The sequence below is a fragment of the Leucopleurus acutus genome (assembly GCF_964270905.1).
Source record: "Leucopleurus acutus genome assembly, chromosome: 12".
Lineage (NCBI taxonomy): Eukaryota > Metazoa > Chordata > Mammalia > Artiodactyla > Delphinidae > Leucopleurus > Leucopleurus acutus.
In genome coordinates this window covers 42,314,952-42,375,899 of record NC_139154.1, presented here as the reverse complement: position 1 = coordinate 42,375,899, position 60,948 = coordinate 42,314,952, and the positions used below count along the sequence as shown (strand labels likewise).

Below are 60,948 nucleotides of genomic sequence, written 5' to 3'. Positions count from 1 at the left end.
CAATGGTGTGTTAGAAACTAACTATAGAAACTATACTCACTTTATAACAAAGTGAATCAGTTATACATATACATATATCCCCATACCCCCTCCCTCTTGCATCTCCCTCCCACCCTCCCTATCCCACCCCTCTAGGTGGTCACAAAGCACCGAGGTGATCTCCCTGTGCTATGCGGCTGCTTCCCACTAGCTATCTATTTTACATTTGGTAGTGTATATATGTCCATGCCACTCTCTAACTTCGTCCCAGGGAAGCTCAGAGTCTTAACCACTGGACCGCCAGGGAAGTCCAAGGCATTATTGTTTAATAGATATGGAGTTTCATTTTGGGAAGATGAAAGAAGATCTATACTGTAGATAGATGGTGATGGTTGCACAACAATGTGAATGTGCTTAATGCCACTGAACTGTACACTTAAAATGGTTAAAATGGGAACTTCCCTGGCGGTCCAGTGGTTAAGACTCCGTGCTTCCACCGCAGGGGGCATGGGTTTGATCCCTGTTCAGGGAACTAACATCCTACATGCCTCACCGTACGGCCAAGAAAAATAAACAAAATACAACAACAATAATGCCTCATTCTCCCCTCTCTCCAACCCCTGGCAACCACTACTCTCTCCTCTGTCTCTATGAGTCTGGCTACCCTAGGAACCTCACGTAAGTGGCATCATACAGTATTTGTCCTTTTGTGACTGGTTTATTTAACTGAGCAGAAAATCTTCCAGGTTCATCAGTGTTATGGCATGTACCAGATTTTCCTTCCCTTTTAGGGCTGAATAATATTCCATTGTACTTATATACCACCTTTTATTTATCCATACATCTGTCAGTGGGCACTTGGGTTGCTTCCACCTTTTGGCTATTGGGAATAATGCTGCCATGAACGTGGGTGTACAAATATCTGTTCTAGTCCCTGCTTTTAATTCTTTTGGGTATATATCCGGAAGTGGAATTTCTAGATCATATGGTAATTCTATTTTTAATTTTCTGAGGAACATTATTATTTTTCTTTTTTTAAAATTTTTATTGTAGTATAGTTGATTTACAATGTTGTGTTAGTTTCTGCTGTACAGCAAAGTGAATCAGTTGTACATATACACGTATCCACTTTTTTTTAGATACTTTTCCCATATAGGTCATTACAGAGTATTGAGTAGAGTTCCCTGTGTTATACAGTAGGTCCTTATTAGTTATCTATTCCATATATAGTAGTGTGTATATGTCAATCGCAATCTCCCAGTTTATCCCTCCTCACCCCTCTCCCCCTTTGGTAACCATAAGTTTGTTTTCTGCATCTGTGACTCTATTTCTGTTTTGTAAATAAGTTCATTTGTACCATTTTTTTAGATTCCACATATAAGGGAACCTTATTTTTTATTATATGTTTGAAATGGTTCACAGTAAAACGATTAACGGTATTTTAAAATGCTTCACAATGGCAAGAAGTTACTCTGAAAACGCATCGTCTGGAAGCATGCCCTTACATGCGTCTAATACTCTTTAAGAACTTGAAATATTTAGTGGATGTGGCATTGGCTCCCCCAAATCAAAGCCCCTAGAAGGTTAAGCTACACCCACACTGGTATTCAAGCTCCCCTTGCTAGTGCTGCCTTCATGAAGGCACGGGACACACTTCAGGTCAGTGAGATGGGAAGAGAAGTGTGTGTGTGGTGGGGAGTGAACTTCAGGAACTATTTCCTTACTCCTAAGAAAGACACTAGGAGAAGGTGGCCTTGGTCCTGGGCGTGGCTGTAACGCTGCCATTCTGTCACCATCTTGAAGGTGGAGCCACAGAGGAGAAGGCAGAGCCGAAGGGTAGGAGGGGCTTAAGTTCCAGTGTTGTGGAGTTTTTGGCTGTTGAGTGGGTAATACAGGTATAGGTACATGCAATAAATGTCTTATTATTCAAGCGACTTGAGTGGAAGCTATTAGTTGAGGTTGAAAGCATCTTCACTGATTGAGTAAATAACTTCTAATTTAAAAAATTAGATAAGTAATGTATATATATTCTAATTATAAACACTTAATAATACTGAGAAAATTTTAAAGTTCTCCTTCACTTTCCCCATCCCATTTTCCTTCCCTAGACCTTTTTTACTATATACATATGCAGTCTATGTTTACACACGTTTTTGTTTTAAGAAAATGTTGGCTATACTACATATAACGCATTCTTTACATCGCTTTTTTAATCTAAAAATAGGTTTTGAAAAATGTTCCATACCATTTTCTTAATTTAAAAAAGTGTTGTATAGTATTCCATGGTGTGGGAATACCCACATTTATTTCACTGTTCCTTTATCAGTGAACATTTAGACATGCCTCTTTGGGCACTGGTGAAAATACTTATGAAGAGTGAATTCACTGAAGCAGAATTCCTGAGTTAATGGATAAGTGCATTTTAAGTTTTGATAGATGTCATCTTGCCCAGAGAATGCTTGTGCCAATGTAGGTACCTAATGCAACAAAGGGGCAGCCCCCGTGCCCAAGTTTCACCCTCCCCCCGCCCACACACACAGCTGCCGGCCTCTTCTTACCCTCTCTCCTCCAGCTGCCACCCCAGTGGCAACAGCAAGCCTTTCTCCCAGAAGGAAGCCCTGTGTGTACGTGGGAAAAGTGACAGAAATGAGGGGCGGGGACACTGGCCCTGCCTTCCAGGAACTTCTTTTCTCTCATGGGAGAAGGAAGCAACACTGAAGGCAGTTAGTGACTCAACAGGGATGATATTAAAAGTATTTAATACCCCCTATTAGGAACACAAATCAGGAGGAGGCCTAGACTTAGTGCCTCCAGATGGGAGGCTACAGGCCCTCTGCTCAGCCAGACATTAACCCTTTAGTTGTCAAATCTATGAAGGTCTGGGGGAATCCCAAGGAAGGGGCTGATGAGAGTGCAGACAGGGTGGCCACAGCAGTGCATATGGGCTTACGTCCCTGTGGCATTCCAAGGGGTCGTAGGGGATCTGAGGAGGCACACGTCCTGGCTACTATGGGACTCTGAGAGAGCTTCTGGGAGGAAGATTTTCTTGCAGAATTTGGGTTGGGAGGAGAAGCAAGCAGGCCAGGAATCAGCTGGGTCAAGGCAAGCCCTGACCCTCTACTTCCTTTCTCTGTTTAAGTGTCCTCCTTGAGTCCCCTCCTCTTCCTAATCTGCCCAGAGAAATATACATTGATCTGGGGCAAATTTACTCAGTTTGAAAGAAACAGTGAACTGGTCATTTTTATAATATAAAAAGACTCCATCAAATGCTCCCTGACCTCAATCTTCTTTATTTTGTGCATTAGAGAGAGGCAAGATTTCAAACGTACCTACTTTTCCTCCATATTGGGTTGAAAGGGCTAGAGAGCTGACTTCAGACCATGAGCCACCCCCTGGCAGACACACACATGGTCTTCTTTTTTTTTTTTTCATGGTCTTCTACCAAAAGGGCATTTTACCCCGGACCCCCTTAGCTCCTTGGAGGAGCCCTGCCCGGTACCATGCTGTTGGACGATCCTTGAAACCAAGGCACTAAGAGACCCTGCATCAGGCCTCAAGAACCCGGATGAGGATCTGTCGTCCCTCATAGACAGATCCGGGGACACTGAGACCCCGGAAGGGAGAGCTTCCTGAGGTCAAACAAGTATACAGGAGCAGAGGCAAAACCAGGGCTGAGTGCTGTGTGGGGGTGGGGGTGGGGCATCACTTTTTAGTGGCCTGATGGGAGGAGCGGCTAAGATGGGGGGGGCGCAGGAGGTTGCTTAGCTCACCGCAAACCCGCAGGGTGGGTGGAGAAGAATCCGGGGGCCCACAGCCAACTGTCCCTACTTGCAAAACCCAGGACCCGGGAACGTTTAATCCGTTTAAAGAGAAACACGGGAGACTGCCCAAGAGGCCAAGACGCCTCAGGAGGCTTTTTGGTTCCTAGTTCCGGCCAACCGGGCGGGCCTTGTCCTCTGCCTGGGGAGGGCGGGTGGGGAAGACGCCATCTTTGGTCTCCAGGTCCAAGGTCGTTTGGCACCATCTCTCCCGCCTACCAGATTGCCGGCAGGGCTCCGCCGGTTCTTCTCCTTTTCTTTCCATGCAGTGGAAGCATGGAGTCTTAACCACTGGACCTCCAGGGAAGTCTCCCCTACCTTTTCTTTCGGGGCCTTTTGCAGTACACCCGCAGGTCTTCCATAGTCTTTTTGCACCGAGGTTCCAGATTGGTGATGGAAAGACTGAGGTCTGGGGCCTCTGCGGGAATCATGAAGGAGCAGAAACCTCAGTGGTGCTTCTCAGACCTGCAGGCCGGAGATCACCTGGACACAAAGCCGTTTATTTTTCCTTTTAGCTCGGAGGATGAAGAGAGAGGGCACTGTTTTCTACAGAGACACCGGAAAGTCCTTTCTTAATTCCCCACCTCGCCTCGGCAGGCGGAGGTGGCCGGAGATTCTTAAATTTTTTAATTTTTTAACAGCCCCTCCTGAGCGTGTCCAGCTGTTTAAAGTAAGGCCCCGCGTTCCCAATACTGGCAGAAGGCGAGCGCATGTGGGAACCTGTGCTGGGGGGAGGGAGGGGGGGCGCTGACAGCCCCATCCGCAGCCAGGGAAGGGTCCATCCGTTTAAGGCCCCATCACTTCGGGGCCCCGCACAGCCTCGAAGTGTTCCTGCCCGGATCTGGGAGTCCCACGCACCTGGAGGGCGCTCGGTGTCCACTCCCAGAGGGCGCTGCAGACCGTCGCCCACAGTCGACAACCAACTGCCGCCCCTCCCGCCACTCTCCCAGGCAGAGCCTCAATACCCTGGGCCGGGGCGCAAAGGAGTGCGCTCGGCCCCCACCACCCGGGAACCTAGGAGCAGCTGAGCTGCAACGCCGGAACCTCAGCCAGCTGGGAAGGTGGCTCCGGAGGTAGGCGAGGCTCTGCCCACGCACCGCAGGCCGGGGGCGGGATAATCTTGAGGGGCCGGGCCACTCAGGGGGCGTGGTCTTAGGGGGTGGGGACTGGGGCTGGCCCCAGGACCTGGAGAGCTGGGGGTGGGGGGCTAGTTTTTGCAACGGCTAAGGGCCTGCGGCTTTATTATAAGGCGGAGCTCGGCGGGAGAGGTGCAGGCGGGAGCCGAGCTGAGTGGGGAGGAATCCAGCCGTAGAAAGCGGACTGCAGCCGGCGGACCCCGCAGCCCTCGCCTAGGACAGCCAGCCGCGCGCTGGACATCGCTCGAAGGAGCTGCGCGCAGCGCAACCCGCGGAGCCGACCCGGAGCCCCGTGCAGTCTGGGCAGCGCAGCGCAGCCCTGACCTGCGCAGCTCGCCGCGCTCCAGCCGCCGGTCCGGGCAGCATGAGGCGCCCGGCGCTCTGGCTCTGGCTCTGCGCGCTGGCGCTGCGCCTGCAGCCGGCCCTCCCGGTGAGTGTGGCCCGGGGCCGGGCTGGGAGGCGGCGGGAAGCCGGGGTTGGCAGAGCCGCCGATGTCGGCGGCTGCACGTGGAGGGGGAGGGGAAGCGGGGACTTCCCTTCTTCCCGCGCTAGCCCGGCGGGCCCCGGTACCCGGAGCCCCGAAATCAAGGCTCCCGCCCCAATTACCTCCGCCGTCGGGGGGCGCCGCACGGGTTCCGCCGCTCGGGGCGGAGACCCGGGGCCCGCGGCGCCCAGCGGAGCAGAACCTGCGCCGGGGCTCCGCACTCAATTAGGTAAAACGGTTCCACAGGCGAAGGAGCCCGCCAGCCTGCGGCGGCGCCTGGGGTCGCCGGCTCCCACCCGGTCACCCCGGGCGCCGCGGCGCCGGCTCCCCCGCCTGTGACCCGGGAGGATGCGGTGATCGCGGCAACTACGCCCCGTCCGCGGACCCTAATTCAAACCAGACTCGCCGAGCCTCGGCTCCTGGCCCCTCGGGCGGAGGCAAGTTTGGGCGCAGCGGTGTCGGCGCTGGAGCAGGCGGGCGTGTTCGCTAAGGAGCCCCAGCCAGGGCTGCGAGGGGGACTGGGGCGGGCGGGCGGGCGGAGGCGGGGTCCTCGGCTGTCCGTTGGCTGCCCGAGACGAGCCGGGCCGAGCTGGTAGAAGGAGGTTCCGGGAAGTTGGCCCCGGAATACTAGAGACCCCCAAGAACCCAACTTCTGGGCTGCTGAAGTTGTGCTGCCCGGAGAGGGACGCGAGCCGGCGCTGGGCACCGCCGCGGCGCGCGGGCAGCTTCCCTGAGAGTGGACCCGCGAATGGCTCTTCCCCTCCCCCGGCCTGGCTTTGTGCTGGAGCCGCGCCGAGGGAAGGCGGGTCCCTTGGCCCGCCCAGTGAAGCTGGAGGAAAAGGGGGACAAATGTGGAGCCCGAGGCTGGGGGGGAGGCCTTTGGGTAGGACTCCAGCATCCACCTTTGGCGAGGGGTGAGTCCCCTCTGAAGAGGGACCTGGCCGACAAAGAGCATCCCGAGGGTCCCCAGAAAGTGATCTCCCGCCTCAGCCGCAGTCCGCTGGCCCGCCTTCCCCAAAGGGGGCGCTTTGTTCTCGGCCCCTGTAACCCTTTCCTGGGAACCGCCCCGCAGCGCCGTCCCTAATATGGGCTGGGACCTGGGCTGCCGCCAGGTGTCAGCCCTGGCCGCCGGGTGGTCATGTCCATCCCCCCCCCCCAGTCCCCACATCCATTGCTGGAGTCCCGGGGTCCTCCCCGCGGGCCGGGTCGGCCATCCCCCGGGATGAAGAAGGGAGGTGCGGACCGAGGGGCTCTTCCCGTGCCGGAAGTGGCAGTCTCTGGCCAGCACATCTGGACAGCTCGACTTCCCTAGCTCTGGCAAAAGGAGGCACGTGGGAGGGGAAGGAGCGGCTGCCGGGCGTGGGTACTCCGGTCCTCCACTTATAATGTATTATCTGGACAAGTCCCTGAGCAACGCCAACCCTCTGAAAGCGGGTCCCTCCATAATAATAGTAGCTCCCAATTATTGAGAGCCTTGCGGTGTTTTGCAGGGTCTGGCTCAGGTGAGGTGCTTTTCAGGCTGATCTGTGAAGTGCCCTCCTTGCTTCCCAGGTGACTGTTAATGCTTGGAAACATTTTGGAATCCAGGAAGGGGTCCCTAATGCCACTTGAATTGCTGATGAGTCGGAGTGTTCATGTGGGGTGCCCTATCTGGGGGAGCCATGGGGAAGGACAGGATTTCTGAGCTGAGTCTCCACAGCACGCCTGGCTTTTAGGTCCAAGAAGTTGGCATCTGGCTTCCCCTTCACTCTTGAAGAGTATGGCTTCTGTGGCATTCAGACTGCACCTTGAACCAACAGTTAATACTCTGGAAAAGAGGGTGAAGGTGTTTGGCTTACCTTCCTGGCCCACCTGGCCTTTCCTGGCTGCCCCACTCTCTCCAGGCACAAGATGGGGCCTTAGCAGCACTCCGCCTATTTCCAGCCAGAATCAGGAGTGCTGGTGGTGGTTCCTTTGCTTGCCTTAGGTGAGGCTGGCATTCCTGAGTGGGGATCCCAGAGCACCTTTTAACACGGGGAGGCAGATGGGATTAGAAATTCTCTGTGGGCCACGTTTCCCAGACTTTTTCTGTGTGCTGGGAAGAAGCAGATGCTGCATTTTTTTTTCTACCCTAGAAAATGTGATACATTATGGAAAGGCAGGGCAGTTGAGTTTCAAGGGGGAAACGAGGAAGGGAGGGAGGCTCATTAGAGCTGTGGTGGTAGGAGGGCTTCCTGGAGGGGGTGTTTGAGCTAAGCCTGAAAGCACTAAGCTTTGGGGTCAGACACTGGCTCAGAACTTAGGTTTTTGTTTGTTTGATTGTTTGTTTATTAAGTTTAGTTTGTTTTCTCTTTCCCAGCCCTGTCCTCTCCCTTTTATAGTGGCTGTCCACATTTGGTTCAAAGTGGGGGCACAAAGTACCTTCCCAGAGCCCTCTTCTACTCTCTTACTAAAAGAAATAAGGCAGTGGGATTTGCTGAAATAGGAGGTGTCCACTGGTTGCAGAAATCTGGCTTCTCCCAGGGTTCACTTTGGCCCCAGTGGGAAGCAGGTCAGAATCCCCTGGGGATCAGTGAGGTAGGGTATGATCCTGGGCGCCTGACTTTGGACAAGGGAAGGCTGCTAGGGCAGGAGGTTGCTCAAAACCACTCCCAAGAGACGAGAACAGGTTTGTCTAAAAAGGTTTCCGCGTGGTTGTGTGTGTGTGAGATTCCCATGGTCTTTTGTTTCTGCCATGCAAGAAAAATTGCTTGTTCTGGAAAGTTATTTGCTGTTTCCTCTCTTTCTCTCTTCTCTTTCTTGAAAGGCAGAAAATCCCTTTTTCCCTTAATTATGGGGGCTAGTAGAGACATTTCCCGACGGCCTGGCGGAGTGGGTGGGGCTGGGGGAGGCATTAACTTCCTCTGCCTGGGCTCGGAGCCTTCTGGAGGTGATGTCACTCCTGGCTTGAGCTCCACAGGGAGGGTGGGGCTGGTTTAAGTCTCTACCTGTGGCTCATAGTGGGTTCCAATAAAACCTCATTAACCCAGATTCGTGGGGAGAGAAATAAGAAAGGGAGGGAGAGGAGCCTGGAAAGAATTAATGAAAAGCTTGAATTTTGGAGTAGTTTATAGAGGAATCTTTTTTATTGCCGCAGAATTTTGGATTCTGAAGTCTCTTGAGAATGAGATATCCTTGGTATCCAGGTTTTTTCAGAAAGCTAAGAATCCTTATTACCCTCAAAAATATTCTTACTTTGGGCGGGACTCTGAAATATTTATTTCCCTTCCTTTATTAACGAAAGACTACTAAGCATAGTTAAATCTCTGGATGCCAGGGTCCTCATAGCTGTCACCATGTTAGGTTATGGCGTTTGTCTCCCGGGTTTATTGAACTCTGAAGAGCACTTTGCCCCTGGCCTGGTGCCCTTCTGTTGGTGCACTTGGGATTCTGGTTTGCGTTTTTTCCTCTTCCATCCCTGTCTGATAGCAGCCAAAAGTGACATTTGTGGGCCTGAGTATAGCAAGCGGCTTTTCAGTTCAGTTCTAACTGGCACTTTTCTCCAGCAGTACTAAGAAGCTAGTCAGATTTGTTAGAATTATTTCTAAGACAAGAGTTTTCAGCACTGAGTAAGGGTCTCACCTGTGAGCAATGACCTCTGTGGTGTCCTGATAGTACCTAGAATAACAGAGGCTGTCAAGGGAGGTGCTTATGGGCTCCCTAGGGGAACAGATGTCAGTGACCTTTGGAGTAAGCACCTGACGATGACCCCGTGTTCCAAGTTCTTCCCCCTGGCTGAAGGTGTAAATGACTTGTCAGTCATGGGTAGCCTGGACCCAGAAAGGCTAACTCTGTCTAAATCCTGGTTGGCAAGGGCCCTCATTCCTTTTTTTTTTTTAAATTAATTTAATTTCTTTATTTTTGGCTGCGTTGGGTCTTTGGTGCTGCGCGTGGGCTTTCTCTAGTTGTGGCGAGTGGTAGCTACTCTTCATTGCGGTGTGTGGGCTTCTCATTGCAGTGGCTTCTCTTGTTGCGGAACACGGGCTCTAGGCACGCAGGCTTCAGTAGTTGTGGCATGTGGGCTCAGTAGTTGTGGCTCGTGGGCTTTAGAGAGCAGGCTCAGTAGTTGTGGCACACGGGCTTAGTTGCTTCACGGCATGTGGGATCTTCCCGGACCCGGGCTCGAACCTGTGTCCCCTGCATTGGCAGGCGGATTCTCAACCGCTGCGAAGGGCCCTCTTTCTTAGCTTGGGCCCTGTCTCTATTTTTCACACTGTGTTTTATTCGGGTGGCAGTGCACCCATACTGTTTGGCTGTCCAGAAACAGCTTTGGGTGAGGTAGAGCCCCCGGTACTGGGTCTCTGCTCCGCCACTAATGTACCACGTAGTCTCAGGCGAGTCACTTCACAGCCAAGTCTTGATGTCCTGTGTAAAGAGAACATCATACCTGTTCTCCTCGTCCTGATTCTTTCATTTGCGTATTCATTTCATAATGAAGGTGTGAAAGTGTTTGGTAATGAAAACGCCAGAGGAAAGTTAGCTGTTCATAGAATTAGGATCACCTTTCACCGAGTGCCTGCTGTTGGGTGCTCGATGCTTTTCCTGCATCCCTATTTCATATTTACCCCAAACCTTTACCATGTATGTCATTGTACCCATTTTGTGGATGAGGCCTGCAGAGGTGAGCCCCTACAAGGGGCCGACGTGGGAGAACCAGGATTTGTACGTACGTGTGTGCATATGTGTGTGGCGTGAAGAAATTGAAGGACTGGCAAGTCTCCCCCACAAACCCAGCATAGGAGACTGGCTGAAACCAGCAAGGTTTGCCCTTGTGCTTGTCCCCAGGGCAACAACCAGCCTGCACTGACTTTCATCATGGACACTGGGGAGACATTTGTGGAATTAGTAGATCTTTTTTTAAGCCTCGAAGCCGGGCACCGTGGCCCCAGTGGGGCGACCAGAACCCAGGACTCGTGGCCCCTGTGCTGGGCTCACCTCCCGGCCCCTTCAATGCCAGGTCCCGCCGCTGCCGCTTCAAGAGCAGACCCATGAGGAATTGTCATTAAGTGCTGGAACCCTGGGATTTCTACAGAACAAACAATCTCCTGATTTCCTCCTTCTTTTCAACAACGAATTTTGGAGTCTTGGGTTGAAAGCCGCCCCTTGAGGGCCTGCGTAAGTGTGTCTAGAGAGAGGGAAGGGGATTAACGGAGTCTGTGGAAAGAGGGCTTTTGGCGCCAGGATCCTGCACCCTGGAACAGATTCAGTGCGGTGTCATTTCCCTCTCAGCTGTTCCGGCAGAGGTTGGGTGTGTATCCTGGAACGTCCCTCTGAACGGCCATGAGTGCCCTGGCGGTGCGGAGAGAGGGCAGGCGTGTGGGCATCCCCTCACCCACGGAGGCACGACCCTGCGCTCGGGGTCACTTCAGCAACTACGCAACTTCCAGCTCCAGGTGGATGTGGGGAGCCCCCTCCACTGCCCCCCAGAAGGGCTAGCTTTATCTGTGTGGTGTTACCACCTCTGCCTGTCCTTGGGATGCTGACATTGGGTGGGGGAGTCAGCACTAGAAAGTCCCCTGCATTTCCAGGTCCAAGGCAGGGGCACCTGGTCAGCTCCCTGGGGCTTGGTACCCTGCGGGGGAGCGGTGCAGAGGAGGGGTGGCACGGGCCAGAGTGGTCTAAGCTTTTTCTGGAAATGGTCCTGCTGCCTGTCACGCCGTTGTGGGTTTGGGGAGCCAGGGGTTCTGGCAGGGCCTCAAGGCTGTGGAGGCACTGGGCGGTCGTGGGGCTCGGGGCCGTCGGATCAGGAGGGGGAAGGTTTGAGGGCCTCTCTCCTGCGTTTATGGCTCTGTGGTGCTGCCTAATTATATGAGAGGCTGCTCTTCCTCTGGCCTTCAGCCCTGGGAAGAAACTCCTCTGCCCAGTGACTCACGTGAGGGTTGCAACCCCACGAGAGGCCGTGTGTGCGTGCGCACGCTGCAGTGGTTGCAGCTGTGACTGGGCTTTGCTTGGCCCGTCGATTTCCCCACTGGGCTTCCCCGCACGTTAGGCTGCAGTCTGACATTTTGGGAAACCTGGTCACCACCTGTCTGCCACTTCCTCCTCAGAAACCAGGAAGCTGTCTTCCTCCCTCCCTCCCTTTTTAACTGCAGCTCTTCCTCTATCCCGGGCTTTAGAAGAGTCTGCGGAAGTTATTCCTACAGACGAGGGTGGCCAGGACCCGTGTCCCACCTAGTCTCAGTTTAATCCTCCGTGGTGTGACTTGGGCAGGTCCGCGCCCCTCTGCGTCTCAGTTCCCCTGTGCACTCAAGGGGCCCCCCTTACCTGCTTCAGCTCCAACAGCCATGTGGTTGCAAAGAGACCTTGTCCTGGGGAGGGTGAAGGTGGCACTGGGGGGACCTAGCGGGGGCTCAGAACCCTCCAACATTATTCCTCCGGGGACTCGAGGGGGCACTGCCTGCCTGAGGGCTCGTCAGTGGGATGGGAGTCACGGCAGGCTGCTGTTGGAAGAGGTGGACTTAGGGTCAGTATGGGAACCAGAGGTGTAGGGAGGCCCCTGGGCAAGGTCAGGCTGGGGCTGAGGGCCGGGTGATGTTCTCTGCACACGCCCAGGCCTCCTGGCCACCCGCCCCAGGTCCGCTCATCCGCAGGAACGGAAGCCGCGGCGGGCAGGTTGTGGCAGTGGGGCAGGCAGGCGTGCTTATCGCTCCACTCGTCGGCTGAATCATGGTGCCAGGCCCACAGATCCTCCCCTGAGACTCATCCAACCAGCTTGTCCCTGAGCCCACTGTGTGTGAGGCAAGACTAGGGCTCGGGGGCCTGGCTGCCAGCCCGACCCTTTTTACCGCTGAGTGACTCTGGGCACGGGCTTCTCTTGGGCTCAGTGAGTCCACGTGTGAAATGGGAGTGCGGCTGAGAGGCAGAGGCGAGGTCACACCTTTGGATGTTGGTGACGTCTCGCGGCTGTGTCACAGGGCTGGTGGCGTCTGGGTGGGGCCTGCCTCTGCTCCTGCTGCCTCAGGAGAGTTCTGCCGCAAGCATGGGGGTTGGGAAGCCTACCTGGCTTGACCAGATCTAAAGCCCAGAGCCTGGCTGCCTGCCGTGCGCACAGCCCTGAGCAGGTGGGGAAGGGTCCACGCCTGGTCCGGGGCCGCGTGTAAGAGAGGGTGGCCATTGCTGGGACCAGACAGCAGGGTCGGTCTGCGCAGACAGGCCAGGGGGGCAGTGACAACCAAAGGCCATCCAGCCTGAGAAAGGGTTCATCCCAGAGCCCCTCCCTCAGGAACTCAGGCCGTAAGGCAGGGCATTTTCTGTGTTAGGGCAGGGCCCCCGATGGGGGCAGCGGGAGTGGCGGAGACTACCAGTCCCGCTCTGGGACCCCTCTTGGGCTCCCTTCGTCTCCGGAGCAGTGCAGGGACTTGTCCCACCACGGGGCGTTGAATTCACAACCTTTCCCGCTTGGGCTGCCTGACGCTTCCTGTGGCCATGCTGGCCCTCGTTGGGTGCCTTCTGCCCCCAGCAGGCTTAGGTGACGGGGTTCTGGGGCCTGGCCCAGGGTGGGTGGGGCGTGGGGAGGTGGAGGGGAACTTCTGGAGGGCCGAGGTGGCTTGTCCACCCCAGCTCCTAGCACGTGCTGGGCCCCGGGAGGCCTCAGGAGGACCTGAGGACTTGCACTGCTGTTCCCATGTCACGGCTCATGCCCTGGCCGCGTCTGACCTGTTTGGGGACTTGACTGTGTCAGTCCTGTGGCAGGGGCTCTTCTTTCCAGGAGCTCCTCAACACCCCTGCTGCCCACAACACTGTCCGGGGCCTGGAGTCCCATCCCTGGGGAGTGTCCCGGATGGACATGTGGTCAGGTTTGGGCTTGCAGGGTGTTTCAGGAACCTCTGAGACTATAGTAGAGGCTGAGGTCACTCCAGCTTCTCCCGGAGAAAACCGCCGGGGGCCATACTGCTGTCCCTGGTGCCCACACTCCTCCAGGATGCCGTGGGGGGAGGGCCTGGGCAGCACGACCTCCAGGCTGGCCAGGGCCTGCCGGGCTGGGAGAATGGGCCCGCTGGCGCTGAGCTGAGATCCTCGGGTGCTGCCCCTGCCTCTCCTCCCTGCCCCCCACAGGCACTGGGGAGCAGGGGACAGGGGTCGGAGGGTGAGCATAGGTGCAGAGTTTCCCTGGGGCATGCCTGCTTGTTGTAAAGTCCGGGGAGGGCTCAGGCCAGGAAGTCGGCCCTGAGGTCTCCATGGTGACTCTGAAGGAGTGGCTGAGGCCACCTGGGTTCTGTGAGCTGTGTGAATAGCAGAAGGCCCCCAGCCTAACCCCCTCTCCCTTCCACCCCTCTGTGGGACAAGATCGTCCTTCCAGAGCCTCATCTAGGGGCTGGGTGTCCAGTGGATGCCCTGGTCCAGCTCTCCTCCCAGGGTAGTGGCAGCAGCCCGAGCCTGGATGTCTGAGTCTGCCTGCCTGTGGAGTGGATTTGGGGCCCCGTCTGGGGTCCTGAAACCTTGGGCCTGGGCAGGCGAGGTGGGACCCAGAACTGGCAGGTCGGTCTGCCTTGGTTAGTCCCACCTGGGGCTGGCGCAGAGAGAGGTGCTGTGTGGAGGCCGGGAGAGCACAGGGCGTGGAGTCTGGCCAGCCCACATCATTACCAGGCTCCACCGCTTCCTCCCCGGAGCATCCTGGGCAGGTTTCAGCACCTGCCTTGAAGCTTCAGTTTCTTTACACGTTTAATGGGATTTTTTACGTCCTGCTTCGGAGGGCTTTTGAAAAGATCCTGTGAAATAACCTGTATGGTGTGATTGGGAGCCTCTTCCTTGTCTGGGCTCAGAGGAGCAAGTCTGGGAGAGCTTTGGGGCTGACGCTGCTTAGGGAGTCCCCTGGGGAGAGCCCCCTGTGGCTGTGGCTGGGGGGAGGGGCACAGTCTGACCTGACCTGTGTAGTCGTCACTCAGTGTGAATGGCCAGCTGGTCTTACCCCAGGGTGCTGATGTAGCAGGACCTACAAACACGGCTTTGGCCCCTTCTCAGAAATATGAGCCTTCCCTGTCAGGCCGGGCTTTGCTCGCCTCTGCCTGAGCCTTTGCCAGGGGCCGGCTCCTGCCCCGAGGTGTGGGCTAGGCTGGTAAGCAGTGCCAAGAGGCCCGGTGAAGCTAGATGCCGGGGCACCTTGCGGGGGGTGGTCTCAGGCCAGCTGAGCAGGGCCCCCTGGCTGTGGGGGACCCATGGTCTGTGCCCAGAACTGCAGACTGAGGGGTGCCCTGGAGTGGGAGCGGGGCTAGGCTGCAGGGTGGAGGGAGTGGGGGAGGGGAGGGGGAGGGGGAGGGGAGGGGGAGGGGGAGGGGGAGGGCCCCACCCCTGGGTCCTCCTTCCTTCTGCACTTTCTCTTGTGCCGCCTACAGTGGAAATGATGGCTGTTTTCTCCCTGAGGGTCAGAGAGCCCGCAGTCCTCCCTGTGATGGGGTGGCTAACTGCATACCTGCTGGAGCAAGACTGCCTGGCCCCAGACCCCCTCTCTAAGCACTTCAGTGGCTATGTGCCCTGGGACAGATGACTCGTCCCCTTTGCCTCAATTTTCTCATCTGTAAGATGGGTTTGCACTAGAATCTAAGGTTATCATGAGGTGTAAATGAATTCATTCAGGTAAAGTGCCTAGACTAGTACCGGGCACGTAGTACTCAAGACGTATTAGCCGTGATTACTATTTTCCCCCCAAGACCTAATTCCGAGATTTCTATTGTTCAAGTGACCACCCCCCCCCCCCCCCCAGCCCAGGTCAGGTCCTTGGGTTTTTCCTTTCGCCCCATGACTGTCCTGAGTCCTGGGCAGGTGTTAGGGCTTCTTCCCCTTTCTGGGGTTTCTCTGAGTTCATAAGACTGGGGCTGCATCCACGGTCCTCCTTTTAACTGCCTTAGCACTACTGTGTGCAGGGGCTGCCAGGGCCTGGGGACTCAGTGCCGGGCATTTGAAGCTGTGTGAACCTTCTAGCCATCAGGAAGCCACTGGAGGAGGGCAGCCTGACAGTGAAGGGGCCCAGGCTGCTTTGCTTCTTATTGGCGGGGGTCCCACCAGTAATCTGGGAATCCAGCCTATTCAGATCTGGCCTTCACAGGAAATTCTGCCTTCCATCACTCAAGCCGGAAAGTACCAGCTCTGCTCTGCCACTGGACCCCTTCAAGGACACTCTGACCTTTCTTTGTCTTTGCCTGGGCTCCAGCAGCCTCAGTGCCTACTTGGTCTGAATCGTACTTTATCCCAGAGGCAGGTTCCCAGACTAGCCCATTATTCTTCTGGACGTGGGAGGAGAAGCCATGTACACCTGGTGGCTTAAGCAGGAGCAAAGGGAATTTCGTCGTTCTTTCCTGGGTATGGGGTTGGCTGGCAGCCACATTGTGACACAGGTTAAAAAATTTGCTCTTGGCATCTTTCAGCCTCCTTTTAGCAATCCTTTCCCGTCTTCCAAAGCCCCTACCCATCCCCAGTGCCCCAGTTCCAAAACTACCCGTCCCCCATAGAGCTAGTTTCTGCTCTAGTGTGAGTGACTAGCACCCCTCAGCCCTCCCAGCGGCATTTTCATCTTAAAAGGGATACTCTGTAACTGCACGGACACCGCTGGGGAGATTTGGAGGATAAAGTTCTCCCCCTCCCTCCACATACACACAGCTGGCGCCCTGACCAGCAGCTGCAGGTGTGTCAAAAGCTGCAAGTTTCTGCCTCCTTGAAACTTGAAGACACTTTATTTAGCCAGAGCAGGGGGAGGATGTCTCTAGAAGCCCATATGCCAGACGTGTCAGGCCCCCAAGCCAGGCGGAGTTTGGGGATTAATCAGCTAGAGAGCAGCTCCGGGGGCCCTCATGGGGTCCGACTCGGGGACCCTGCCTGAGCTTCTGGCCTTAGCTGTCTCGTCGGGACAGCCAGGGCTGGGGTGGGGGAGAGGCTCTGGGGGCTTTGGCTGCTCGTTCTGTCCCCGTGGGTTGACAGTTGCCATCTCCAGAGGCACTTTGATGTGGGACATCTCCAGCATCCTGCCTAGGCCATCATGCCCTTGGGAAGCGGAGAGCGGTGACCCTGAGTCACTGTGATCAAGTACCCCTCCCCCCACTTGCCACTGAGGGTCCTCCCCCTGCTGAGTGCCATGTTGGTGGTTGGCTGTCCCTCCAGGGTGGGCCTTGAGTCGCCATCCACAGACTCGGGACTCGGACCCCCCTTGCGACCTCTTGGCCAAGCCCCTGTCGTGCAGAAGGGCAGCCTGAGGCAAGGTCTCTTCAAGGTCATCCAGTAAGTTGGAAATAGAGCCCAGGTTTTCCAGTACCAGGTCTGGTCACTCTACCCTGGCCAGCGCTTGTCTGGCTCCCAGGACAGTGCTGGGCACAGAGGCTGGCTGGGCCGGGCCAGGAGGCCTTGCTCAACGCCCAGTGGAATCCTACCCTGCCCGGCCCAGGTTCTGGCAGGTGGGGAAAAGCAGAGGAACTGGTCTTCCAGCTCCTGGCCTCACACCCAGCCCTCAGCTGGGCCTGTTCTAAGACGAGCCTCGGCACGCGGGCAGTGAGGCAGGCGCCAGCTCTCCGGAGGGGTGGGTACGGGGGTGCTGGTGGCAGCTCTGGCCTGGCTTGGGCATCGGGGCTGGAGCTGGCTGCCAGGATCCCTCCTCCTCCAACACAAACCTGACCCCTGGGGTGCTCCAAGGGAGAAGGGCTCCATGACCTTGACCTTGGGTTTCCCTTGTGAAAGCCCTGACGTGCAGTGCCCTGGGAAATGCTACTGCAAAGGGTCTTTAAGCAAGTGTGGATGGCGCCCTGCACCCTGGCCCTGTCCTGGAATCCCCCAGAGCAGTGAAGTCTGTCTCCTAGGGGCAGGGTGGGAACAGCTGAGGTGGGGTTGTGTGTGTGTACGGGGGGAAGGGTGCATGCCCAGGAGGTCCCCTGAAAGGCCTTCCTCCTCAGGGGGCCCTGCGGGTGCCCTCACCGATGCACGTTCTCAAGGTGAGGGCAGAAGAAGCCCCCTCTTCCCTGCCTGTCTGTTCCTGGGCCCCTCCCGCCTTGAGCTGTACCCATCACCCCTCTGCAGGTCCCAGCCTGACTTAGTTCTTGGTGAGCTGATAAATCATCATGCCTGTCAGGCCAGGAAATGCTGATGCTGCCCCGAGGCACCGGTGGGGCCCCTCCCTCCTGGAAGTAGAGGGGGTGGGGGGAAGATTTCAGGGTCTTGAGGCCAAAGCCGGGAGATCCGGGCCTCCGCAGTGGCCTCCCTGGCAGCTCCCAAGTGAGGAAAGCGGCGTTCAGAGAGGAAGTGATTTCTCTGCCACCACCGTGACCTCCCGGGCTAGGGGGAGCCCAGCGTCTTCCTGGGCCCTGGGCTGCGGTCCTGCCCTCCCACCTACCCCGCCATGGCCGTCTGTGGCCAGTTTATCACCCCCACGCCACTCTGGCCTCACTGGTAAGGAATTGGGGCCACAGGGCCCAGCCTAGCCTGTCAGAACCCTGAGAGGGTTTAGGGCTCTTCAGCCAGCCCCTTGTGTTGTCCAGGCGGGAACCAGGTCCAGTGAGAGGCAGAGAGCTGCCCAGGTCCCCCAGCAAGGGAACAGTAGAGCAGAACCTCCGCCTGGGGTGGCCCCCCCCGGTCAGGGCTGTCTTCCCCCGGCATCCTTAGCTCTGGTCCCTTCCCGGAGACCCTTGATCCAAGATGCTTTGGCCCGCTTGGCCCCTCAGGTCCGTGCTTAGGCCGTGTTAGCAAGGGCTGAGGGAGGGAGTGCAAGTGATCCCCCCGAGGAGGGAAAGCAAGAGTCGCAACCCCCACGCTGCTGCCGGGCACCAGGGCGTTTGGTGGGCCGTGGGAGGGGGCTGGGTATTTGTAACATTCTCTTCCCCCGCCACCCCTAGGCGGGCAGGTACCCCGGGCCGATGGCCCCGAGGCTCTGCAGCTCCCCATCCCCTCTCAGCTCCTTGGCCTCGTTGGTGGTGCCCCCCACCCCACCCCCACCCCAGAGAGGGCATCAGCGGCTCTGCGCGGCTCCCGTTGGTTTCAGCCTGGTCACTGCATCAGGCCAGCTGAGGGGGTGAGAGTTGCCCGGAGAATCGAGGAGGTCCTGCTCGGCCCCGGGCAGGCAGGATGGAAGCTCAGCTCAGCTTCAGGACAGTCGAGTGTTGCTTTTCTTTGTTTCCTGTTTCTAGCACTACTGGGAATTGAGGGGTTCTCCCAGCTCTGCGGCGAGGCCTCTTCCTCAGACCGGGCAGGCACCACAGTGTACTGACTATAGAGAATGGATGTATCAGAAATGTAGAGAGAATGTTCTAGAACTTTCTCGGATCACTTTGGCCCTAGGACTTGTTTTCGGGGCTACCTGGTACCTCTTCTTTGAGCACTGGACCTGAGTGGGGCTGGCGGGGGGAGTCTTGCCTCCCCCAGCCCCCAGGCCACTCTGGATGAGGCCTTCTGTCCAGACTGTCGTTCCCCACGTGCAGTCTGCAGACCACCTACAGGATATGGAGTTTGCAACATGCAGAGTCCAAGGCCTTTGCCCCAAACCCACTGAATCAGCCTCAGGGATGGAGCTTGGAAGACTTCATCTCCAACAGTCTCCTGGTGATGCTTAGGGACCCCAAAGAAGAGAGCCCCTGGCCTGGAGGCAGGTGATGGTGTGAATGTCACCTTGGCCAGTTTGGCATCTTGATACACAGGTCAGGGACAAAGGCTGAGGTTCTGTAGCCCAGACACCTCAGCCCCCGAGAGTTGTGTGGGGTTGGGGGAATCAGCTCTTTTCCCTTAGATCCGTAGATCTGACCAGGAAACTGAGGGGGGTAAAAAAGATTTTTAAAAACCATGAATCTCATTTAAGCCTCCCGAGGATGCCTGCTGTTGGGTGGGATTTTGGTGGGATGGGAACGAGGGGTGTTTATCCTGGTGTGATTGTGTGGCCCGCCTGCCTTTATACTCCTCAGCCTGGGCTCATGGAACAAATTGGGCCCCTACCCTCCACCCTCTGCCTTCAGCCCCAGCACGGGCGCCAAGGCTGGCTCCTTTCACAGGGAAAGGCTGTGACCTGGGCATTGTGACAAGGGGCAGCTCTTTATCCTTGTGGATTCAGTGACTGAGCTCCCACCACGGCAGCCAGGGTTTCTGTCGCCACACCCAAGCCTTACAACCAACAGATACCTAAACCTCCCTTTCCCACTTTGCTGCGGAGGCTGCCACACCAGTGAGGCCCCAGTGTCACCGAAGTTGTGACTCAGGGCTGAGCGTTGTCCTAACCTCTCCGGGGTCTGGCTGGAAGCTTCATCTGCCGGCCCTAGCGTCCCCAGTGGGGTGACCCTCTGTACCCCATCCTGTGCAGCTCCCCCTTCCAGAAGCGTCCTGGAGTGGGAGCTATACCTGGGAGCTCACCAAGGCCAAGACGAGACCGTTTCTTACCCTCTCTTCTCCCCGAAACCCTTAGATGACGGCCCCTGAGCTTTGAAGACCGTTTCTTACCCTCTTTACTGTCGAAGGACCTTGCGTGATATTGTACTTAGGCATGTGACCTCAGTAATGCTTTTTTTTTTTTTAATTTATTTATTTGGTCGTGCCAGGTCTTAGTCGTGTCAGGTGGTCTCCTTAGTTGTGGCATGTGAACTGTTAGTTGCGACATGCATGTGGGATCTAGTTCCCTGACCAGAGATCGATCCCGGGCCCCCTGCATTGGAAGCGCGGACTGTTAACCACTTCGCCACTAGGGAAGTCCCTTCAGTAATGTTTTTTAAAGGATTTGTGTTTATCCATCACTTAGATCAAGCAGCGGGTAACACACCAGTGATTCAGGGTGTGGGTTGGAAACCAGAGGTCTTTGGATCTGATGGCTGCGGGTTGATGGGGTGCTGGGGTCAGGGGTCAGACAGGCAACCTCTTCAGTCAGCCCGGAGTTAGAAGCCCTTCACCTGAACATCTCTGAGATGCCCACTTGGTATCCTGACTTGTGACCCTCCCAAGGAACTTTCATGCTCATGCCCAAGGTGTCTTGGAGGGATGCTGCAACACAGCCCCAGGGCCCCTGGGCCAGCCTGGGCAGAGGTCTGCTCAGATGGAGGTGGCCCTCCTATGGCCAGTGTGGGGTGAGAGATGGCAGGAGTGGGCTTGAGGCTGCCTTCTTGAAGCTTTCTCTGCCAGCCCTCTGCCCACAGACTACCGACATGCTCTTGCGGATGGCTGACAACCTGATGATGGAGACCCTTAGCCCCTGGTAGCCCTGACCCTGCTTGTCCATGCCATCCTGTCTCCACCTCTGAAGCTGGGCTGGCATCTTGGTCTCCCGTGCTGGCAGGGGTCAGGAACTCTTTTTTTTTTTTTTTTAATGGTTTGCCTTTTTAAAAATTTTATTTTATTTATTTATTTAGGGCTTCATTGGGTCTTCGTTGCTGTGCGTGGGCCTTTCTCGAGTTGCGCTGAGTGGGGGCCACCCTTCGTTGTGGTGCGTGGGTGGCTTCTCGTTGTAGAGCACGGGCTCTAGGCGCACAGGCTTCAGTAGTTGTGGTTTGCGGGCTCTAGAGCACAGACTCAGTAGTTGTGCACGGGCTTAGTTGCTCCACGGCATATGGGATCTTCCCAGTCCGGGGCTCGAACCCATGTCCCCTGCATTGGCAGGCGTATTCTTAACCACCAGGGAAGCCCAGGAACTCTTACTTGGTGCGGATGACATGCTCATCCCATGGCTCCTGGGGCCTGTGGTGCATTGAGGAGATTTAGGCAAGTTTCCCGTAAAACAGCTGGACCATCAGGGAAGGTGGTCCTTCGGGGCAGGGGAGGGAGAGGAATGGCAGGTGAAGGGAGCAAACACTGCCTGCACGTCTGCAGATACTTCACTGCCCGGTGATCACTGGCAAGACCCTCACCCTTATCTCTGGGAGATGCTGATCTCAGCCCTGCCTGCCTCAAATCAAAGGATAATGGTAGGAAAGGGATGGAAAATGCTTCCAGTGTCAGAGAAGGCCTCCCTCCTCTCACACTCCCTTTCCTGCTCCGCCAGACCCCTGAGCCCAGGTCCTCTCTCGGGGTGTCCTCCTCACACCGCCCCAGGTGTGGCCTGGAGACCAGTGTGGCTGAGATGAGATGGGCTGGCCGTTCCTCTCGTGTTCCTTGTCCCCCAGCCTCCACGTGTCTGCCCCCCGACCTGAGCGAAAGATGCCGGCAAAGCCGGGGAGGCCCAGGCTCTCACCTATACAGAGAGGCCCCAACAGGTTAGCAGTTTCCCAGGAGAAGGGCTTCTCTCAGAACTAGGTAAGACTTTGAATCTGCCCAGTCCCTGAAAACAATGTGGGACAATTTGGCTTTGGCCTTTCAGGCCCTGGGCTTCCAGGATCTGCGCTGTGTGTGGGAAGGACCAACCTGGCCTTTGCCCTGAGCAGACCAAAGGTGTGAACATCTGGACCCCCTCACATGGCTTTTGATTTGTTGTACAAAAAACTGATTTTCCTGGGCCTTACAGAGGTTAAAGGGCCCCATTAAAGGTACAGCTGGCTTGCCTTTGTCTTCCCAGGCTGTTTGAAGTGGGTTCCAAACTGGGCCAGCCCACCCCTGGCATCCCTGAGTTGTGGCCAGTGTGGTCTCAGAACAGTGTCAGAGGCTGTGCCGAGGAGAGCCCCGTATGGGGCCTTGGAGGCAGCTGACCACAGGCTCTTAGCACAGCAGGCCTGCTGGTGAAACCGGAAGTCTCACCCCAAACTCCAGAGTCAGCTGGCACCTGGTGAGCCAAGTTCAACCTCAGCAGTTTCTGCTAACTTCCTCCCTGGAGGGCTGAGGCTGTCACTGGAGGTTCAAGCTGGAGGTCTGGGAGATCACTACAGCCTATCCCCTTGGTGGAGACCCAGCCCCAAAGGGGAGAGGCTGCCCTGAGGCCTGGGAGCTGGTTTCAGGGGAGAAAGTGTTTGCTTAAGAGCTTGTTGTATAAACAAGATTGCGATAAGATGAGGGAACAAATTGTTTTCAGGGACTGGGCAGATTCAAAGTCTTACCTAGTCCTGAGAAAAGCCCTTCTCTTGGGAAACTGCTAACCTATTGGGGCCTCTCTGTGTAGGTGAGAGGCTGGGCCTCCCCGGTTTTGCCTGCATCTTGGGCGATGCCTCCGAGGTGGACGGGGTCCTGGTGCATTGTGTTCTCTGCAGAACTCAGTGCCCCCGTCTGTGAAACGGGGCCTGGCCCCCTGATCCAGGTCCAGCTTTCTGTCCAAGGCCGGGAATTGGAGCACTGCTGCCTAGGGTCTCCTCCAGAGCTGTGAGGGTGTTGGGCGAAGTGAAGGGGGGTCTTGATGAGTGTGGGTGGGGCGTGTCCCCTGAATGCTTGTCCCCCTCAAGCTGCCCTGTTGGGAGCATCTGCTGTGGGCCTGGGGCAGGGGTATGTTAGGGTGTGGGTACCCACTCTGCGCCTGCCTGGGGGACAGTGTTCTTTGTTACTGGAGGGGGTAAGCTTTGGGGAGGCGAGGGTCAGCTTCCACCGAAGCTCCGTGGAGGCAGGACAGGTGTTTGAAGGGCCACCTGGGGACAGTACAGACAGGACGTGGCCTGAGGCGCAGGTGGAGGCCAGGGACTGTGACTGTGCATTGCGGACGGGCCGTGGCAGCTCATACAGGCCCTGCTGCGGCCAAAACTTTTCTCTTGGGGGGCGGGGGGCCGGTGGAGAGGGGAGGAGGTGTAGTGTGGGTTTTGTACTTTCAAAGGAAGCTCAGTGGTATTTCTAGCCTCACGGTTTCTACACGTTTCTGAAGCTTCCCTCTGACCTGGGCCCTTGGAGGGAGCCCCCACCTGATCCAGCTCTGCCTCAGGAGGCCAAAGGTCTTGTCTGTCCCTCCCTGCCCTGCTGCGCTCAAGAGGGAGGCCCCGTGGCCCGTGGCCAGGACCTGGCAAGGCCTCTTGGGCTGAGGAGGCCCATTCCCTGGAGCCCAGCCTTGGGCAGGGCCTGCCCTCTGACAAGCCTGCACAGAGCTGCCCGTAAACTGGCTCCCTTCTGCCCCCTCTTCTCCTGAAACCCTACCAACCTCCACCCCGCCTCCTCCTAGACAGGCCCCAGAATCCTCTTCCTCAGGCTGAGTGGCTCTTACTTCCCCAACTTAGAGCAGCCACCACTGGTGGTGGGACCCTTACTGCGAACCAGGCTCTATTAGGTTCTTTTCATGCATAACCTCTTTAAACTTCTGCAACAGTCCTGGGAGGTAGCTATTACTGCCGTCCCCATTTTACAGATGGGAAGACTGAGGTCGTAGGAGGTTTAATGATGTCCTCAGGGCCATTCAGCTAGTAAGTGGCAGAGGTCAGGGGGGCTTGCAGAGCCCATGTGCTCTGAGCTATGCTGTCCTGCTTCTTCATTCGTTCTTTGTTCTGGCCCTCGACGCTGGGACTGCAGCACAGGGTCATTTGGGTCAAAGTCTTGTTGCTGAGCAGGATACTTAGGGCTACTCTTCCTGCCACCTGGCTGCTGGGTCCTCCCTTCCCCATCTGCTGTCCTGGAGCCAGTGTTAGGGGTGGGGGTGGTTCCCCGCGCAGGCCAGCTCTGCTGTGTGTGGTGTGTCCTGCCTCCGCCTGGTCCCACTCCCTGGCCCTGCTGGCACAGCCCCTGCTTCAGGGCCTGGGTATGTGTTTGCCGTCCGGCACCTGCAACCTCTTAGGCTCGGCCAGGCAGGCGGCATTCCTGGGGTGGCTCTTCGCACACGGGGCCCATCCCAGGCTCACAGACCCTTTGCCTCCTTAGTGCAGGGTCCCTTCTGGATCAGCCTCATCTATCCCCAGGCTGATGGATGTCCTGTCCTTCCTTCCCCAAGTGGGTCTGGACCCAGTTTTTCCAGTGGATGAGAAAACAGGCTGAATGTGGGAAGGAGCACTGTGGCCAGGCCTGTCTCAGCACAGACAACTCACCCTGGGCTCATCCCTGCCCCTCCCTGCCATGGGGCCCTGGGTGTCCGCACCCTGGCGCTCAGCATGCCTGGAGGCGGCCTCCCTGGAGCCAGGTGGTTGTGATGTTGTTCCGGGGGGGCCCTTGAAAGCCCCACTCTGGGACCCTGAAGCTCCCTGGTCAGTGACCTCCGGGACCTGATTCTCAGTGTAGGGTGGGCTTTGGTCCCAGGGGGGCCACAGTCTCCGTTCCTACCAATGGTGTTGTCTGTCTGCTCCTCTGAGAGGTCTGGGGCGCCCTGAGCAGACTGAGCTTCTAGGGGGGGTGTGTGTGTTGGCGGGGAACCGAGGGTTCCAGAGCCACACACGAGGGCTTCCTTCCTGTGCTGTGTATAGTGGTGTGTGTATTTGGGGAGCAGGGGGGTGCATGACTTACCCAGCTACCTAGGATGGGGACCCCACAATAGCAGGGCCCAAGCCAAACCTCCACTCACATCCTTTTCTGTTCATTTTCCAGCAAACTGTGGCTGTAAACGTGCCCCCCGAGGATCAGGATGGCTCTGGAGATGACTCCGACAGCTTCTCTGGCTCGGGCGCAGGTGAGTGGGCTGGGGGTGGCGGTCAGACAGCCCCCCCAGCTGGGCCAGAAGGGTGATGCTAGGGAAGAGAATGGGGACCGTGCTGCAAGGAGAAAACATGTGTGGGTTGAGGTGGGAAGGGTGTGGATTCCATGAGGTCCTGGGGGCTGCCTGCTGCAGACAGACTTGGGCTCGTGTTCTCCTTTTTAACTCTCTGGGCAATCTTTGGAAGGTGATTTGATTTCTCCAAGCCTCTATTTCCTCATCTGTACAATAGGAATAACACCTTGACTTCATAAGGCTGTTGGGAGCTATTAGGCTGCACAGAGCCTAGTGGGGTATAAATGTGCCTTTATCTTCCCTATTTCCCCTTTCCCTGGGGGAATGAAATCCTTGAGCCTAGAGGTGGTCAGGGAGGCTCTCTGAGGAGGTGCTCTTGAACTAGACCTCAGAAGAGGGCTACAGTCATCCCTGGGAAAAGTGGCCTAGGCAGGGGCCCGGGAGCTAGGACGTAAGACACAGGCCTCTGTACTTGGGAGGCTGGGGAGAGGGCAGGTGGATCAGGGAGGGGGCCAGAGAGGTGTGTGTATGGGGATGTGGCGTTCGGCCCCTAAGGATGCCCCCACCCCCCAGGGAGCGGGCTTCAGCGGTCGCAGGAAAGATCCCTTCCCAGATGGCTCCAGAGACCGGGCTGTCCCCAGGCACGTGCAGCAGAAAAGGGCAGCTTTGCTGGTTCATTTTCCAAAGTTGAGTTTCGCCTTAGCTAGCTCTGCCCCAGGAAACACAGCTTCTCACGGGAGGAAGGGTTTGCTGTGCTGGCCTGGAAGTCAAAGCCTCGGGTCCCCAGCCAGGCCTTCCTCATGGCCTGAGCTTGGCTGGCCTTGGTGTTCAGGGGCCTCCCTCACCCCACACGCTGTGCTTCTGGCCCTGCAGGCGCTCTGCCAGATATCACCGTGTCACAGCAGACCCCCTCCACCTGGAAGGACAAGGGGCTCCTGACGACCACGCCCACGGCTCCAGAGCCCAGCCACCCGGATACCACGGTCACCTCCACCTCCATCCTGCCGACTGGAGAGCAGCCTGAGGAGGGGGGGCTGGTGCTCCTAGGAGAGCTGGAACCTGGCCTCACTGCCCAAGAGAAGGAGGCCACCCACCCACCCCGTGGGACCACGCTGCACCCAACCACCCACCGGGCATCGACAGCCAGAGCTACCACGGCCCAGGGGCCTGCCACCTCCCATCCCCACAGGGACGTGCAGCCTGACCACCACGAGACCTCAGCTCCCACAGGTCACGGTCAGCTCGAGCCTCAGGCTCCCAGCGTGGAGGATGGGGCTTCTGCTACCACCGAGAAGGCTGCTGAGGGTGAAGCCCCCACCCAGCTCCCAGAAGGAGAGGGCTCTGGCGAGCAGGTGGGTGTCGGCCCGCTGTCATCCTCTGCATTTCCAGGGACGCCGGGTGGCCAGTGGGTAGGGTGGCCCTTAGTGCCTGGTGGGGCACAGTGCACTGGGTGGGGGGCACTGGCCTGGACACGCGGCACACCCAACCCCCTACACCCTGTGAGCACATCGTAATCATCTCAGTGAAGGCAGTGTCCCGAGGTCCCATCCTCTCCCACCCCCAGGGCTGAGCCCAGGGCGGGACAGACTAAGTACGAGACCAGCGCAAGAGAGCCCTTCAGGGTCCCCGAAGAGAGGGCTTCCTAAAACGCACGCCTCTGCGGCGAGTGGGAAAGTTCCACCAGGTCTTATTTTTTGTCTTATAGCATCGTTTGCACTAAAATGAGCCTATTTATTTTCACATAAAAACGTGGGCTTTATATCACTTGATGGGATACCTTTGCCACAGTCCAGCAGGGTCCAGTGTGATGTGGTGAGAGGGGCCTGGGTCGGGGTGTGTCTGAGCTGATGGCAGAGGTGACCAGGGAAGCTGGGAGCGGACCTGGACGCAGCCTTCGTTGTGGTCGCCCAAACCTGATCCCATACCTGCCCTCCCCTAGGACTTCACCTTTGACGTGTCGGCGGAGAACTCAGCCGGGGCCACTGTGGAACCTGGCCAGCGGAATGTGCCCCCAGGGGATCCCGGGGCCACGGGGGCCTCGCAGGGCTTCCTGGACAGGAAGGAAGTGCTGGGAGGTGAGTTTTCTCTCTGGTGGGTAGGATGGGGGGCGGGGGGCTGTCTTTAGCTCTGGCGGGGCCGCCACTCAGCCCAAGGAGCAGCCGAGCTCAACTGGCCTCTGTCCTCCCCACCCGCCCCAGGGGTCATTGCCGGAGGCCTCGTGGGACTCATCTTTGCTGTGTGCCTGGTGGGTTTCATGCTGTACCGGATGAAGAAGAAGGACGAGGGTAGCTACTCCTTGGAGGAGCCGAAGCAAGCCAATGGCGGGGCCTACCAGAAGCCCAGCAAACAGGAGGAGTTCTACGCCTGATGGGGGGGGGGTGCCCCTCCCCTCCCCCTGCCACTCGCTAGGCCCCCACTTGCCTTTTCTGTGAAGAACTGCAGACCCTGCCCTCCTCCACCGCGCCACCTTCCTGGCGCACCCAGCCGCGCCGGCGGCCCCCTCCCCGCGGAGTCCTGGGCGTGCCGGGGAGAGGGCTCATCTCCGCTTCTCTGACTTCTGCCTGGAGACTTGGGCACAAGGGCTTTCTCGCATATGACCGACCTTTCCATCACAGCCGGCACCTGGCAGCCCACCACGCTGACTCAGTTTCTCCAAACCGGAGCAGCCCGTCCCCAGGCCTAACTCTGGAGAGAAGGGGACCCCGCTGCTCGGGACCCGGATGGCTGGAAGATGCTGTGGCTGAGGGCTGACACGTCTGTAGCACTTACTGGTAGAGACCAGCGGGCCTGGCTGGGGGTGTGTCCCGCTGAGTGGTGGGGACAGGAGGTCAGGGCTCTGTCGGAATTCACTTTGTTTTGTGGAGAGGTCTAATTTAGGTGTCAATTTGTTTTGCACATGTCTCCTCTAGTTTCTTTGTTTATAGCCCAGTAGACTTTGTTACTTCGGAGGTAAGTTAAGTAAGTTGATTTGGTTATCCCCCATCCTGCTTCCCTAATCTATGGTCAGGAGACAGCATCAGAGTTAAGACTTTTTTTTTTTTTTTTTGGGGACTAGGAGAACCAAATCCAGAAGCCAACATGTAGGCTTAGTTCGTGTGTTGTCTGTTGAGTTTGTCCCTCACGTGTGCAACAGGGTATGGAATGTCTGTTGGGCGGCCCTGTTGGTGGGCTGTCCCATCCTGGCTGCCGCGGGTGGTCACCTCTTTGAGCAGTCGTGCCTGTGTCCATGAACTCGGGGCCGGGGCCAGGGCCCAAGCGGCTGCGATGCTGGGGAGCCTGTGTGAGATTTGAATCCTGGAGCCTCAGGCTTGGGGATCGAGGAGAGTGGACCAAGCCCTTCCTTTGATGCCATCTCTGGGGGACACTTTCTCCTGGAAGGTGATGAGAGGGGTCTTGGCCCTACCTGCCACTGAGCTGCCCCACGAGGGACCAGGTTCGCTTTGATTGGCTCCTGTGGCCCGACTCTGGGCTGGAATCAGGAATGTTCCAAAGAGTTGATAGTCTTTTGCTTTTGGCAAAACTCTGCTTAATCCAATGGGTTTTTCCCTGTACAGTAGATTTTCCAAATGTAATAAACTTTAATATAAAGTAGTCACGTGAACTCTACTGCCTTTGCTTCTTTCTGCGCTGGTCTTGTGGCCGTGACCAGTCTTTTTGCTAAACACCAATGATATTGGGAAACTTGGCTAAAAGCTCTGTGCCCTTCATCTTTCCCGTGGGGAGGGATTCTGGGGCCAGAGTCCCTCTGGTTTGTTTTTTTGTTTTTTGTCTTTGCTGAAATTATTCTGGAGATCGGTAGGTTCATTCAAGGTTATATACAAGGCCTGATGTAGATTTCCATGTTGCCAAGTTCAAAGGACAGTCTCCTAAATGGTGATGAAGCTGTGTCGGCCCCAGTCCAGTTTGATCCGAGGCCATGTGCCCCATGGAGGCCTGGAGCCAAGGCCTGCCTCTCAGACACCTTTGCTGGGACCAGAGACCCCCAGCCCGGGCTCCTGGGAACTCCTGTGGTTGCTTAGTTAATTTGACAACGTTCCAGCTGCTCTGTTGGCCGCTCCGAGAGGGGACCATCTGTGATTCGGAGAGACGCCCTGCCCAACGAAGGGAAGGGAACTTGTGCCCTGTATTCCATACAGAGACTTTCTGCCGGAGTGTATGACTGGACACGACTCCCGGGTGGAGAAGGGGCTGTGACTGTGCTCATCTCTGCCAGTCCATGGGACGGCGCTCAACCCATGGCTGGGCCCATTCATGTAGCTAATAAACGGTACTTGTCATTCGGGCTGTGGTGGTGGTTGAATCTCCTCTTGGCCTGGTGATGTCCTTGCCTGTCACCTTCTTGTGGGGAGCCTGGCTCTGTGCTGTGGCAGGATGGGGGCCAGTCCCGTTTGCTGTAAGGGAATCCGTGTCCACCTCTGCCCCCCTCCCCCAAGCCCTGTGTCAGACCTTCATCTCACCTCCTCCTAGGTCTTACTTTCTGCCTTACTCTGTCCTGCCCAGCCTCTCCTTCTAGATCATTCCCTTCCCCAAGGACACAAGGCTCCCTGCTGACTCAAAGTTTGCTACCTATTCTGTTTGCTCATTGTCATACAACTCCTGGAAGCTCACGAGCAAATGGTCTCAGTGCTAAAGGTCTAAAAAAGTCTGCACGTTAGGAGAAAACTGTAATGAAAATTTGGGGGGTTGAGAAAACACAGTGCACTGCAGGAGCCCGAGTTTTCTAAGGGCATCTAGCCACCCTCCCCTTAAGTCTCGTCCAGGCTGCTGACCCCCTCCCAGCCCCTCGGGTGCCCCTCCACGGCAGGTCTCCCCACCTGGGACCCTTGGCACCAGACCTGCTCTCTGGCCCTGGGTGCAGGCCAGCCCCTAACACCAGAGCCCGAGTGTGTCCTGGGAACACAGAGCGGGAGGGACTGTTGCTCCCAGGGCCCTGCACCTGCTGGTGGGTTGGGCACTGCGGGTTCAGGGCGGCTTTGCAGAGTGAGTTCTGTTCTCCCCGACACGTTGTGCTTGAAGGGTTCAGAGGCAGAGACGAAGTCCTCAGATCATTCATTCAACAAACACTGTGTCTATTTCCTGCCTGCCCCTGGACCGGACGGTGAGGGCACAGTTGCAGAAATGGCCGCCTGAATATTAATACTTTCACTGTGGGCTGGACGCTGCTAGACAGCACCTGGGTGATTTCATTCACTACGAAAAACTTCGGCCGCGTTGGAGACACACTTGTGTGACTTATCCTCGCTTTGCAGGCAAAACTTGCAGTATGAAGGGTAAGTACCCTGACCATGCTTGCATGCCAGTGAGCAGTGGAGCCCACAGTGGTGGCCCTGGGTGACAGTAGGACTGGGGAGGCCGTTCCCGCGATGTGGGACCTGCACAGTCCCAAGACCCCAGCCTCATGGGCCACTTGCTTTCCTCATATTCAAATGGGCTAAACCGCGCCCCGCCTACCACTCTCCTCTCACTCTGCTGGTACTCCTACTGCTCTGTGCTTGCCCCCATCACCCCCATCCCAGGGCACCGCCAGCACAGGGTGGTGCTGTAAAACAGGCTTTCCTGAGTGTTTGAGACGAACAGTGAAGAAATGAAAATGTGAAGGGTTCCTCTAGCGTCCTGGCCTCAAGCAATTTCTCTCTGCCCATCTATCCTCAGATGTCGGCTTGCTGCCCTACTTCCCACGACCTTGACCCCCTTCTCCTTCTCTCTTTTCTGCTTTCCCAAGATTCTGCCCTCCCGCCCCCCCCCCCCGCCCATGCCTGAGAACGGAGCAATTCAGCACTATTTCATTCCCTCCCCTTTAGATCGCGCCCATGTGGCCTGTGTGTGTATCCAGGTCCGCGTATGCCAGTTTGTACATTGTATGGGGATGGGGGGCCTGCTGCATTTCCACTGAGTTCTTTCAAGTTCTTTTTTTTTTTACATTTTTCTTTTTGCGGTACGCGGGCCCTCACTGCTGTGGCCTCTCCTGTTGCGGAGCACAGGCTCCGGACGCGCAGGCTCAGCGGCCATGGCTCGTGGGCCCAGCCGCTCCGCGGCACGTGGGATCTTCCCGGACTGGGGCACGAACCCGTGTCCCCTGCATCGGCAGGCGGACTCCCAACCACTGCGCCACCAGGGAAGCCCTCCAGTTATTTTCTAAACGAATGAGCCATCTTCTCTCAGACTGATTGTGTTGCCTTCTTATTTGCAGCCAGTTTCTGCTTGAAACGGCGTTTTCTGCCTTGCTTGCCTCTTGGGTTTTGCTCTGGAGAGTAAGCACTGTGTTTTCACTTATAGAACAAAGGTGCGCAGCCCTGCTCTCGGGGAGGCTGGGGTCCAGGGGGAGACGGACGCCGAGAGAGTGGTTTCAGTGGTAGAGCTCGGTGCGGGCCGGAGGGGGAGTCAGGGCACCTCGGTTCCCAGAGGTGGCACTTGATCTGAGTCTTGAAGGACAGGTTGAAATCAGCCTCTCGGACAATGGGGAGAAGGCATTCCAGGCAGAAGGCACAGCTTCAGCAAAAATAAGGACACGAGAGGTTTCCTGCTGGATGTGGATTGAAAGCAGGTATGAGAAGAGAGGGGGCTGGAATGTGGTGAGAAGGTGGCAGTTACCTCTCCGAGGGCCGCAGGAGAGTCTCAAAGCGGATGCAGGAAAGATTAGGAATTGCGGAGGGATGGGGGTTGGGTGGGGACGGAAGCCCGGGAACAGAGGAGGGCTGAGGTGGGGAGGGCTGGGGAGGAGGGGCTGGACTGGAGAGCTTGTTAAGAAGTAGAACTGGCAGGACCTGCGAGGCATGTCTCCACCTCGCCGGACGTCACCTTGCTCTTCCACTTTCACACGGAGCCCGAGGGAAAAGGCACCTGTGATGAGGTTGTCCTCGGAGCTGGCAGTCAAGGGTGGTGTCTAACAGGGGCAGAAGGGACAGTAGTCCCAGAGCTGGGCCTCGAGGAGGCTGGTCTCACCCCTCCTAGGTTAGACACTGCTGGTAGGCAGACCTCAAAACAGCATCTGGGAGAGAAGGCAGTTTTGAACAGGTGCAGGGAACTCCTGCATGGAGAGGTGCCCCGCGGCCACGCTCCCACCCCTCTCCCCATCAACCCCACCCACCCCCTGTCCCTGGAGCCTGGCAGAAGAGAAAGTCAGGCTGAGTTGACCTTGGGAGGAGGGGGGCTCCTGGTTCCTGGAGCTACAGGGGCTGGGGAGGCCCAGCCCAGGGAGCCTAGAGGGGCTTGGGATCCTGCCAGCCCTGCTGGGCCGCAGGCACAGCCGTCGCCTCGCTTTCAGCCTTCCTCCCCCCTCCCTAACAGCTGCACCCCCTCACCCCCGGTACCGATCCTTGAGCCACGCGAGCTTTGCACCCACACGAGCTTTGCACCCACTCATGGTGTGCAGATGTGAGAGTGTGAGGGTGCCCCCAAATCAGGCCCTCGGCTGTGCTACCCCAGTGCCTGCTCGACTTCAAGGCTCAGCTCAAAGCTCCTCCAGGGAGAGGCGCTGCATCCTCTGTGCCCGCATAACTTCTGGGTCACTGCTCTCAGCACCTCTCGCCCCATCACCGCAGGTGTCCGTTTCCACACTGGCTTCCTGTTACCTCGGGTGCTGCTTGAGGGTAGACGCTTTATTATGAGCCAAGCATGAGGCATGGCGTGGGGGAGCTCGCTGCAGATATGGGAGCCTCTGCCTTCGGGTGTTCCTCGTGGACGCCTGGTGCTGCTGTCCTGTTCTGCAAGTCAGGTGGTTGTTAGAAGCTTATTAACGGTGCAAGACACTACCACCCGCCCCCAGAAAGGCTGACGTTAAAATTGGACGATTGTTGAAGGGCACGTGGAGCCACCGGGAAGCTGCTGTGCTGCTGGAAAATGGGCCAATTGTACGAGCACTTGGGAAACTAAAGCCAAACCTATGCCTATGCTATGCTCCAGGCAGAAGGAGAGCACGTGTCTGCGGAAAGGTGTGTGTGAAAAGGTCCACAGCAGCCTCACGCATCACAGCCCAGACGTGGAAACAACCCAAGTGTCCACCAACAGGAGAACAGATAAATAAATCGTGCTACGGCCCTATAATGGAGTACGACTCAGTGATGAAAAAGGACCAACGACTGCTACGCATCCAGCATAGATGACATCACAGGCTATATATTAAGCACGAGAAGCCAGACACGAAAGAGCCCAGACTGCGTGATTCCATTTATATAAAGTTCAGGAATAGGCAAAACTAATTGGTGATAGAAGCCTGTGGTACTTCTGCTGGGGGTGTGGTATTGACAAGGCAGGGGCACGAAGGACCCTTCTCTGAAAGTTTCCCTGGCTTCTTGTAGGTGGTGATTACAAGGGTGTATGTATCTGTAAATAAATCATCAATCTATACACTTAAGATGCGTGTACTCTGTTTTATTCTGCAATAAGGAAGTTAAAAGGACGGGAAAAACAGCTTATAAAAGGGCTTCTGAGATTCTAATTAGTTCCTTTAAACCCACTGTAGCTTTTTCAGCAAAAATGAGGGAGGCCCGCCTGACCCATGTTTTCTTCCGGATCCCAGAGGATTCGAATTTACGGGCGCAGAGGCCAGGGCAAAAGCCTTGCAGGGCTGCTGCTGGGTGGAGGCTGCTTCCCTGCCGGGAGGGTGGGCACCGCTGAGGGCAGCCCTGATGACCCCCTCCTCCCCCGGCTGCAGCCAGACCCCGCTCTTCCTCGGGTTCTTGGAACCTGCCCGACCCAGCGGTGTTTCCAGCACTTAAGGCTGGGAGCTCAGCCGCTCCTCCACTCCAGGAAAATATTTGTTCAGGGACTTGGCACCCGTAGAGGAGGAAATAAAAGCCACCTTGGAGTCGAGCGGGCTGCGCTGCTGCGGTTGCTTTGTCTGCCCCTCCAGGTTGCCTCGCAGGCTCTCAGGCCCGCCGTCCCGGGGCCAGGCCCAGGAATCCCACTCCACAGACGGGCCTGGGGTGCCAGCTACTCCTGCATTCCTCATTCCGTTCCGGCAGTCATCTGTCAGCCTAGTCAGCAGACGGTTACGAAACCTACTATGTGCCTGGCACAGTGCAGGGCCCTGGACGCTGTCGGTGAACCAGGCCCTGCCCTTACCTCCAGGCTCTTGCGAGCTAGTGAGGCAGGCTGGCCGGTGGGGAGGCCGTGACAGCCTAGGGGCAGCTGTGGAGTGATGGAGTTGGGGCCAGGGTAGGCAGGCAAGGCTGGCAGTCGGGGGAGGATGGGCAGGCACCTGGCGTCAGGCTGAGGGGTGAGGAGGCAGAGATTAGGGGCGATCAGACGGGGCAGCACGGTCAGAGGCCCAGAGGCAAGAGAGAGCAAGGGGCTTTGGGGTGTGGACGGGGGCAGGGTCGGCCGTGGCTGAGACCCAGGCGTCAGGAGACCGGAGGCGGAAGCTGCCCCTGGCGCCGTGGGACCTCCCAGCGTGAGTTCAGGAACGTGGACTTTATCCCAGGGCAGTGAAAGTTTTTGTTTGTTTTGCAACATTTAAACACATTGATTTCGATTCTTTTTGATACAGCAAAGTATAAAGAAGAAACCGAAATTGGCCTCAAATCCCCCACCGCCCCAGATCTTTCCTGATGACATTTTAAACATTAAAATACTCTGTGCACACGATTCGAAATCCAAGCAGAACAGAAAAGTACACCATGAAAAGTTAAAGCCTCCTTCTCCCCACCTGTCTCTCTCTCCAAAGGCAATTTCACTTAACAGATTTTTGGTGTGTGCTTCCAGACATTTTTTCCATGCATATATACTTGTTAGGATAAGTCTGCACTTTCGCAGAGGTACACCAAAGGGATGGTGCTATATGCCGAGACTGCAGCTCCCTTTTCTGACCTGGTTTCATTTCAGCACATGCATTCGGTCCTACCCCGTTGTTCTCTTTTCTTGGGGGAGGGAGGGCGCTGAGCCTCATGGCTTGGCCTGTGGGATCTTAGTTCCCCGACCAGGGATCGAACCCATGCTCCCTGCATTGGGAGTGTGGAGTCCTAACCCCTGGACTGCCAGGGAAGTCTCTACCCCATTGTTCTTAACATCTGCAGAGCATTTGGTTGTACAGATGCAGCAGATGAACAGTACCGACTCTTCCCGCTGGGTAGGCATCTTACTTCCAGGTGTTTGCTGTTATAAACCTTGCTGGAGGAAACCTGCCCTGACAGCCGTCAGAGTATCACGTGGTCCAGACACAGGCAACTGCTGGGAGGATATACCACGGGCACTTCTCTTGCAGTGGGTTCTGGATGGAAGGGGCCGTTCTTTATGATCATCCTCCAAAAGTTCCACCAGTTTGCCACACCTGTCACTACACCCAGCCTGTGTGGGAGAGGCCCTGAGACCACCCCCTCCCACGTCACCACACATATCATCAAATGTTTCCATTTTCTTTTCTCCTCTGGGATGGGGGATGGAGGTGGTATCCCATGGTGGTTTTGATTTTCATTTATTTAACTATAAATGAAGTTAGGAATCTCTTCATATGTTTTTGCCATTTGCATTTTTTTTCCATAGGCGAACTGCTTCTTCATATTATTTGGCCGATTTTTCTAACGGGCCCCTTGTCTCTTCCTCATCGATTGGCATGGGTTTCTTGCGCGCTAATGATTTTGAGCGAGACCAGCCTGTCAAGTTTTGGTCTTGAAAATATCCCTCTGGCTGCGACGTGAGGGGAATGGGGGACTGGTCTGCTGGGAGGCCTGTGCAGGGGTCCCTGTGAGAAGTGCCTGGCCTGGAGCAAGCGGGGCCCTGGGGACGGGGGCTGTGAAAACATTCAGGAAGCAGCACCAACAGGACTCGCCAGGGGATTGATTTTTTGCACAATAGTCCAGGCACTCGTGGGTCAGTGAAAAAAAAACATTGCCAGCTGCCCTCCCCAAATGTAGTAACACTGGATTCATATTGATAAGACACAGTTGGGCCAGAGCTCCTGCCTGGTAGTTTATGCCACCCCCTCCTCATCTTCCCCAACTGTGTGGGCACCAGAGGGGTGAGGTGACAGGGAGGACGGAGGTGTCGAGGACGGTTCCCAGGTTCCCACTTCAAATATTGTGGTCCCATAAACCATGGAAATGTCTCAGAAATTCCAGCGTTTCAGCACATAGATATCGATTGACCCACATTAGGCAGAAGTGATCCAGAGTCCCCCCAAAGGGAAATGAGGGTGCCCTGGGCCTGATCCCGTGTTTTGGGAGGTGCAAGGGGAGGTACGGGCTGACAACACAGCTGAGGAGGGGCGGGAGTCCCACTCCCACCTCCGTGCAGAGCAGAGGGCTTGGCACGCAGGAGGTGCTTCAGAAACATCCACTAAGTGAAATTCGCTAATATTCAAATTTAGGTTAAGGTCAAAATGAATGGGAAAGGGACTGAAAAGGAAATGTAGTTTTTTTCTGTTTTTAAAAAATTAAGTTCTGTTTTATGTACAGTAATTCATGCTTTTTTTTAATTAAAAAAATCAAAATCCAGGGCTTCCCTGGTGGCGCAGTGGTTGAGAATCTGCCTGCCAATGCAGGGGACACAGGTTCGAGCCCTGGTCTGGGAAGATCCCACATGCCGCGGAGCAACTGAGCCCATGAGCCACAACTGCTGAGCCTGCGCGTCCGGAACCTGTGCTCCGCAACAAGAGAGGCCGCGACAGTGAGGGGACTCACGCACCGCGATGAAGAGTGGCCCACGCTTGACACAACTGGAGAAAGCCCTCACACAGAAACGAAGACCCAACACAGCAAAAAGAAATAAATTAATTAATAAACTCCTACCCCAAACGTCTTCTTAAAAAAAAAAATCAAAATCCAGTATTTTTTGTTTTTTTAAATTGAAGTATAGTTGATTTACAATCAGTAATTCATTCTTACCGTTCTGCAGTTCTTCAACAAACACATACAGTTGTGTAACTCACCACAATTATGATATACAACAGTGTCAGCTCCCCTAAAACTCCCTCCCATCCCTTTGTAGTCGAACCTCCCACGCCACTCCCCAGACCCAGCAACCACGGATCTGTTTCTGTCCCGGTAGCATTGCCTTTTCCAGATGTCCTATAAATGGAATCATATAGCACGGAGCCTTCTGAGTCTGGCTTTTTTCACTTAGAAGACTCCATCTGAGCTTCATCCGAGCTCTTGTATCGGGATCTGCTCCTTTGTGTCGCTGAATTGTGTTCCATGGTACCGACATGGCGACTTTATTTGTAATCACCCCAAACTAGAAAAACCCAACTGCTCTTCAACTATAGGGATTTCCTTATTTCTAGATTCATAAGTCAGAACTCTTCCTTTGTCTAAGTACAAATCCTGATTTAGTATGCAGAAAGCATGGTGCCTATTGCCTGAGGGTGAGAAGTTAATTTCAAGACCCTGCAGAGGTTAACAGGCCCCTTGTGAAGAGGGGGACCAGGGCCAGAGGACGGGACACCTGCTCCAGGTCTGTGGGACTGACTGCCCTACCTCCTTAGGGGCAGGCCCACCCCCAGCCTGCACAGCGTGTCTGGTGAATCGGAAAATGTTCCCCATTTGGGGCCCAGCTCATTTGGTGGACGGGTGCCTTTATCCTTTAAGAGAAAGGCACCGTTCCCTCTAGGCGGGTGAGTCTCACAGCAGGACAACAGGATTTCAGCCCCAACTTGCTCCTTGACCCAGACAAAGCTCACAGGCAGCCCAGATTGGGACCTCCCACCCTCAAAGGCTGCAAAGTGCTGAGACTGCAGACCCAGGAGGCAAGCAAGCATGAGACCCTGTGTGAGCCTCAGAGCTGGCCTGTGTGGTGTTCCCCACGTTGCCTCAGGGTCTCAGTGGGCAGTCGGGATCCCAGAGACCTTGCCAGGGGAGCATCTTGACCTGTCAGGAGCCTAACCTGTCAGGACCCACATTGGCCTCCCCTTGGCACACCTGTTCCAGCAGCCCCAGATCTAAGGGCTTCCCCCGACGGGGGCTCTTGGCCCCCACGTTAGCCCCCAAAGTGAAGGTGGTGTGCGAGAGCAGGAGATGTGGTCACCTCTTCAGAGCTCGTGGGGAAGGCAGGCTAGCACAGTGGTTAAGAAAAAGCCCAGAGCCAGTGGCCTGTGCTCAGATCCTGGTTGCTCCCTCTGCCAATCACATGACCGCCCTCACGGGGTGTCCTGAGGACTCCTGGGTATCATACAGACAGCATTTGATCATTGCTTCCTCTCAGCAACTGGCAGACTTTGGGGTTAAACCAGTGACAGCAGCACCTGCTGACAAGGTGTCAGGAGCCCCAGGTGGACATTCTCTTGCTAGGGTTCTCTCCCTCTGCCCTGTTCCCCGGTGGGATGTGGCTGCAGGTGAGATGATCCCTCCCACCTTTCAGGATTCTGCCTGAGCAGGTTGACCAGACCCCGTGAGGACCAGATCCAGGGGCTTCAGTGATGCCATCCCAGCATCCAGCCTTCTGGGAGGCATTCCTGCAGCCTGAGGGTCCACACAGGGCTCCGGGCGTCCCCAGTGCAGAAGCGGCCTGAGCCTCCCCGACGGGTCCAGCCTGGCGGCTCTGAGCCACGACAGAACCTGCGTGGGCTCGTCCAAGGTCCAGCTGAGGGCTGCCTAGCCATAGTCCACAGAAGGAGGAAGAATTTTACCAACCACTTTTCTCTATACCACCAGGTTCTCAAGGCCACATAAAATATGTATCTGTTTTCTCTTCTTAAGACGTTTTGCCGTATCAGATGTGCTACCACTCGAAACTATGAAAGAAGTCTTTCCTGGTGTGACAGACAAGCGGCTTTCAGGCCTGAGAATGCAGACAGGAAGCAAAGCCTCTTCCTTCCATCACAGGGACCTCGTTATGCTCTGTGCACCTAAGTGCCCACAAAATCACTGTTCCCAAGGTGAGCTTAGCTGTCCCTGAGATGTGCTTTTCAGCTACAGTTCAGTGTGAGGTTGGCTACCCAAGGCTCATAGGACACCCTTCCCCAGACAGGGCTCCTTCCCTCGCTACAAGGTTTACGGGGTGTATTCAATCATCAGCTCCTCTCGTTCTCACAAACTCCTGGGGCCTCACAGTGGTGCAGGTATTGGTATTGTTCCCATTCTACAGATGAGGAAACAGAGGTCTGCAGAGGAGAAAGATTTGCTGAAGGTCACCCCTCCCCCGACTCAGTTCTGTGACCCACGGTGGGGGGCAGAGGAGGGGGCTGGTGGGGAGCGGAGGGTCTCTCTGCCCAGACACGCCCGGTCCAGACCCAACGGTCAGCCCTTCTCCGTCTTTCCAGCCCCCGTCCTCACTGCACCCACAGACAGAGCAGGTTTCTCCGATGAGCCAGGAGCAGCTGCTCACCCCACAGAGGGCAGCCTGGGAGCCTGGACCCGGTGCTCAGCCAGGGTCTGCCAGGACTATATGTGGGACCAAAGCCTGAACCTCCTTAGGACTCATTTTCCTCGTTTGAAAGCTAGGAAAGCTGCTGCCTACCTTTAGGTTCAGGTTCAGAGACTTTGGAAGAGATTTTTTTTTTTTGGCCACACCGCGAGGCTCGCGGGATCTTAGTTCCCTGGCCAGGGATCGAACCCGGGCCCCCTGCAGTGCAAGCGTGGAGTCTTAACCACTGGACCACCAGGGAGTTCCCTAGAAGAGATTTTTTTAAAATTCCATGTCCTGACACATGCCAGCCAGCAAGATTTGCGATAATTACTAATAATAGCCTGACACACACCTACCCTCTAAATTCAGGGGCTCTGCAGCTTGACCCCAACTTTACTTGCTGCGTGACTCCCTCAGAACCTCGGTTTTCTCGCCCGTGAAATGGGGCTAACAGCTCTTATCTCATAGGGCAGTGCGGGGATTAAATAGGATAATGTGAGGTAAACCGCATCACAAAAACTGAATTTTGCTGTGGCACTTTGTAAGCACTCCATAAATAGTGGCCATTACTCTTATGTTGACGAGAACCCTGAGAGACAGGCATGACTACCCCATTTTACAGATGAGGAAACTGAGGTCCCAAGCCATGACTTCATACAGCTGCTGAGTGGCCAAGCTGACATGTAAACCCAGGTCTTTTTCACTCGGAAGCACATGGCACTCCCTTGAACACTGCTGCTTCCTGTTTCATCCATTTTGGTCACACAGAACCACCTGGGCGGGACTGCAGGAGGCTCTTCTAGGCTGGGGCTGCCCCAGCAAGCCCTGAGGCTATTCCCAGGCACAGGATAAGATGCTCCTCCACCCCCGAAATGCCTGGGTGCTGGTGCCAAAGTCAACAATGATAACCTGCCCTGCAGGACACCACGGTCACAAGGATACAAACAACAGCTCCCTTCTGCCCAGCCCCTGCCAGCTCTGTGCCCCTAGGGGTGGGCTGGGGGTGACACCTGGCATATCTCAGATCCAGGAGCTGAGGGATGGCCCCCTTCCCCCAATCCCTGCCCTGTAGCTCTCCTAGGAAGCTAGCCAAGAAGGTGGCTCTGGGATCTGCCGGGAAACATCCAAGATCTCGACTTGGGCCCCTGGGGCGGCTCTCCCCCTGGAGCCCTGAACATGAAACTTCATGCATCTCATGCCCTCAACACAATCACTGAGGCTTTTCCTGGAGAGCCCACAGTTTCGTGGTACGGACAGACCCGCGTTATTGAACAATATAGATGTCCAAGGCAGTATCCTAGGGACACAGATGAAGGGCACCTAGTCCAGCCTGGGGAGTCTGAGAAACAGCCTGGAGGGGGAAACATCTGAACGGGGTATTATTAAAGGAGCTGGCCAGGCCAAGCAGGAGAGGGGTGTTTGGGGTACATGCTAGGTGCACTCAGGGACCCGCAGGTCCTATCTAGTGGGCGGTATCTGTAGGGGGGCAGGCGGGAAAGCAGTGGGAGATGAGGCAGGAGGGACAACAGGGGCTGGTAAAGGAGGGCTTGCACCCTAGGCCGGGGTAAAGGGAAGAGGTGTGCGGAGTCGGCTCCTCCTGGCTTGCGGGAGCTCGAGTTCAGTGACCTCACGCTGGTGGTTTGAAATTGGCGATGGTGGACATTGGCAAGTGCTACAAATCAGAGCCAGTCGTTTAAAAAATAAAAAAGGCAGACTTTGGCGGATTTAAAAGTCAGGGCACAGGATGACTAAGTTCGTTCCTCAGAAGGATGTTCTGTCTGGTGTGAAGGATGGGTGGAAAGCAACGCACTTGGAGACTGGAGCTTGGCCTTGGGTGACCTCCCGGCAAGGGTGAGGGGTAGGGAGGGAGTGGAGAGGACTGGCCCATGGGTCACCTGACTCTGCTGTGTCGGTGCAGCCTGGGGGTGGGGGAGGAGGCTTGGGTAACCCCTCAGCCTTCCTCAGCCGGTGCCTGAGAATCTGCAATAAAACGCTTAACGAGAAACACCTGGGCTCTGCCCCAGCCCAGGCTGTGAGCTGGGACCGGAGGGGATTAGGGGATTGGGAGTGAGGTGGAGAAGGACCTTGAACTCCACGCATTCACTTGCTGATTCATCAGCTCCCGGGGCCTGGGCCTGGGGGAGGAGAATGGGGTGCTGGGGGAAGAGGGGCAAAAGAAGTCAGTGATGGGATCCCTGCACACGGGCCCCCGGGGATCATCTGAGACGAGGTGCTGATGGTGTGGGTGCTGATTCTATGGAAGCTTCTGGTCAAGGTCACAGCGTGTCAGAGCCGCAACAGGCCGGGTCCCAGGTCTCCCACGACTTCCCCAGAGAGTCCTGTGTGGGGCTAAGGGGTTGATCAGTGAGAATGCAGGAAGGATGCAGGCTGAGCGTCACTCCCCCGTTCCCCCACCACCCTGTCCCCCACTGCCCGGGATGCAAGGGGCAGCGAGTGTCTGAGACCCCAAAGGGGAGACTGGGCTGATCCCCAAGCCCACTGGGGCTTGGCCTGGCCTAGCCTGGCCTTCATATCTGAACTGCCCCATGGACTTTGGTGCCTGGAGAACCAAGGCGGCCACTGGGGAGCCCGGGCCCCAGTCCTCCACCCACCCTTCCCTTGAAGGAGGTGCTGACAGGGCAAGACTTGCCTTGGGTGGGAGGGCACTTCTGACTGGGCAGCATTTCTCTTGGCTTCTCGAGACCGTCCAGGGCTGGCACAGAAGCATCCATGGGGCTCCCAGTCCCCGTGCCCACTGGCAGAGCTGAGGCTCCCAGTTGGAAGTGGCAGTGGTCAACAACCGGGTGGGTCAGGAATTGGAAAAAGGCTGTGCTGGCACTGGGGGATGCCAGCTTGGGAACTGAGTTCCCACCAGTTATGCACCTTCAGAGCCCTCCTCCCCACCCCTATTCTGCCCAGGGATGAGTGACTCCCAGGCACCGTCCCAGGGCCTCAGGGGCACACAGATCACCTCTGTGTACATTAGAAACAGCACCCCCTCCGGGGAGCCCCAGCCCTCTGGGCACATGGCTTGGTGAGGAGACATGGCCTTGATCGCAACTAGGAAGGAGGATACTTTCTTCAAGCAGACGCAGCCCTTCCGAGGTGACCAGCGGGCACACGGTGGCCCCAAGCACACCCTCCAGGGGCTGGAGGAGAGGCTCCGTGTGCGCACACACACCTAGGGCTGCCATGCCCGCCCTGTCCTGCCCCCAACCACGGGCCACCCCAGCCCTTGTCATAAACAGCCCTGCAAAGGATCGGAGGGACCTGGAGGGTGGGGAGGGGTGTCCTGAATGCAGAAAGCGCCACCCTCTTTGCACCCCACTCGGACCACCCACCCCCTGCTGACAGGCCTGCTGCGGCCGCTTCCAGGAGAGGAAGGCCTGCACTCCTTCTGGGCACCAGGTGGGGAGGGAGGCCCAGGCGTCTGGAGATGAAAGGCACAGGACCAGCTGCAGCCCCGCCACCCCTCCAGGGCTTCCCTCCGGTGCCCTGTGGTCCCATCTGGCCCCCACCCCACCTCCAGACAGGCGGCGTCGGGGGCGGAGGCACAGACCCTCCTGGGCAGAGGAGCTGGTCTTGCTGGCTGGGCTCTGAGAGTTGGCTCCTTCATCTCAGCCCTTGCAAGTTGAACACCCTTCCCAACACGCGTGCCCTCTTCCAACCGTCCACCCTTTAGGGCAAATCCTCTGGGAAAAGAGGGGAAGGACACAGAGCTGCAAGCCGGCAGGCCCAGGGACCGGCCCTAGATCGTGGGCACCTTCTTCCCTCCGTGTGTGTGTTGGGGGACCCTCCGGTCTCCCATCTGTAAAACAAGGTCAGAAAGTTACATAGTGTGCAAGTGAGAGACAGAGCTGGGATCAGAACCCACAGCTGCTGGCTTCAAAGCTTCCTTGCGTCACCACAAGGCCGCTCTGCCAGCGGGGCTGATGGTACCAGCTGGGACATGCCCCTCACGGGCTCCTTTAGGGCACGGCCCGCTCCTCAGCGCTTCTTCTCAGATGTGGACTTCTGGAAGTCACACAGTTGGGAAGATTCTTAGGGCTCTTGCAGCCACACCCTTGAAATTGAGGTTCAGAGAAGGGAAGTGATTTGCCAGGCAGAGGGGGAACCAAGGTCTCCTTGCTCCCAGCCCAGTTCTCTTTGCGCTGCTCCGGGTGGGCTCTAGAAACCCATGCTGGTTAGGCTGCAGGTACATCGAGCCCATGTTGTGCCTGGGGGCCTCCTTCCAATGGGAGGAGCCGCCCCCGGGAGAAGCAGAAGCGATGCGCCTCCCTCTGTGACTGTAGCTGTCACATGAGACCACCCTCCGCCTCTGCTTCCAGTTACTGACTCACAGACAGCACTTAGTGCCTCCAAGGGCGAGGAGCAGAGGCCAGTGACCGGCGGAACGAAGTTGTTGAGAGCTCCCTGGGCTGTCAGTTGCTGAGACCAGGCCCCGGGTCTGTGCAGGCTGCAAGAAGCTGGGCTGCTGTCCGCATTCCTGGAGCAGGGCTGAGCCTGCAGGCAGGAATTCCGGTGGCTCTTACAGGCGGGCCAGCGCTGGCCTCGGAGAGTGGCGAGAGGGTGTAGAGCAGAAGGGGCTGGACCTGGGGAATCGGTCCATCAGGCCCAGCCTGGGCTCCCCTCTGGGATACGTACCCTGCCCTTAGGGACCCCATGATCCTGCTGGGAAAACACACATCAGGGGATTTGGCAAACTGTGCGCTGGACCCTAAGTCCTGCAGCAGTGCCGGAAGGAGGGAGAAGCCTGCTGAGGGTGGGAGAGGGGGGAGGGGGGTTGTCAAGGAGGGGTCCTCGGCCTGGCCTGCAAGGATGGGTAGGAATTCCCCATGGGAAAAGTCTAGAGATATGAAAAAATCGGAAACTAAAGTCCAGGCTGGGGAAGTAAGTTGGCCTGGACCCCAGCCTCCCTGGGTGGGGCTGGTGGGGGCACTGGCTCTCTGGGAGCAGCTCCCTGCAGCAGCCACGGCAGTGGTCAGAGCAGGCCACCCCCAAGGGGCACGATGTCCCGTGGAACTGTGATGACATGGGCTCCAGTGAGTCAGGGGCCACCCCCTGACCCCTGATTCCCAGCACTCCCTCGCTGCTTGAGGACCGCTTCCTGTGCCGGTTAATCAGCTCTGTGGGTGCCCCCAGGCGGGGAGCTCAGACAGCGCAGTCAATAAGTGTGTCCCCCATCCGCCCAGTGCCTCCTTTTTGTGGGGGGGAGGGGCTTCTCTTGGGCCTCCTGGACACTCCCTTTGTCCTGTCCAGAGAGCTTCCCTCTCACTGCTGCCTCTCCGCATAGCTGCCCTTGTGCCATGGGCGGCCACCTGGAGGAGGGGTCTTCAGTAGCCGGGTCCTCAAACCCACAGAGCCAGCCTCCCGGGGAGCAAGAACCCAGGATGCTGGGTGGCATCTTCTCCCCCTCCTCCCTCCTTCTTCCCCCTCCCCCTCCTCCCTCCTTCTTCCCCCTCCCCCTCCTCCCTCCTTCTTCCCCCTCCCCCTCCTCCCTCCTTCTTCCCCCTCCCCCTCCTCCCTCCTTCTTCCCCCTCCCCCTCCTCCCTCCTTCTTCCCCCTCCCCCTCCTCCCTCCTTCTTCCCCCTCCCCCTCCTCCCTCCTTCTTCCCCCTCCCCCTCCTTCTTCCCCCTCCCCCTCCTCCCTCCTTCTTCCCCCTCCCCCTCCTCCCTCCTTCTTCCCCCTCCCCCTCCTCCCTCCTTCTTCCCCCTCCCCCTCCTCCCTCCTTCTTCCCCCTCCCCCTCCTCCCTCCTTCTTCCCCCTCCCCCTCCTCCCTCCTTCTTCCCCCTCCCCCTCCTCCCTCCTTCTTCCCCCTCCCCCTCCTCCCTCCTTCTTCCCCCTCCCCCTCCTCCCTCCTTCTTCCCCCTCCCCCTCCTCCCTCCTCCCCCCTTCTCCCACCCAGTGTACTCCCCTGGCCTCTTCTTCTCCTTATTACTTTCTCAGCAGCTGCTCTGATTCTAAGGCCATCCGCACTCACAGGGAGAACTTCCAGGGAATGTTCACTCAGCTGGGTCCTTGAGCCCAAGGACAATCTGTCTGTGACTTTAGAAACTTCTAGGAGTTTCTAGGAGCTTCCAGGGGAGGGCCGAGACTGTGAAGGGAAGCAGCTGGGCCCCTCATTCCCCACCCTCACTCTGACCGACAGATCCTCTTCCGGCACAAGTGGGAGCAGGGCGTTGAGCAATGGGAAGATGGTGGGACTAGACTGAGGAGTTCTCAGGGTACGGGACAAAGAATTTTGTCTGTCTGGTGGGGTCTCCAGGTCCGGGGCTGCCTGTGGACACAGCAGGATTTAGAACCCAGAGAGAGAGGGAAGCGGGTGAGGCTGTATCTCCTCAGTGCCCCTACATCCTGAACACAGGAGCGTTCCTGACTCTCACATCAGCGTCCTGGCGTCTCTGTTGCCAGGCAGCGCCTCCTTGGCTTTCCCCTGGAGCCCCTGGTGATTTTAGGTTGGTTCCATGGTGCCCGTCCCCAGAGAGGCCCTTCTCTCTGTGCTGTGCTGTTGTGCAAATTGCTGTGGAATCCAGCCTGGGTGCCCAGCGCAGAGAGCCCGTGCTTCAGCCAGGTGCCCTGACGGCGGCTGGACGCTGGCCTCGTGACAGTTACAATACCATGCCCCTCCTCCACCCTGCCAGGGAGACAGATTACTTCCTGAAAAGGGGTTAAACGGAGGGGGTTTGTGACATGGAACATCTGATGTGACCTGAGAACTTCCTGTTCAAATGACCCCTGGGGCTCCTGACCTCAGAAAGTGTCCCGTGCACAGTTAGAACGAGCCCCGGGAGTCATGCTTCTCTAAGCAGAGATGCTTACAGGCTCCTCTATGCCCACAGGCTCATCTGAGCTGCTGCCACAGAGGCCTTGAGGCTCAGAAAGTCACCAGGGGAATCCCAGGAGGAAGAGGACGTCGTCACATTCCATCCTCCACCCTCACAACTGGAACCCTAGAGTTACAGTTTAATTCCTTCATGCCCAGTAAGGTGTAGGTTCACTAGCTGATCACCTAATGGGTCTTTTGGAAAAGACTGAGTCCTCAGCAGGCTCTGGGATGTCAGAGAAGAAAGATCCGGAGAGCAGTGTGTTTAGCCGACTGGCACACCTGCGCCACGCACTGACCGGGAGCAATTGCTGGGCCACACTAAGGAGCGGCCCCTGGCCTGATGGCAGAGCCGGGAAGGCTCTCTGGGGAAAAAGCCCTTCCTGAGATTTTCAAGGTTTCAAGGCATCACCTGGTGAGCCGGGGCAAGGGGCTGTTCCGTGGGCCCTGTCTTAGCCTCCCAAGGCTGAAGTACACCCAGCTGTTCCTGTGAGCTGCGTAGACCAGCAGTCAGTCAGACCTGGGTTGCCCACAGCATCAGCTGTCTGTTCACTAGGCTGCCTGTGAAGCGGTGTGGCTGAATCAGGCCTTGAGTAGACATTAAAGGACTGGGGCTCGAAGCCGTGGTGGCGGGGGCTTGAGGGCGCCTCTCAGGAGGAGGCAATGTGGTAATTCACCGTGGGCAAAGGGAGAGAAACGTTGTGCAAACTACCGCCCCCTCAGAGGCATTGAGTGTGAGATAAAGACTCTAAGTGCCTGGTGTTCGGGGGGTGAGAGCCAGCAGAGAAGCCTGGAAGCGGTCCCAGGAGAGGGTAAAGCGTGAGTGTGGTCAGCACGATGGAGAGGCAGAACCAGAGTGTGTTTGACTTCCTGGGAGAAGGCAAACTGAACAGTGACTCAGTTGAGAAATATTCAATCAAGTGTTTGTTTTTGGAAGGACGATGTAATCAGAAGGCAGTCCAGCTATGAAGGGGATGAAGCCCTGGAGAGGCCTAATAGAGTTATCCCCACGCCCCCTTCACCCCATGTAGTGTTGTCCTAACACAAGGACCCACCCTGGAGGAAAGCCTGGACCTGGCCTCCTGCCTCCCGCAAGCCACAAAAGATGAGTGGTTAAAGGGAAGATTTCAACTAAATATCCCCCCAGTGGAGGTGCCTCATGGCGTTCCGCATCCCTGGCTGGTGGGCAAGAGCATCCTGTCAGCTGGCTGCTCCGGCTTTATTTAGCCCTCAGCCCCTCTGGGGATGGAGTCCCCTTAGACCTCTCCCGGACACCCCAGCATCTTCCCATCACTCCTCCCAGCTAAGTTCACACATCTGAGAGCCTTTTCCCTGCATCAGAAAGAGAAGGAAAAGTCCAGCAAATATTTATTCACGGACTGTTCTCCAAGGCTCCCAGGTCATTCCCAGTGTGGTGGCTCATCTGGGAGAACTGAATGGGTCATGGCTAAAGGTCGGGAAGAGAATCAGGGCTGCAGGAAGGTGGGGTACACCGGTGCATTTAGCCACCTGGATATCCTTCAGGCACCACCACAAACTCATCGTTTCCATTCCAAATCCCTGACTCTCTCCCTGGGGATCCTCTCTCAGCACCTCTGTCCTCCAGCTACCCCTGCCAGCAATGCCACTCATCCTGGAGCTTCTTCCCGTTCTCTCATGTTCCTCCTTCGGCCTGTTTAGCTTCTAAATGTGTCTCCTTGCCCTCACCACCACTGTCCCATTTTGCTGCTGCATCTTCCTTTATCAAAATCGCAGCAATGGTCTCCTAACTGGTGTCTCTCTCCAGTCTTACTCTCTTTGAATCAATCAGCGAAGTTGCACTCAGGATAAATTGAGAAGAGTTGGCAAAGCTGTGGGCAAGGGTAGTGAGAGCCCTAGCACTGGTGATGTAAGTCAGGCCTCAGGCTGTGGCTTTCTCCCTGAGGGAGGCAGCCAGCTTGCAGACAGCCCGCAGGGAGGAGTTGGGGAGTTCGCCTCGCTCCCCTCTCTCTCCCACTTCCTGCCGGGCTCCCCGTTGCCTGAGCCCATCAAGCAGTAGGAGAGCGGAGGAGCCCATGACTCTGTCCACACAGGTTGGTCTTCTCAGCACAGGGCAGCGGGGAGGATGGTGGAGGAGGGATCTGGAGGGCAAACAGGTGTTCACACAGATGCCCAACCGTCCTCCACGCAGCCACCAGGGCAGTGCTGCCGAAACACATACCTGAGCAGGTTCCTGCCTATGAAGCACATGAATGAATAACAGACACCGTCTCACACTAAGTGGCCCCTTTCACAGGACTTTCAAGGTCAATGCCAGGTTCCCATTTTATAGCGGAAGCTCAGAGAAACAGACGCCTGAGTCTCACAGCCAGGGCCTGGTGACACTGGAGCCTGAGGCTGGGCTGACCCTGCTGTGATAACACCTCCTCCCTGGGTCCTCAAGGCCCGCTCCCACCTTGGCCAGCCCCGCTTCTCACTCCTGGGGCTCCTGGGCTCTGGTCAATCTGCGTAACTAGTTCTCTGAAGCCTCCATACACTCTCACTTCTCCAAGCCTGTAGGACGGGAGTCAGCAAACTGTGGCCCGTGGCCCTATCACTCCTCCAGGCCTGCTTCTGTGCCGTCTGAGACCTAAAAACACTTTCTACGTTTTAAACGATGGAGAAATGTACAAGAAAAATATTTTGTGGCATGTGAGGATCACGTGACATCCAACGTCTGTTAATAAAGTATTATTGGCATATGGCCAGGCCCATTTGTTCATATACCACCTGGGACTGCTCTGGGGCTCCACGGGTTGAGCTGAGTAGTTGTGACAGGAAAGGCATGACCTGCAAAGCCTCAACTATTTACCATCCGGCCCTTTACGGGAAAAGTTGGCCAACTCCTACTTCAGAGTGGCGCTTTTTGATGTGCTACTGTCTTCATTGTGTTTGCGTGTGTGTTTATGTTGCACCTGTAATCCAGGCCTAGCTCTGCCGCCATCCCATCTGGGAAGCTTCCCCGGCCCTCCCTTTCTTATCTACCTTGCTTTGTAGGCAGCGTGGCATGGTGGCTAAGAACACAGGCACCCGGGTTTGAATCCTGGTCCTGCTACTTATGTCCCTGGGCAAGTTACTCGACCTCTCCGTACCTTGGTTTTTCCGTTATCCTGCAGTGAGGGTCATGAATTTATCTCCTTCATATCTTGCCGTGAAGCTCATGTGATGAAAACAGGTAAATACCTGTGACCTGCTTAGAACAGGGCCTGGTATACAGAAGGTGCAGCTTAGGAATCGCAGCTCGTCAATCGTCACAGCAGCCGGACTGCCCTCCGTCACGGAACTTCTCATTCGTTCTCTGCCATTTGTTCACGTGCCCTGAGGGCAGTCAGCATATTCTATTCTCTTCACCAGAGCAGGTGTTCAATAAACACACAGATTTCCCATAAGGAGGCAGGTGGGCGGGGTCAGGGCAGGGTTCTCGCATGGCCCTGAGAAGGTGAGACCCAGGTCTTCCCAGTCCAGGTTGAAAAGGGGGTCCTCCTATGAGGGAATAAACAGCGTATGGTACCCCTGAGTACATAGCCCAGAACTTGGGGTCCCGGAGGCTGGGCAGGTGAATCTGGGGCAAAACAGGACCCAACCTGTTGGTCAGGAGGAGCCCACCCTGTGTTGCTGCAAAGTTTTTGGAAATCCTTGAGGTCACAATGTCCCTGGGTTGTGAGGAAGGGCCGGGCAGCCCAGTCAGACTCCTGGGCACCATTGGGCCTGGGGGATGGTCTGCTGAGGGGCCTTTCCGGAATATCGAGGAACCCAAGTGGGGCTGGGGAGAGGGGCAACCTCGTCCGAGGCGGCCTCCACCCCCTCCCACCTTCAGAGAAAATTCTCTCTCACTGCCCACTCCCCACCCACCTACCCACACATCCCAACCTCCTCCAGGCTCTGGAGTGGTGGAGCTGGACCTGAAACGGGCACAGAGTTTATTGAGGACAAAGGACTTCAGTGCTTCGTTCAACAAACAAACGGAGGCCCAGCTTCAGGCGAGGCTGGGGTGCTAGTGTACGGGTGTGGCAGTGAGTCTCCAGGCGGATTTTGGCCAATCTGAGTGTGAGTGCACTCCCACCAGCACTCTGGGAACAAGGTGCTCCCGGGGAAGGGGCCCCGGGGGCTGGCACGTGTGTGGGTGCACCAGGCCTGGGACGCGTGTGCGCCTGTGTTCTTCGACTAGCAAGGGGCAGGGAGGGAGGTGCAGAGGAGCAGTGTGCGGGGCTCCCTCGCCATCCCGGGCCTGGAGGGTGGAGGGCCCAGGGTGAGCTCCTGCCTCCTCTGGTCCAATCTGGCGTGTGCTGCTCTGTCGCTGGAGCCAAGAGGGCCGTTTCAGGTGACATCGTTTGAGGAACGTCTTCATCAAGGCAGACCCCATGAGCACTGGGGCTGGAGTCTGCTCCCGTGGTGCACAGGAGCCCCCAGAAGAGGCTCCACGAGCTCGGGGCTTGGGAGGGGCGGAATGTGGTGGTGATCACGTCTGCAGGTCCAGCCAGGGTGTCCCTTGTCCTTCCCAGGGCCGTTTCCCCAGCTTCTGGGAGCCTGCCCGGTCCTGCCCCCTGGGTCACCCCCGAGCTGGGCAGGCGGGTGCGGCAGCCGTTGTGCAAGGGGTGAGCTAAACCGCCATGCCCGCCCTGGCCTGCACTGGCCTGCCTGCTGCAGTTAATCATTGTTCAAACACCCTGGCAGGCGAGCGGGCTACAGAGGAAGGGCAGCCCCCCACCCACCCACCGCCCCAGCTCTCAGCAAAGCTCGAGCCACTCCCCAGGACCCCACATCCTACAATGGGGCTGGGACCACCTCTACTAATTCTTTTGTAGGAACTCGGCAAACATCTTTGATCCCATCAAAGAGCGTCCCTTCGTCGGTTTCCTCTCTTAGGGTGAACTCAGAGCAGTTCAGTGGCAGGACTAGGAGGGCGGCCCCAAAGCCAAGAGGCTTTGGTTCAAACCACAGCTCTGCCACTTACCAGCTGTGTGACGTTGGCCAAGAATCATAGTCTCTCTGTGCTTCAGTTTCCTGGGCTATAAAAAGCTGTTGCTCTGCTGCTGCTACTTTCCTCAAAGGACCATTGTGAGGATTACGATATACAAATATGCAAATATTTGCAAATATAATATAATATAATGTAAATATTATATACAAAGTGCTTTTACTGTATCAACAACACAGAAACCCCAGTGCCCAGAACCAGGCCTAAAACAACTCATCACTGGGCTCTGCTAACTCCCAAGAGGAAGCCAAGGTGCTGGGCTGGGCCGTTGGGGCATGCTGTGTAATCACCCTTCATGTGGTTCATTGTGAGTCAGGTACAACTGTCCCCATTTCCCTGATGAGGACACCTAGCTCTGGGAGTGAAGTGACTGCCCATGGTCACATGGTGTAAGTGACAAAGCCAGGATTCAAGCCCAGGTACCCGAATCCCGAGTTCTCTCCGCTACCCAGCGCTGCCAGGTTTTTTAGATCAAAGATGTGAATCTGAAGTTGTCAGGCGCTGAAATTCTTCCCACACTCACTGACATCCTTGGAGCATGGGGGCGGGGGTGGGAATGGGGTGAGGGGTTCCGGGCTGGGTTCTGCCATGAGAAAGATAGACATGAAAAAGGCCCAGCCCAGTTCGTATGCTCAGAGAACCCCAGACAGACGAGGAGACAGGAAGAGCTGTGCACAGGCCTGCAGAACCCCAGCACCACTGTGGGCTGGGATCTGGGGGCCCCAGGACCCCAAGACAGGCAGGGCTTGGGTCGTAGCGGGAGGGACAAGGGCCTTGAGGCACGCTGGGGCATTTCGGCAGTCTGTGTTGACGTGGCATGGCTTGGGGAAGGGGAGCCGTGAGAGGCCTAGAACCCCTTCTCCAGCCGACCCCAAGCCTCCCCACGGTGCAGCAGGAGGCAAAGACAGTGGCAGCGGGATTGTACCAGAGATTCCAGCTGAATGACCCCGGCAGAGGAGCACACACCTCCAGGGAGGGACTCTGCCCCCTGCAGGGGCTCCTCTGCTATTTCAGAGGCATACCTTGAGGGAGAGTCCTGGGACTCGGGTAGCCTGCCCCCGGGCCAGGGGGAGCATTTGGGGGCCCCATGGGAGCCAGCACACCGTGGGATTAGCAGCTAGGAAAATCCCCGTGTGACATGTGATCTGAGACCTTGGGAAAGAAAGGGCCATGAGGGCAACTAATGCAGCCCGGAGACCTCAGGGGTGTGTGTGGGGTGTGTGTGTGGGGTGTGTGTGGTGTGTGTGTGTGTGTGTGCGCGCGCGCGCGCGTGCCTGTGCTGAGAGCTGGCTAGGGCGTCAGTGCCCCTCCTCAGAATGCTGCAGTTCATTTCATGGCACCTCTAGAAAGCTCCCTCTGGATCCTTCTGCCACCCTCCCTGCGTCCATGTGTTGGCATGGACGCCCACCCCTTTCCTCCCTCCCCCACCGCCTTCAAACACGCAGTGCCCTCAACCAACTGCCCCTCTCTCCAGCCAAGCAGGCCCTCAGAATATGCTCTGGTAAACTCACTTCCCCTGAGCTGTTGATGGCTGAGAATAAGGCTTCCTGAGGGGCCCCTCCCAGCCCCTCCAGCCATCCACGACTGTCGCCCTGCCTCTAAATGCGTGGCTACTACCTGTGACCAGGGAGCCCAGGGGGTGCGGCTCTGAGCAGCCAGGCCCCTGGTTTCATAGGACAGGGAGGCAGGCTGTTCCTGCCTGGCTACAGCTGGAAGCAGATGAAAGGAAGCCGAAAACCAGTCTTGGCCACCACGATGGATCCCGGGCCCAGAGGCCAGGTTCTGGCCACGGAGCTCTCGTGCACGTTTGCTGTTGTGCCTCGGAGGCCTTGAGCTCAGAGACCTTTCCTGGCCGTGGTTGAAGCCACAGATGTAGGTGTTGGGAGCATGGGTGAGACCCTGGCGGGGTGGGAAGAGGTGTGATACATGGTGCTGGTGCCAAGGAGGTACGTGAAAGATGTTAGAAACTTCCTGAAGGAAGTGACAGAGGTCTAATCTCCCCTCTAATCTACCCCCTCCACACACCACCACCATTATCCTCCTGATCTCAGGTGATCAGGGGCTTAAGTGAACACTGCTGTCCCCAAGGATTAGGCTGGGACTCTTGAGTCTTTAGGCGATGCCCTAAAGGAGCAAATGTTACATAAAAGCACATTTCAGACCAGATTCTGCCACAGGGACATATTTTTAATAGCAAGTAAGCACCGAAACAGTCATTTGACCCCCTCACTAAGCTTGGGGCGTCCCCTCTCTTTGTCAAGCGCTTGCATGAAAAGTTCAGTGCCCCCCAAATAAGCCTATGTTCTGCCATCAGGACCAACCCACCTTCTAGCTGCACCAGGAGACAGAGACGTCTATCAGAATTGGGGATGGCTGGGCCCAGAGGAGAGCCCGGAACCGCACGGGAATAGACCCGGAGCACTGGTCCACGGGCGTGAGGCAACGGGTTTGCTGGATCCTTCTGTCTCTTTTAAACAAAGACAAAGTTGCCTGCACAATCATTTCAGCCGAACACATTTCTTTTCTTTTTTTTTTCCTTTCTGCCCATGCCATGTGGCATGTGGGATCCTAGTTCCTCGACCAGGGATTGAACCCGTGCCCCCTGCCTTGGAAGCACGGAGTTTTAACCACTGGACCGCCAGGGAAGTCTCCAAACATGTTTCTTGAACATCACTTATTTCTTCAATAACAAATTATCTAGAACACCTTTTGTTTTTGTTTTTGTTTTTGTTTTGGCCGTGCTGTGTGTGGCTTGCAGTTTCGTATTTCCCTGACCAGGCCCCCAGCAGTGGAAGCGCAGAGTCCCAACCACTGGACTGCCAGGGAATTCCCTAGAACACCTTTTATGCTAACTAATGAATTCTGGGGAGCAGATGTAGATGACTATATTGGAAGCCCTGGCTAGCCACTTCCAGAGTGTGAATTCCTTTCAGTGTTAACTAATCATCCCTGGAGCATAAATTACTGTGAACTCACACACGGATACACATTCCTCATGTTCATACAGCAGTGCTTTAAGGTAAATTGCTTTAAGGTAAATTCCACACGCCTAGGTTCCTCAGCCTCAGCGTGACTGATACTTTGGGCCGAGTAATGCTTTGCTGTGGGGCTGCCTGAGCACCTGGCAGCATCCCTGGCCTGTACCATGAGGTGACAACCACACCCCACCCCAGCTGTGACAGAATGACCCAAAACATCTCGAGAAGCTGCCAACTGTCCCCTGGGGGCAAAATTCCTTCTTATGAGTGAACTAGAGTGACCATATTTCTGTTCAATCTGGGACACTTTTTAAAAACTTTTTATATCAGAAAACTTCAAACAAATATAAAAATAGAGACGAGCTAACGAGCACCCATGTATCCACACCCAACCCCAGCAATGATTAACTCAGCCAGTTTTCTTTCTGCTCCCACCCATTCCCTCCCACCAGCCCTCCCCTCCGATTTTTTGGAAGCAAATCTCAGACAACATTCATCTATAAATATTGAGGTATATATCTCTAAAAGACAAGAACTCTTTTTTTAAACATAACCACAAGGCTCTTATCCTATCTTTAAAAATTAAAACTAGGGGCTTCCCTGGTGGCGCAGTGGTTGAGAGTCCGCCTGCCGATGCAGGGGACACGGGTTCGTGCCCCGGTCCGGGAGGATCCTGCATGCCGCAGAGTGGCTGGGCCCGTGAGCCATGGCCGCTGAGCCTGTGGGTCCGGAGCCTGTGCTCTGCAACGGGAGAGGTCACAACAGTGAGAGGCCCGCATTACACACACACACACACACACACACACACACACACACACACACAAATTAAAACTAATTCCTTAATATCATAAAATATCCAGTAAGTAAAACCAGGATACTTCTGAGAGTGTCACGGGGAGTGGACGGGGGGGGGGGGCGGGCATAAATCAGGACTGTCCAGGAGAACCAGGACTGAGCCAGGCGCACTGGAACATTTGGTTTCCCTAAACAGAACCCTCCTAATGCATATGTCCTAAGTAAGGGTCATTCCCCAGCTCAAAAACTTCCAAAGGCTCCCCGGTGCCAAAATACAAAATCCCAACTCAAGCTGACCCTCGAGGCTCCCTACGATGTGGTTCCACTTGCTTCTGCCTTATCCTCTGATGTTCCCTCTCCTGCCGCTGCTGAGGTTACATCTGGTGACCAAATCTCCCAAGGAGGCCATCCGCCTGCTTCCTGCTGCCCAAAGACCATGCTGGCACATGGGGCAGGGGATGTGCACGTGCAGCGAGGCACTGGGAGCGCCCTGGACGTGGTTTCTTCATTCACTTAAGTTCTAGCTCTCCCTTCCAGGCACATGAATATGACTGCTGGCAGAAGTAGGATGTTTGGTGTTTGCTGTAAAAGACATGCTCTGGGCTAGTGAGGCCTCAGCCTGGTCTGAAGGTTTTTTTGTCCCTTTCCTCCCTCCCTTGTTTCTTTCTTTCTTTCTTTCTTTCTTTTTTTTTTTTTTTTAACTTTTTGGCCACGCTGCTCAGCTTGCAGGATCTTAGCTCCCGAACCAGGGATGGAAGCTGGGCCCAGGCACTGAAAGCACCAAGTCCTAACCACTGGACTGCCAGGGAATTCCCATTTTTTTAATTTTTTATTTTATCTTATTTATTAAAAAATTTCATTTTCTTCCCTCCTTTCTTTTTTTTTCAAACACATATCCAGGACCTACTTTGCTTTTGCAGAACTGAAAACACTTACTCCCAAATGCAGGCTCTCATCCATCCTCAGCCATGCCCGGGGAAGGGTGCAGGGCTGGGGCTTGGCCGAGGTGTGTAGCCAGAGCTGCGAACAGTGGGGGTGCCGTCGCCCCCGCACAGATGGACAGACAGACATACACAGACCTCAACCTTTTGTCCAGAGTCAGTACTGCTGTTTCCCAGGAGGGTCTCCTCAGAGCCCAGGGCTCCCGTAAAGGAGTCTTGCCCTCTCTGCCTGGAAAAGGCAGAATCTCTTTCCTCTCTGGCAACCCCAGCTCCACACAGCCAGGCTTGCTGGGGGGGCTTCTATCTCTGCACGTCTCTACAAACCTCCTGATCTGGGGGGCTTCTCGCCGAGCCACAACTCTGAAGAATGAAAGCAAGCCATACTGCCTGAGATGAAATTTTAAAATAACCAGAAAATTGTCCCAGATCCCACAAGGCTCTGTCTCACCCCACATGCCCAGGACAGGCTGGAGACTGGCCTGTTCAGGTCCTGGCCACCTACCGCCAGGATGCCATCAAGACAGACCTTGCCCTGGTGCTTGCAGAACCCCGCTCCTTGGCTTTCCCCACCCTAGACAGGTCTCCCTCTGCCTGCCCAGTAGGGAGGCCTCGTTTGTCCAGATCTCTAGCCAGTCCACCCTAGGACCCAGTGCCTGGCCCAGGCCTTGAGTTGGCCTCATGTTTGCCCCGTCTTCCTGGTGGGTACCCTTCTGGGCCCTTAGAGTCCTTTCCTGCCAGCACAGCTTCATTCATTTATTCATGAAACAAATACTGAGGACCTACCAGGTGGCAGGCACAGGACTAGGTGCTGAACACATTGACGCAAATACAAACCAAACCTGCATTGTGGGGCTCTTACTCCAGAGGCCATTTGCACCCAGGTCACCATGATGGGTGTTCATACAGGGGTTGGGGTCCCTTCTTTTTTTGGAAGCCCTGGGATTCTTATGCAAATGATTCCCCTCTTCCCGAGGGACCAGGTTTGCAGGTCAAAGGCCCCGAAGAGAGGCCTACCCTGGTCAGGCCACAAAAGGTCACATTACCCCCTTACCCTGGACACTGGGGGACTCCAGCCCCTACCTTTACATAACAGATAGATCTGTCAAGTGGCCTCTCTCTGAGGAAAGAAAGTGCAGCTCAAGGTAGGGATCTGCTCTTTCCCTTGGCGAGGACAGGAGTGTGTGTGGCGGGGTGGGGGGGGGGGCAGTGGGGATTTAGGCTACTAGAAACAGTCTGGTGAATTCTATGTGAATTTTATGTGGCTCTTAAAAGGACTCTATGAATCTTCTACGTGGACTCCATTAAGATCTCATAAGGGTTTTAGGTTCATCCACAAGAAGTCTACACGGATCGGTAAGGATTCTACGAGATCTCGCTGTGTTGAGCGTTGAAGCCCTGAAGTGTGACCTGGTTGAACATCCTGCTTTCGGCTGCACCCGGCCCACCGCAAATGGCCTCCCACCTCCCCTTTCCCTATAAATTATATAGCATTCCTTTTCCGCTGGGTTCCTTCTTTTGCCCTTTACTGAACCAATCAAGATGAGTTTATAAACGAATAAAAGGAAAACCCCAGAGCAAACAGCACATGGCTGGCTTGGCTAGGGACATCCTCCGACATCAAACGCTCTGAGGAGCATCAAAGATGCCGCAAAACAAACACTCAGTGCCCGCCCCCTCCTGGGGCCTCTCGTTAGGACCAAGGCGAGTGGCTTCCAAAAGGCACACAGAATCAGCTGTCTTCCCAGTGCTGGGCTTCCGGACGCCAGAGCTTGGGATGCAGGCAGGTGGGCGTTGGCCCTCGCAGGCCCCAGCCCCCTGGGCCACAGGAGGCTCAGCTGCTCCCATGACTGCTGCCTCCTGGTCAGCTGCCGGCAGGTTCCCACAAGCCGCATTCCTGGCCCCTGGGTGGGTGTGGGCAGCAGCAGACAGGCATCCGGTCAGGTTAGGCAGCCCAAGAGAGGGGCTCAGGCCTGGGCCCTGGGTGGGGCCCTTCCCCAGCTAGCTGGTCCTTCAAGGTCTTCTCCCTCCAAGAAACACACCTCCGCATCTGGCTTAATTCCAGCATTTTTCATTTCACCTGGCTTCCTTCTAGGGTCAGTGCTGTCAGTAGAATTTTCTTTTTTTCAATAAATTTCTTTTATTTATTTATTTATGGCTGCGTTGGGTCTTCGTTGCTGTGCGGGCTTTCTCTAGTTGTGGTGAGCGGGGGCTACTCTTCATTGTGGTGCACGGGCTTCTCATTGCAGTGGCTTCTCTTGTTGCGGAGCACGGGCTCTAGGCGCGTGGGCTTCAGTAGTTGTGGCACGCGGGCTCGGTAGTTGTGGCTCGCAGGCTCTAGAGCACAGGCTCAGTAGTTGTGGCACATGGGCTTAGTTGCTCCGCGGCATGTAGGATCTTCTCGGGCCAGGGATTGAACCCATGTCCCCTGCATTGACAGGCAGATTCTTAACCACTGCACCACCAGGGAAGCCCAGAATTTTCTGTGACAGTGGAAATGTCCTATATCTGAGTATCCAATCCAATAACCTCTAACCAAATGTGGCTCTTGGACCTAAGGAACTGAATTTTAAGTTTTACTTAATTTTAATTAATTTAAATATAACTTGTGAAACGTGGCTAGTGGCAGTGGAACTGGATGGTGCCACCATGAGCAGGGCCTCCTTTGGCCCATGGCTGCTCTCCTCCCACGTGCTGTCTACACAGAGGGCCTGGCACAGGCCTGGGCACACCGCAGGCCTCAGGCTGACTCTCCTCTGTGTGTCTCATGCAGCTTCTTCCCAGTTCACGCCTGTCTGCAGTGGTGGTTCCTGTTGCCCAGTCCCCACTGGGCCCAGGTCTCAGGGGCTGTGGACGTGCCTCAGCCTGGGGATGATGGAGGAGACCTGGGTTCTGGTCCCAACTCACTGCAGACTTTGTGGTGCCCTGGGCTTCTCTGCCTCTCCACCGTGGCAGAACAGGGCTTGATGGTGCCTGAGTTCCACGGCTCTCCCGTGGCCTGGGGTCCAGAGAGGTACAGTTCAGCTAGACATCCTTCCTTGTTTCTCTCCCTCTTCCCCATCAGGCACACCAGTGGCTAATGGGATGGCTTTCCAGAGCCAAAGGAATATATTGGAGACAATTACCCCAGTGGTAGTGGTTAAGAACGTGCCTTTGGAGCCAGACTGGTTTCAAATCTCAACTCTGCTACTTACTACCTGTGGACCTCTGGTATGTTTAGCTGTGTCAAGTAGGATTCAGAGCGTGGGCTTCTGTGTCAGAGGTCCTGGGTTTAAATCAGTGTGTGCTGTACCCGGCTTGGACACTTCACGAGAATGATTGTGAAATTTTTGGAGATTTTGCAAGCCAGTTAATAAACGTGGCCGTTGTTAATAATTAACTTAAACTTGAATAAATCATATGAAAAACAAAGATAACAAACTCACCATTCCCCAATTATTTTACTATTGTCTACACTCTGAGGTCATTTACAGCTATTGTGTCTGCAGATGGAAATCCTACATAACAGCCAGCGTCCCGCTTTACATCTCCTACCAACTCTTTTCCCATAACGTCACTTCGGTAGCTTGAAATCAGCCAGTGAGAATATTTACACCGTGGAAAGTGGCAAAAACTATAAATCATGGCTTGATTGATTGTTTAGTTGGTTGTCCAGATGTAAGAAAGCCCTGGAGAAAATGTTAATAATGCAGGTAAAATGTGTGTTGTGTCTGTAGTTATTACCTTGTGAATAGCATAAGAAACTAAGGAAATATCCAATTTAGCAAAGAAGGCACTTGTGTCAGTGAGGAAAGAGTGAAGCTCCAATATATGTCTTTGTCGTTTCACTTCTGTTTTATTCATTACCAGAAAGAGAAATATCAACCAGCATTCCTGTTGGAGTGACACGTGGAGAACTGGTTTTCAAAACTTTGCCAGCTCTCTACTGGCTTACGTCCTTTAAGTCCTGGTTTTGCCGGTTGCTAGCAGGGTGACTAATTCAAATGCTTCTCCTCTCTAAGCCCCAGTGTCACCATCTGTAAAATGGAAATTTAACTGTCAAATATGCCAACAGCTTGCTGGACTGTCGGCATCCATTTTCCCTTCCTAATGTGCTGTCCCGTTCACTAGAGGTGAGAAAGATAAAACTACATTTATCCGTTCCTTTGCAGCTAGGGTCCTGGGGGTGAACTGGTTCCCCCATATAGATGCACTCACAAAAGATCTGGAAAGCAGAGGGGAGGCAGAGCTACGCTTCTGGTGCTTCCAGCAATGTTGTGCTGATGTGGGACTGTCTGGCAGCAGTGCCTCGGCGCTCCACCAATTCTTTAGTGTCATGAGGAAGTCGAGGTAGGCTTTCCTCGGGCTCTTCTTAGTAGCAGTGTCAGGCTGGGGCTCCCAGGCCCTCTCCGAGCCCCAAGGGAGAACCCCAGGGACGCAGTACATTGAAGACAGGTGCACAGGTATGCACAGGTGAGCTCTCGCTGCTCGAACCTGTGCCCAGGGCTCCCGGGTCAGCCCAGGCCATACCCGGTCTGACATGGACCCACTCTCCCTCAGAGGGTTGCATGCCCTCCCAAGCCCCGGCCTCTCTTCCATGGGCCTTTGATAGCCCCTCAGCCCAGGATGAGGCTGACTCGCTTTCTGCTGACTTGAACCTCTCTGGGCTACGTTGGATCCAAGGACAAACTTCCCCATTTCTGACACCAGGAATAAAGTCACACTTTGGAGGATGTCCATGTCAGCCAGGAAATGTTTAGGTGCATTTCCTATGCTCAGAAGAAGGCCAACAGTAATCTAGCACCACAACCTGACACCACAGCAACCGCAGAGAAGCCCTACAAAACCTTTCAGAGATCTGTACCCTTCCTGTAGGAACTTTACCACGACCACGCTCAGAATGGTGCGTTTTCATTTCCCCAAATCAGGTGTTTCCTTCTCCTGGAATGACCTGACTCTATATTTCTGTGTGTCTCAGCCCTTCTGGTCCTTCAAGGCCAAGTTCAATGTTACTTTCCCAACTGAATGTGATGTGTTACTACCTCGATCTTCCCAACTTCACTTGCTCCCTGTATATCCCTCTATTAAACTTCTGTCAAAGACCCCAGTGGGCACCATCCTGTGGGCACAAAGGAGGCCACGTGAGCGTGGCTCCCCCTTCCACTGTAGGGCTGCAGGGCAGTGCGGAGTCACCCCACCCCACTACGCTCAGGTCTGATCAAGAACGAGCCACACCTGCTGGGCGCTGCAGCTTTCTCTCCCCCCAGGCCTGGGGGCATTTACCTGCCCACTGATACCTTTGTCGCCAGC

At 56.0% G+C, this 60,948-nt stretch overlaps 1 protein-coding gene across 1 annotated transcript; it reads left to right on the top strand.

Moving 5' to 3' along the window:
• Positions 1 to 5,029: 5,029 nt before the first annotated feature.
• Positions 5,030 to 29,119, top strand: SDC1 (syndecan 1). Its single transcript, XM_082852143.1, has 5 exons — positions 5,030 to 5,363; positions 24,732 to 24,813; positions 25,726 to 26,204; positions 26,792 to 26,927; positions 27,051 to 29,119. Exons 1-5 carry the CDS (start codon positions 5,298 to 5,300, stop codon positions 27,218 to 27,220), a joined length of 933 nt encoding a protein of 310 aa, XP_082708269.1. The 5' UTR covers positions 5,030 to 5,297; the 3' UTR covers positions 27,221 to 29,119.
• Positions 29,120 to 60,948: the final 31,829 nt, after the last annotated feature.

Bases quoted from the DNA above. Each gene is read 5' to 3' on its own strand.
- SDC1 (XM_082852143.1), top strand. From the start codon at position 5,298: ATGAGGCGCCCGGCGCTCTGGCTCTGGCTCTGCGCGCTGGCGCTGCGC. The intron at 24,814-25,725 runs GTGAGTGGGCTG...CTGGCCCTGCAG, and splicing joins CTTCTCTGGCTCGGGCGCAG to GCGCTCTGCCAGATATCACC. The intron at 26,205-26,791 runs GTGGGTGTCGGC...GCCCTCCCCTAG, and splicing joins GAGAGGGCTCTGGCGAGCAG to GACTTCACCTTTGACGTGTC.